A 70245-nucleotide genomic window follows, 5' to 3' on the forward strand; every position below is an offset into this window, starting at 1 on the left:
ATTTAATGGTGTGATTTTGTGATCAAATGTTGACGCTCGGCACAAAAAGGTTTTTCTTATGTTTCTTCATTTTGGGCATAACATCCTTTAAAGCAATGAGAATTACATCTGTCAGTCCCTTTAACAGCAAACAGCGCAACTTCAAACAGCACATCTGTATGTTGATAGTCAGCAGTGCATTTGAAGGAATCTGCTTGCACGCAAGACCGTATGGAACAGGTTCCACTAAACCATGCTTTACAGTAATTTCCCGCATATAAGCCGCATTATGTATAAGTCGCAGGACAGTGTTTTATGCAAGTTAAAAGAAACAAAACCATATTAACACCTTATGAACTGCCCCCCTGTATTAACCTCATAGCTGAAGACATTTTGCAAAATCAATGTATAACCCACGGCTAATAGTCGGGAAATTACGGTCCTAAAACCTGTTTGTAACTAGTAGCAGAGTATAGCCTACACACATCTGCACATGGTCTATCATTTGAACTCAGAGGCAAATTCAAACTAACTTCACACGACAAAGCAGTTCTACACAGTTAATTACTTTCGCTATTGACTGACAAGGGGTTAAAATAAAACATATTGTAGCGGACTGAGCCTATAGCTGGTTCCGGACTTGAGCTCCCAGAGTGCTTTGCAGGATGGTTGGGGTGATGTCATGTGTTGTTGTGACGTGTTAACATGTTGTGAATGTGATGGTTACCACATCCTGTGCACATTTTGTCAGTGTACTGTAAATGTGTGTGTGGCCACTGCTCAAATGTGTCACGTGTGACTAACCCGTGTGGTGCAGTGTGGTGTTAGGGAAGAGAGATGGGGAACTGAGCTGGAATGTGCTTGAGAAATTATGGTTAATAAAGCCTTTGACACTACATTGTGTTACACTGGTGTTAGAAATGGGATGGTTACCCCTGTTGGCTGAAGAGAGGAAGTTGTACCTGAAGCATCGGCGATAATGAGCATCCTTCCAAGACGTCTTTTTGACGGCGTGCTCGCCCATGGTCTCCTGCTGGGCTCAGCAGACAGAGGCAGCCTGCAACGCAGCCGCACTGAAGAAGCTCGCCCCTGACCACAGGACGAGAGCAACCAGGTCGATGCCCCTGGACACAATGGTCGCCTTGCCCCTAGCGCAACGACAGCAGAAGGCTGCTCCAGCCTAAAGATGCCTCACTACTACGGCGAGAGGTCGCTGGCAACCTACTTGGTGCAGGTCCAGCTGGCAGTCGAGTTGAATGGCTGGTCGACGGAGAGGATGGGCGTGCAGGTGGCATTGGCTCTGGAGGGAGAGGCACTGCAAGTCCTAGAATACCTGCTGCCGACAGAACAAGCAAGCTGGGCTGCAATTGAAGCCACTCTGCAACGGCGATTCAGCTAGCGGACAGCGATGTCCGAGAACAACTCGCTTCCAGATGGCGACACAAGGACAACACAAAGTCTACACAAAGAGATGGCACTGAAAGCATTCATGTGAGGCATCCATCCAGAGCGGCTGTTTCTCCAAGACTTCACCAACCTGCTTCACTCGTAGTTGCGTAGGGCTGAGTGAAGCACAAAGCCGCCGAGTACGAGAACGGCTGGAACCACACACCGACATCTTCGCGACCAAAGATAAAGACTGCACCCAAATGAGCCTGGTTCAACACCATATCGACACCGTAAATGCCTGGCCCATCCGACTTCGCCCTCACCGCTTACCGTTCACCAAACGGCAGCGGAAAAACAGATCAAGGAGATGACTGCGGCAGGGGTGATAGATAGCCAAGCAGCAGTCCCTGGGTCACACCAGCTGTACTCGTCTGCAAGAAGGACAGCTTGTGACGGTTCTGCGTCGACCACAGGCGCCTCAACCAGGTGAGCCGGAAAGACTCATACCCCCTCCCTCGTATCGACAACGCACTGGACAGCATTGCCAGTTCCTGCTGGTTCAACTCGCTGGACCTGCGCAGCGGCTACTGGCGAACTAGCCCCGGAAGCTTGACCGAAGATGCAGTTCACCATCGGGCAAGGGCTGTGGCAGTTTCCGAATGCTTCCGTTCACCCTGTGCAATGGGCCAGTGAACGTCGAGCGACTGATGGAACGTGTCCTGGAGGGCATTCCATGAGCATGCTGCGTAGTATACCTGGACAACATACTGTGCTACGCCGTAGACTTCACCAGCGCCATGAAGAATCTAGAGAGGGTGTTCGACCCCGTCCTCTCCCAAGCGATTGAGCACGGCGAGCTGGTGATTGCGTACTTCAGCCATTCCCTCAGCCGAGTGGAGAAGAACTGCTGCGTGACGTGTTGAGAACGAGAACTGTTGGCTGTGGTGCTAGCAGTGCGCCATTTTCGAACTTACCTTTACGGCAAACGATTCAATGCTGAGAATGAAGTACGCATTGCTCACCTGGCTGCTGAACAGACAGCGTTCACCAGCAGCACGCCAGTGAGAGGGACAGCGTTCACCAGCAGCACGCCAGCGAGAGAGACAATGCTAGCCAGCAGCATGCCAGCGAGAGAGACAATGCTAGCCAGCAGCATGCCAGCGAGAGAGACAATGCTAGCCAGCAGCATGCCAGTGAGAGACAGCGTTCGCTAGCAGCACGCCAGCGAGAGACTCACCGCCCGCCAGAGCTGAGCCAGAGCGAGAAACAACGCTCGCCAGCAGCGTGCTGAGGTCGTCTCGCCGCCCTCCATTACTGGCTACAGCAAGGCGATTTATTCGTAGTGGCCGGGAAACGTAGCACGCCAAGGATTACTGTATAGACACTGGCGAGCACCCAATAGACAATCTGACATTTTCCAGCTGTTGGTTCCTGCTGGATTACGAGCGTACTGGAACATGTGCATTGGGCAGTGGGGGCAGGCCATTTCGCCATTGCTGTGACACCTGCACCGCAAGAAAGAGCCTCACACAACGCTCGCATGCTCCGCTACAAATATACGCAGTCAGGGCTCCCACGGAGCAGGCATTCGCCTGATCAGAGCGCCCCGACGACGGCGGACAGGCTGGTCACCGAGGTGTTCTGCCCGTTCGGGGCACCGAGGGAGCGTCCAGTGGCGAAACTTCAAGGCGGAGGTGTTCGCTGAGGTCTGCAGGCATCCGAAAAACGAGAACGACACCGCTACATCCACAAAGCGATGGGCTCGCGGACCGCTTCAATCAGACACTGGCGATTCAGCTGGCCATATTGGTTGACCGTCGGCAACAAGACTGGGACTTTCACTTTCACTTGGCGTGTCGTGCAGCGGTGCAAGGATCAACTAAATGTACACTGGCAGCTGCGCTGTTCAGGCGAGAACTGTGGACGCCTGTGGACTTGGTGTTCGGTTCGCCTCATGGAATACTACAAGTAGCTTCGCAAGAGACTGAAGGAAGTTCACAAGCTGGCTCGGCAGGCTATGAGCGAACCTTGAATACGACAAAAGCGGGATTACAATACGCATTGTAGCGGCCAGAAGTTCCAGACCGGCGACAAAGTTTGGGTCCACTGCCCGGAGAGAAAGAAAGGCGTCTCCCTGAACCTCGGGTGAGAATGATCAAGCGCCAGAGAGTTGTGGCTCTCCACCGTGACCGACTGGTCACGTACCTAGTCAGTGTTCTCAAAACTATGCTTCATTTAGACTTGTCAGTAGGCTACTACACTATCAGTTCTCATTGTCATGCGTGATTTACGCAATCATGTTTTCAATAGCCTATGCAGGGTAGGCACAAGGAACAATGGAAAGACCACTGTGTCACCAAGGCTGCCTACTTTTGCAATTGACAAATGTATCTCACTAAGCAACATAACCTTAACCTCATGCCACACTTGCTAGAACAGAATATGGGTCAGTCTTTAGTATGTCTGTCTGTCTCAAACTACATTTAGATGGTGTGTGTATAGCAACCAGAATTTGAAAAATCTTCTCATCTCCGATCTGATGATTTTAAGGGTCTAGGCCGTGGTGTCCTCATGTGCACTATGGTAGGTTACCATGCACCCACCATCCATCAACACACCTCTAACAGAATCGGGTTCCAACCGACAGATTGTTGCCTCATTATTGAATGACAAAGAAAGAATGAGTTGCATTATAGACGTTTTCACAACTACCACGTATATGCAAGGCATAGATCTGTTGGTTTTCCTTGTGGTAAGATCTTTTGCAGCTGCATACAACTGCAGTCACAAAGCTAAGGTTAGTTGAGTTGGCTGCCAGACTGCCTAGACAGTATTATATGGATCAAGATGAATGACTGTGTGAATGACAGATTTACATGAATGAAGGCACACAGCAAAATTAATAAGTAATGATCATTTTTGTAAAAATCCTGAATGACTATTTTGAATGTGATAATGTCATTGGCACTGTAGTGTAAGACTGTATTATCATAGGCCTGTTTGGAAGAAAGTCCAGGGCCTTTTTTGTAAGTCCCAGTCTGTCCCCACTGGAAGGTGTAATGTGGTGAGGAAAGGAGCGAAATCTGACTTATCTAGTTAAAAAGTAGCTAAAAGGTTGTAGTATCACAGCTTCTAGCAGTTGATTTGGTTTTACATTATCATATGGAGCCATGGTTATACCGCCACACAAAGGCATACTCAGAAAGCAGACCAGTCATGTAAATGTTGCAATGTTGTACACCAATGCACACACATTTATGTTCATATGATTAAAGTTATGTTGTGATATATTTAACCCTCAATGGCATTAGATATAAGGACATGCAAACATGTACTATTAGACATTATTCTTAAAAAGGAAATATAAATAAGAATATTACCCCATGTGTTCATAAATGTGTAAATATAATAGCAGGAACTGTTTTCACCTGCCGTGCAGTGACACCTATGTATGTTTTTCTACAGCCCTGCAATGCTCCTTTTCAGGGATGGGCAGTATTTCTAATACATGTATTTGAAATACGTATTTCAAATACAAAATACTATTTTGTAATTTGTATTTTATTGAGATGATGAAAATGCCTTTGTATTTTGTATCAAAATACTTCAGCGTTGTGTATTTTTGTATTTTCAAAATACTGTAAAATACTTTGTGAGACGCTGTGATGACATCTATCTAACCATCTATATACACTACACTATATTGCCAAAAGTATTGGGTCACTTGCCTTGACTCACATATGAACGTAGGTGACCTCCCATTCTTAATCCATTGGGTTTAAAATGATGTCGGTCCACTCTTTGCAGCTATAACAGCTTCAACTCTTCTGGGAAGGTTTAGGAGAGTTTATGGAATTTTTTGACCATGGTCAACAACAGCATTTGTGAGGTCACACACAGATGTTGGACTGGCTCTCAGTCTCTGCTCTAATCTCTGCCCAAAGGTGTTCTATTGGGTTAAGGTACTGCACTCTGCGGAGGCCAGTCAAGTTCATCCACATCAAACTCTGTCTTTACGGACCTTGCGTTGTGCACTGCTGCACAATCATGTTGGACTCTCGGTTGATGCTGAAGCATTCAGAGTTCCTTTCACTGGAACTAAGGGGCCAAGCCCAGCTATTTCAACATGACTGTGCAGCAAGTGTGGCATAACAGATGCCAGCTTGCTTAGCTGTACGTGGTAAACCTCACTCCCCGACGCCTCAAGAGCGCTGCTGGCATGAAAGCTAGTACCCTGGGCTTTAAGCTTGATTGTTAGCGCGCTCGACTCCCGATCCGTGGTGCTGCTGTTTCGCGGGTTCGAGTCTGGGCGTGTGCAGGGCTGAACCGCAGTGGTTCAACACAATGCAGGTTACAGTAGCACAAGATCTCTGTCTCTGTCTGTGGCACCTTTGCATAGTCAAGTCCCTGCGATGCCACTCTCGGCATATTGCACTCACAACACAAAACATGCGGTGTAGTTTTTAGAGGACCAAAGAAAGGACTTGCCATCCTTGGACCAGTAACCCTAATCAAAAACATTTTTAGTTAGGTTCAATACCATCATCGGGCCCCATAGGTGTCGTCTGAATGCGACACTGTTTGAGAAGTTGTGCTTAAAGGCATCAGCTGAGGAGACAGACACCACTAGCTTACACAAGGACAGCACAAAGACTTGAGTTCACAAGCTTATATCGCAAAACTTAAGTTTGCAATTTTCCTTTCTTTTTTCTGTTTTACAGTATTAATGTGACAACCTGTTTTTTTATTAACTTTTTTTTACATTGATAGAGGTTGTACACTGTGATGAACTGCGAAAAACAGCTGTTTTTTCAGATAGTGTACAAGTGAAGGGATAGACAAAAAAGGCTTTTAGAAAGAAGTATTTTGTAGTATTTTGAAAATACAAAAATACAGTATTTTATTTTGATACTTTTTTTGGCTGCTGCATTTTGTAGCTTATTTTGATATTTTTTTTAGGTGGGTATTTGGTCTTTTATTTGGAAATACATTTTGATGTATTTGTGCCCATCCCTGCTCCTTTTATTGGCCGGGTTTCCCAGATTCGTTAAGAAGCTCTTAAGTGCTAAGAACTTCTTAGAAGCGCTCTAAGAATGTTCTAAGAACGCTCCTAAGTAGTTCTTAGCACTTAACACTTTTGTTGTGGAGGTGAAGGATTAACAACAGGCAAAAACTATCTCCAAAGAGCCATATCTACACTGGCAAGGCAATGTTTTACAATGATTGCGAGAGTTGTCGGGCCACTCTTCTTGAAGTTGCATGGCTGGCTTTCTTAATCGCGACTCACTACATCTATGCTGTATAGCTAATGCTAGGTGAAGAATTTGCCTATTACAAGTTTGTTCACCATGAAAATGCCTTCGTAAAAGTTATATCTACATGTAGGTGAAAATCTTACATAGTGTACCTTTAAAGAAATCACCAACAGATTATTTGTTATAGCCTGCCACTCTTTACTCAACTTCCATTGCATAGTGAGACATTTGCATCAAAAGTTTTGTGAATTCACATTCATTAACTCTGTGACATTTACTGTATGTCTGGTGCCTATTTTCTTTTGTTGACATGTGCTTGTATTGATATTTTATTTTGTTCTGTTGTATACATCCAGTGGATTAATTACATTAAGCATATATATCACACTTTGCACTCAATTCAAAATAAACTCCCTTTTGGTCATTCTCTTTTTGTCAAAGCCTTTTCCAGTTACTGGAAAATCATAGCATCATAGGTTCTGAAGCTAAATGATTGTGAACTTTGCCACAGCTGTATAAAACATATTTGTGTCATTTCAAAACAACTGGAGAAAGTAAAAGCACATCTATATTACAGTAATGAACGAAAAACAAAAAACAAGAACAATCATTCAGACAAAGACATACAATATACAATTTGTTGGATTCAGATATTAAAGGAGAAAAAAGTTATATTATTGCGTTACAAGGTTTTTGGCAACAACTGTTTATAAGAAGCACAACTCAGAATTTCAGCCTGTATCGGAAGGGAATGTCATGGGTGGGCTGCATTGATCCAAAGCCCCAGCGCCTTACATCAATATCAGGCATCTTCTCATCAGGGTCCTTCAGCTCAAAGTCAAAATATGAGAGCAGGAGGAAGATAAACTGCTTCAGCTCATTGGTGGCAAAAAAGCGCCCTGGACACATGGTGACACCAGCTCCCCAGGGCATGGTGTAGTATTTCACCTTTCTGCCATATTTGTAGAAATCTGTCTTTCTCACACCATCTGAAGTAAGGAAACGGTCATATTTGAAAATAGCTGGATCAGGATGAACCTCTGGATCCATGTGCACCGCTGTATAGGGGAAAAGAGCCACTCTGTCTCCCTCCCGGACATTATATTCACGACCATCAGACATCTTCAAGGCCATGTCTTGTATTACAGCGCGGGTGAGGACTGGTGCAGCTGTTAAACGCAAGGTCTCCTCCACAGTGCTGTCTAGGACCGGCGTCTTCAGGAGCATGTCCCTGGTCAGGTCAATGAGGGGTCCTCCACGCTTCACTTCCTGTCCTGTCTCCTGCAGTACCTGCTCCACCTCAGTTCGCACCGCCTTCATGGCTTCAGGATGCTTCATGAGAAAGAGGAGCAGCCAGAAGGCAGAAGGGCCAGTGTTTCCCTGTGACGCCCAAAGGAGCAGGAACATAAATCGGTCTTGCATGCTTTCTTCCATTCCACGTTCAGCTCTTACTTGCTGCTGGTCCAGGACCCAACCACTGATGTTGTCTCTGGTACTCACTTTCTGCACTGACAGTATATTCCAGAATAGTCTCTTCAGACGCTCTGCCTCCATCTTCTCACTGGGGCCCAGGACGCCATATGCCAGATTAGGGAACAGCTGGTCGTACTTACGGAACTCATGAAACAGTTCATCTGACTCCAGACGATCTGCTTCTTTGGCTTTCTCTAGCCCCTCTGCCTGTGTGGGTGTCTTATTGCCAAACAATGCCAGATATCCAGCTCGAAAAACAATGTTGTAGCTGTATTTGAAAAGCCCATCTTCCTGCCAGCCATTTTGATGGTCTCCTGAACCAACACTGTGCAGCATGAGATTCTGAAGGTTGCTCATCATGGCCTGGGTCATCACAACTAGCCCATCACCCATAAGATGCTTATTGCTGTACATTTGAAGGAACTTGTGATCACCTTCAAGGGAATAATATCCAAAAACTCTTTGGACAAGATGTTTGGCAAACTTATTGAAATCCAGTTTGGCTCTGGCCTCCTTTACCACTGATCCAAATGATAAAGGGTCCATGATGAATGTGAAATAAAAACCACCCAACAGCACTGTAAAGATGTCTCCATGTTTTTTTTTCATGCGCTCTAAAAACTTTGTGGTATCTCTCCTGAATTCAAGAACATGTCCAAGCCATGGCAGAGGGCCCTTATCGAGGGGAGGCTCGTCTGGACGATGTCGACGGAAAGCCCCCAGTAGGTATAATCCACCTAGAACAGAGAGTAGCAAGGCAAGCAAAACCGGCAGAATCAAGCCCATGTCTGTTCTCTTACGGAATCTCTGAACTACACTGGGCATTTGTTTAAAATTCCTTTGCGCTAACAGCAGAGCATGTGCTCCTCCCCTTTCAGGAGAGAAACATCGATAGCCACGTCAAAAGCGGAGTTTCCAGACCGAATTAACCCTGTCAAGATGCTGACATTTCTCAAGTACACCTTTATACGTTGTATGACACAAATTACTGTGAAAATATGCTTCTCTATGATTAATCACAGAACTTACACGTTACCTTTCCCAAACTGTAATTCTAAAAACGTCAGGTATAGCACAAACAATGTGCAGCTCTAAAGTTGCCCGGCCAACTTCCCGTTTGACTGAGAAAACAAAAATCCTAGGCTATATATTTTCAGGGATTAGGCTACATTTATCCGTCGCTACGACATATATCCGTCAATTTATTTCTGTAGAGGCCATGGTATCATTGTAGATCCCCAAGGGGGAAATGCGTCTTAAGTTGGACAACATATTTGTTTTTACTATCGCTTATTTTTAATCTTCTCTTTGCCGGTCTCCTGTCTGTCATTTACTTCATTCTCCTCTGAAGCAAGAGTATGCCTGAACGCAGATAGTGGGTCCGAAATGTCAGTAAGACTAGTGACAAGTCGACGAGCAGCAGAGATGTCGGTATGTGACAGGTGAGTGAGCAGGCTAGATGGAAATTTGAAAATTCATAATCAACATTCTGTTTTAAAAACATGACTATGTTCTTTCCCAATGTTAAGCAAACTGTGTGAGCGATATTAGACAGCTACTTACGTTGCATTTTTGCTTATGAAAAAATAGTGTAGCCTAGGCTATAACGAGTCTATTTGACGGAGAATACGTGAAGTTGAAATTATTAATATGGGCAAAATGTGAAGCAAATAGGCATAGAAACTGCCTGAAGGCTATATAACTTTTGACTCATGTGATGGACACGATGTTGCTGCTGTCTTTTTTTGTTAACTTTCTAAATAATCGTATCTGGAGTAGTTTGAACACTCTTCCCAACATTAGGCGTAGACTGTAAGACTTCACCAAGCCCCTCCTTCCCACCAATCATTCAATACACTGTGCCAAGAAAACATAACAATAAATATTTTTTTTTATTAATTAATCAATCTATTTTCCCCTCTAATTTATCAATATACACACCACACACACAATGGGCAGCACTACAAGTGGCAGAAGTCTGTGTTTTGTGCGCGTGTGACACATCGGAGAATGAGAGGTATTCATTGTTAGGCTCTGAGTACTTAGCAGAGAAAAACACTGTAAATATGCAGTCCATTTACCATTTTTACACAAACACAGGGTGCTGCTGGGATGAGATGATGCCTGCTGCAGAGAGAGGAGGTGCAGACGAGGAGAAGATAGGAAAGGGGAGAGAGAGAGAGATGCAGAGGAGGAGAAGATAGGGAAGGGGGGAGAGAGAGAGAGAGAGAGAGATGCAGAGACTTGTGGGAGGGGTAAATCGAGGGAGTTGGAGACTATTTCCACACTATTTTGTTTTAAGACATTGTCTAGTTTTAAATATGTTGTCGGTCCACACACACACATTTGTGATTTCCGAATAAACTAAGTGGTACGGACGCTGATAGCCATGCACCAGAGTGCCCCTATGTGAGATTATTTTAATTTAGTTTAATTAATTGGTGTAGCCAATTATGACCAACAACTGCTGGTGAAACGTGAAAGTAGCCTACTCCTCTAATCTGTTCTTTGGCAAACTGTAGATGTAAATGTAGGCCTATGCTAAAGTAACCTAGTCTAAATCAACGAGACAGGTGCCATGTCTTACGGTTTCTCGTGGTCTGTGGCAACTTTTTAATTTCAAGATTACTTAGCGAACTGTTTTTTTTTTTTTGCACGATATAAAAATAAAAACCATGATGCACTTTTTTCCAGTATGCAGCTAAATACTCTATATTCTACTTCCACCATATTGTGAACCTCTTCTTAGTGCTCTATTACAAATCCACCTACAGTATGCTCTGTCTTGTTGTCTGCTGTCTGACACACTTTATGTAAATGTGTAATGTATACACTAAATGTAGCCAAATTGCACAAAATGTAGCCTTGTCTGTCTCAAAATGTCTTTCTGTAGATTTTAAATGTAGCACCACTGGATCCATGGTGAAACATTGTTGCTGACGTGGCTGAAATGACAATAAAACCCTCTTGACTTGACTTGACTTGATTTTCAACAACGTGGCATGATTTTACTGTCTTTTTTAAATGCTCCATGAGTTTGTCATGCACAAAGTCACACCTCTGCAAAAGACCTTCTAATAATAAATGCAGGAGGTAGTTACCCAGGGAATAGATGTGTCTTATGGGCCTATCCTATTGACACACTGCTTATTGCATATAATTTCAATTGCACAGCTGAGTATATCGTCAATCTAATTTTACATCCATATAGTCATATAATAGTTTTATGATTTTATATTTGTTTATACAGTAAAGTGTTCTTACCCTACTTTACATTGTATTTGTGTGTTTGTTGTGATCTATGTAAATTGCTGCTGGCTGTCACAATACAATTTTCTTTTGGGGATGAATAAAACATAACTACTTTCCAGGGTTCCTAAATATATTGTTTCTTTACTGTTAGTTACTTGGAAATTCTTGTTGAATGAAAAACAGCTTAAATGTAAACATATGTCAATACAGGAACCTTGTGCATCAGATGTGAATCAGACAAGATCAAAGGAATTCTGACTCATCGTCGCCTGTTTCCTGATGTAATGAACTATATAGTCTTCAAGTGCCAGAGAAATGTAAATCACTACCATTATAATAGAGGACAAGGCATTTTAAAGTATTGTGCAAACTATTGTTGTACCTTGAAACAGTTTCTCACTGACTAGATAGACTCTTTTAATCATAGCATGTAAAAAAAATATATATAAATGATAAAATGACACATGACCAAATAAGGATTTTTCTTTATTTATTTTCTGGTTGTAACATTGCAACATTGGGCCTTTTCTGAAGTGTGCTGGTTTTAGCACCATCTGCTGGCTGTGTTGTGCTCCTCCAGTTTATCAATACAACTTTAATTACTTGGGAAACTGCTAATCTCCTGGCTCCAATCCAAATTGTTGCAATGTCAGCTTCTGTGTCCATCTGAGGCGAAAATGTGATAAATGACCACAAAAATCTAACTGAAAATATTACATGTGGCAGGGTCAATAAAATGATAGAAAACACTTGATTGTGATAGAGATAGAAAATATTTTGAAAAATATATATAAACATTTGTTAATGACCTACAATAATCCTAAAACTACAAGCCAACAATTTAAATCTGAGTTTTGAAGTGACACACATAAGAGGTTTACCAAAGAATATGTCTTAGTTATTTTCAAGCAATATATATATATATATATATATATATATATATATATATATATATATGTGTGTGTGTGTGTGTGTGTGTGATTTTAATGACATTACATGAATGTATGCATCCTATGAACATGCTGTAATTCTTGAATATTCATGCATTAAGTAAAGTCAAGTAAAATGTGTCAAGTAAAATTACGGTATATCAGAATTTCAGCCTGTATCTGAAGGGAATATCTCGGGTGGGATGCAGTGACCCAAAGCCAAAACGCCTCGTGTCAATATCAGGCATCTTCTCATCAGGGTCCTTCAGCTCAAAGTCAAAATATGAGAGCATGAGGAAGATAAACTGCTTCAGCTCATTGGTGGCAAAAAAGCGCCCTGGACACATGGTGACACCTGCTCCCCAGGGCATGGTGTAGTACTTAACCTTTCTGCCATGTTTGTAGAAATCTGTCTTTCTCACACCATCTGAAGTAAGGAAACGGTCATATTTGAAAGTAGTTGGATCAGGATGAACCTCTGGATCCATGTGCACAGCTGTATAGGGGAAAAGAGCCACTCTGTCTCCCGCCCGGATGCTATACTCACGATCATCAGCCATCTTCAAGGCCATGTCTTCTAGAACAGCACGGGTGAGGACTGGTGCAGCTGTTAAACGCAAAGTCTCCTCCACAGCGCTGTCTAGGACCGGCGTCTTCAGGAGCATGTCCCTGGTCAGGTCAATGAGGGGTCCTCCACGCTTCACTTCCTGTCCTGTCTCCTGCAGTACCTGCTCCACCTCAGCTCGCACCGCCTTCATGGCTTCAGGATGCTTCATGAGAAAGAGGAGCAGCCAGAAGGCAGAAGGGCCAGTGTTTCCCTGTGACGCCCAAAGGAGGAGGAACATAAATCGGTCTTGCATGCTTTCTTCCATTCCACGTTCAGCTTTTACTTGCTGCTGGTCCAGGACCCAACCACTGATGTTGTCTCTGGTACTCACTCTCTGTACTGACAGCATATTCCAGAATAGTCTCTTCAGACGCTCTGCCTCCATCTTCTCACTGGGGCCAAGGACGCCATATGCCAGATTAGGGAACAGCTGGTCGTACTTACGGAACTCATAGAACAGTTCATCTGACTCTAGACGATCTGCCTCCTTGGCTTTCTCTAGCCCCTCAGGCTGTATGGGTGTCTTATTGCCAAACAATGCCAGATATCCAGCTCGAAAAACAATGTTGTAGCTGTATTTGAAAAGTCCATCTTCCTGCCAGCAATTTTGACGGTCTCCTGAACCAACACTGTGCAGCATGAGATTCTGAAGGTTGTTCATCATGGCCTGGGTCATCACAACTAGTCCGTCACCCATAAGATGTTTGTTGCTGTACATTTGGAAGTCCTTGTGCTCAATTTCAGGGGTATAATAGCCAAAAACTCTTCGGACAAGATGTTTGGCAAACTTGTTGAAATCGAGTTTGGATCTGGCCTCCTTCACCACTGCTCCAAATGATAAAGAGTCCATGATGAATGTGAAATAAAATCCACCCAGCAGCACTGTAAAGATGTCTCCATGTTTTCCTTTCATGCGCTCTAAAAACTTTGCGGTATCTCTCCTGAATTCAAGTACATGTCCGAGCCATGGCAGTGGGCCTTTATCGAGGGGAGGCTCACCTGGACGATGTCGACGGAAAGTTCCCAGGAGATACAACCCACCTAGAACAGAGAGTAGCAGAGCAAATAAAACTGGCAGAATCAAGCCCATATTTGTTCTCTTGCTTAATCACTGAGCTCTATGAGCTCTTGTTAAACTCCGCTGAATATACAGAAGAGCATGTGCTCCTCCCCTTTAGGACAGAAACACTAATGTTACAATCAAATCATGAGATGACTTGCATGCAGAAATATTTCCAGGCTGAATTAACTCTTTGAATTCACATTCTCATGTGACCTATGACGCACATCAAAGTGGAGGGGGAAGCCTTTGGGTTTGAGTCAGCACGTTACCTACGTCTTTTTCCAGTAATTGTGGCTACGAAGCCTAACCTCAATGGCCCTAAGCTGTTAACATTTGAGATTTTATCTTGGTCATATCGTAATGGTCAGTTATATAAATGCAAGCTTTTTACATAGATAGATACATAGATACATACATACATACATACATACATACATATTCATCCCGATGGAAATTGTAGGCATCCAGTAGTTTATACAACTATAAAACAACAAACACACATACACACATATTCCTCACTACACTGTGCTTGAAGTGGAGAAAAAAGGTGCCAGTATCATTCACGTTTCGTACGGTGTATCAATATCAGCAAATGTATCAGCTGGTATCGAGACATCAAATACTGTAGGTCAGGGGTTTTCAAAGTGGGTGCCGCGGCACCCTGGGGTAACGTGACGCATGCTTAGGGGTGCCGCGTAATGGTCCCAGGCTTGATCATTTAATGACATTTTTAAAAGCCGTATCAATTTCATTTTATTGCAATTATATCATTTGAAGCTTTATTTGCAGCACAAACAGCTATAGGCTACAGTTTACTGTTGATCCAGGGTGTAAAGAGGATTAAAGCGGTGTGGTAATGTCATTACTTTGGTGTAATGTCAACAACAGTTAATTTGTTCGTTATTTTGTATTGACAAAAAGACAGAGTGCAGGTAGGCTACACGCAATGGGATCGGATTGGGTCAAATGCTTCTTCATCATCTTCCATCCTTCACCATCCGACATAGTGTATGCATTCTCACCAGCTAAGACCTGACACCTGTCACTCAACTCGTCATCGTGGGGGAGGTTTTTGCCATAGTTGCCGCTGTTATAATTATAAGCCAATCAAGGTGGTCACTTTCATCAAGCTCGTGCATGAGTAATGACATCCACCATAGCAACAGAGTTGTCCTTTCTCCTTACTAAAAGTAGGTCTGAGAGGTTTTATGAATCATTTTTAAGAGAAAACTCTTGTGAATACGAGCCCAGACCAACAATCCGGCGGTGCCTTGCGATAAGCCAGTTTGTGATTGATTCCAGCAAACGTGGACTGGAAGCAGGAAAGATACATGTGCAGGTTTCCACATGGAGGTATTCATGGAGGTATTATATAACTGGAGAGTGTGACTAAAATGAATGGCAGAGGCTAAGCTAGTAAATCCGGCCAATTCATAATCAACACCATTGTCAACATTGGAGTTCCGATCCAGCGCCAGTCGGCCTTGACCATGCGCAAGGCCTTGACCAATTTCCAAAGCTGGAAATGACGCATGGACCTATTGATTTTTATTGGACATTCTGTAAAAAGAGAGTCATCCTCCAGTTCAGAGGGTGGCAATAATGCACATACCTTGCTTGCTGTGTAACAACAAGGAGAAAAAGTTGCTCGGGAATGCACACCTGAGTCCAGTGGAGTGTCGCACTGAGTAATGATTGGCTGTATAGGTACCCGTCCACCAACATGTGCGCGCATGAGAGCTCGTGCCCAACATGGATTTTTGCGCAAGGAGCTGGTTCTAAATGCTCCATGAGGCGCCATAGCCTACTTGAAATAAAAATGGTGCATGCTAACATGCCGAAGCTAATCTACACGGCATTGACCCCCTAGGTTTCCAGCCTGAGCTGCAAGGCAAAATCCAATCAGTTTACCCAGTCTAGAGCACTTCTCCTTTGCCATTATAATCCATCCACCTCACAGGTGTGGCATATCAAGATGCTGATTACATGGCATGATTTAGTCTGGCCACAATAAAAGGCCACTTTAAAATGTGCATTTCCATCACAGAGCACAATGCCATAGTTGCAAGTAGCAGTTGGCATGCTGACTGCAAGGATGTCCACCAGGACTGTTGCTTTTGAATTGAATGTTCATCTCTCTACCATAAGCCATCTTCAAAGGCGTTTCAAAGAATTTGGCAGTACATCACAAACTCAGACCACATGTAACCACACCAGCCCAGGACATCCATATACTGCATCTTCACCTCCAAAATCGCCTGAGACCTGCCACCGGGACAGCTGCTACAACAATGGGTTTGCATAACCAACCTGAGTGGGCAAATGCTCACATTTGATGGTGTCTGGTACTTTGGAGAGGTGTTCTTGACGGATGAATATCAGTTTTCATGGCAGGCAGCATGTATGGCATCATGTGGGTGAAGGGTTTGTCAATGTTGTGGATCGAGTGGACTATGGTGGCGATGGGGTTATGGTATGAGCAAGTGTTTTATGGACAACGAACATGTGCATTTTATTGATGCCATTTTGAATGCACAGATACCATGACGAGATCCTCGAGATCCTGAGGCCCATTGTTGTGCCTTTCATCCATAACCATCACCTCATGTTGCAGCATGACAATGCACGACCCCATTTTGCTAGGATCTATACACCTCGAAGCTGAAAACATCCCAGTTCTTGCATGACCAGCAAACTCCCTGGACAGGTCACCCATTGAGCATGTTTAGGATGCTCTGGATCTGGATCAGATTCTGACTGGTTTTCTGACTCATTTTAAAAACAATTTATGTATGGTTGGTCCAAGAAAGATAATCTTAACATGGGCTTTAAAAGGCTCCTGGGCCAGTGTTGCCAGATTGGGCGGGTGCCCATCCAATTGGGCTTCTTTTTACATCGTTCGGTGGGGGAAAATAAGCTGTAGGCGGGTTAATAACATTTTGAGTTCAATTATTCTCTATGAGAAAAACGTCATCGGGCGTTTTTTTGCTGAAGACGGCGGGGTGGTTGGGCGGAAATCAGTCAACCCAATCTGGCAACACTGTCCTGGGCTGGGCTGGTGCTAAAGGTGTCCTTATTTCTAGTAGTGCATTGTACATAATGAAAACCTCTGAGTAGGCTATTATAATAAATTAGAATCTATTGCTACATTTATTGTCAGCTTTTGAGAGCTATCAACACATACAAAATGAGTAATGTAACAAGGCTCAGACATTGGCCGGACTGTTTAAGTTCTGGAAATGGGTGATATACAGTAGGCCAGCCATGAACAATGTCCTAACCAAAATGTCTAAAAGAAATAAAAATTAAATAGATTGCAAACAACCAAAGGATCTGACTGTAGTGATATGTGATGTAGAGTATTTTCTGCAGTTGATATACCGGTATATTTCATCCATATCCCTAGACTGGATAAACCCAGCCCGATCTGTAGGCCATTGATTTCGCCCTGCAACTCAGGCTGGAAACCTGAGGCGTGTTCAAATTTGGCAAACAGTGGCGAACGTTCGCGGTGAACATGTTTTCTTTGAACAGTTGCGTTCGACAAACTCCCATCCAGTTCCACTGTATGTTCGCAGAGCACTACCTCCTCAGACTGTTTGCAATTGTTAGCAAACGTTCACCAAAAACTGTTAAACTGTAACTGTAAAACGGAAAACTGTTTGCAAGCGTTCGCAAACATTCGTCTACTTTGTTAGTTGCTTGGAAATTCTTGTTAAATTAATACGAGTTTAACATGTAAACACCTCACTACAGAAAACTTGTCTGATGTGAGTATTATACAAACTATTGCTGTACCTTGAAACTACTGTATCACTGACTGGATGTACCCATTTAATCATCTGTGTTTAAAACACTCCAGTACCCTCTGAGATGTAACGCTTGCAGGACGTGTCCCCACATGAGCAGCAGGATCAAGGGTTGATGACACACCAGCCATGCTCAGTTGATGCAAAATGTATCTAGAAGGATTTGTCTTGCCATCTCCAACCCATTGAAGAACCCATTCGATGGGGTAGATCTGAGGACAGGGAATTCTTGTATGCCCAAATAACATAATATAATAGCATAATAATAATAATAATAATTACTATATTTATATAATAAATAATATATATATATATATATAACAATTTTCCAATTCTCTGGTTGTACTATTGCTACATTGGGCCTTTTCTGACATCTGCTGGCCGGGTTGTGCTCTGGTTTATAAGTGCAATTTAAAATGTCTAACTTCTATCGACTCCAGACATGCCAGCTTCCGTGTCCTTCAACGTTTGTGTGGCCAAATGACCACTGAAAAGCAAAAGGCTCAATAAAACCATAGAAAAGCTTGTGATAGAGATATAGGATGCTGTGAAAAAATACATTTAATTAATTTACTTTTTGTTAATGACCAGCAATATTCCCAAGACTCACACGTTTGACGTCAGAGCAGATTTGTTGTTGTTTTGGCGCATATTATGACGTTCGAAACCGCAGATCTCCGGTTACCTCTGGCTACACGTCAATTTATAAACGGAGAATTCGCAGATCTTCACTTTGCCCGGAGTTTTTTTAAACATTCGTTTATATGCGTTGTCATGTGGATGACGGGTCCAAACGTAGACAAATACCTTCGTTTAAGCAGATACCCGGCTACATGTGTACGGGGCCCAAGATGACCCAAGATGTCACAGAAGGCTGCACTGAGGCGCTGTGAATTCATACACTATTCATAAATAAATTACAGAACTCGTAAATAAAGAACCAAACTGACTGACATGTCTCATTTCCTATATTTCCAATAGGCCTATTGGCCTGTCCATTGTAAGGTACTTAACTTGGACGGATGGAATCACGCTTTAGTGAGCCCAACACGCACACGGCTCTTAAAAGGCTTGATTCGGAGGATGAGTGTTGCTCATGCTTAAACTTTCCGCCACGTTTGGTGCACTGAGTCACTTCATGATAAAATTTGTTATCCACCTTAAAGAACATTGCACATAGCATTGCAACGTTATAGTTGTAAGAGTCAGGATGAGCAATTTCCTTTTAAGCAGGATCTTACAAGACATTTTGAAATTACGAAATGAATGGAAGGACACAGCGTGTGTCTTGCATTGATTACTTGCATTATATTATACCTATATACAGTGTATATATGAACAGTGTATATATATATATATATATATATATATATATATATATATATATATATATATATTCATAATACAGTATATTTTGAAATGAATGTAAATATTCGAAATTGGGCCAAAACATATATTTTTGACACTTTAGATAAGCCTATATTCAAATGACCATATGGGATATACAATAAAAATATATCTCAAATATCTTTTCACTATATCTTTTTGAGGTGTGTGTGCATGGTTGAATGGAATGTCTGTGTGAGAGAGAAAGGCTCCCATGGATTGAGGGGAGCGGTTGGTTTATGACCCATGAGGTGAGACACATGGGCCAGGTGTCCCCAATCCCGTTGATGAGCTATGGCCATGCATGCCCACTGCATCATAGAACAGACAAGACAGACATAAGGTGCTTCTGAACATGCCTTTCCGATCCTGGAGGGGCGTTCCCACTGATATATAACTAACATTGGATAGACTCCCATTGTTTTCGCCCCATCATTCTTTATGTAGATCAGTGACGATCGAGGCCCGAGGAGCGAGGGAGGACGTATAAAAGCCCAAATGAGAGGCACCCACAGAAGCAGGCCAGGCCAGCAGACCATCACAGTTATCCAAAAGGCCCAATTTAAGGAAGTTCTTTATCACATGGCAATTTGCAAAATAACAAAAGTGAAGTGAGGTGAGGTACCCCTCTACCAGTGATCATAGCTCTCCCACCCTTTGCTCTCTGGCGCTGAGCCTGGGTATCAAACACATGACAGAGGTTTATCAAAGCCTATTCAATTGTTATTTTCAAGCAAAAATAAAAAGACTGGAATAACTTCTTTGTATTTTATTGACATTTTCAAAAGTAACACTGGCAATGATAGATAAATATGTGTATGTGTGTGATTTCAATGACATTATATGAATGCATGCATCATATGAATACAGGCTACTGCATTTCTTGAAGATTTATACATTGTTGTCAAGCAAAGTATGTGGATAGCAAAGTCTCTGTCAGAATTTCAGCCTGTATCTGAAGGGAATGTCTCGGGTGGGATGCAGTGACACAAAGCCAAAACGCCTTACATCAATTTCAGGCATCTTCTCATCAGGGTCCTTCAGCTCAAAGTCAAAATATGAGAGCATGAGGAAGATAAACTGCTTCAGCTCATTGGTGGCAAAAAAGCGCCCTGGACACATGCTGACACCGGTTCCCCAGGGCATGGTGTAGTATTTCACCTTTCTGCCATTTTTGTAGAAATCTGTCTTTCTCACACCATCTGAAGTGAGGAAACGGTCATATTTGAAAGTAGTTGGATCAGGGTGGACCTCTGGATCCATTTGCACAGCTGTATAGGGAAAAAGAGCCACTCTGTCTCCCCTGCGGATGCTATATTCACGACCATCAGCCATCTTCAATGCCATGTCTTGCACTACAGCGCGGTTGAGAAGAGGTGCAGCTGTTAAACGCAAGGTCTCCTCCACAGTGCTGTCTAGGACCGGCGTCTTCAGGAGCATGTCCCTGGTCAGGTCAATGAGGGGTCCTCCACGCTTCACTTCCTGTCCTGTCTCCTGCAGTACCTGCTCCACCTCAGCTCGCACCGCCTTCATGGCTTCAGGATGCTTCATGAGAAAGAGGAGCAGCCAGAAGGCAGAAGGGCCAGTGTTTCCCTGTGACGCCCAAAGGAGGAGGAACATAAATCGGTCTCGCATGCTTTCTTCCATTCCACGTTCAGCTTTTATTTGCTGCTGGTCCAGGACCCAACCACTGATGTTGTCTCTGGTACTCACTTTCTGCACTGACAGCATATTCCAGAATAGTCTCTTCAGACGCTCTGCCTCCATCTTCTCACTGGGGCCCAGGACGCCATATGCCAGATTAGGGAACAGCTGGTCGTACTTACGGAACTCATGAAACAGTTCATCTGACTCCAGACGATCTGCTTCCTTGGCTTTCTCTAGCCCCTCTGCCTGTGTGGGTGTCTTGTTGCCAAACAATGCCAGATATCCAGCTCGAAAAACAATGTTGTAGCTGTATTTGAAAAGCCCATCTTCCTGCCAGCCATTTTGATGGTCTCCTGAACCAACACTGTGCAGCATGAGATTCTGAAGGTTGCTCATCATGGCCTGGGTCATCACAACTAGTCCGTCACCCATAAGATGCTTGTTGCTGTACATTTGGAAATCCTTGTGCCCACTTTCAGGGGGATAATAACCAAAAACTCTTCGGACAAGATGTTTGGCAAACTTATTGAAATCCAGTTTGGATCTGGCCTCCTTCACCACTGCTCCAAATGATAAAGGGTCCATGATGAATGTGAAATAAAATCCACCCAGCAGCACTGTAAAGATGTCTCCATGTTTTTCTTTCATGCGTTCTAAAAACTTTGCGGTATCTCTCCTGAATTCAAGAACATGTCCCAGCCATGGCAGAGGGCCCTTATCGAGGGGAGGCTCACCGGGGCGGTGTTGACGGAAAGCCCCCAGGAGGTATAATCCACCTAGAACAGAGAGTAGCAAGGCAAGCAAAACTGGCAGAATCAAGCCCATAGTTGTTTTCTTGCTTAATCACTGAGTTATATGACCTCTTTTTAAAAACTCCTCCGAACACACAGAGCATGTGCTCCTCCCCTTTAGGATTGAAAAACTATTTGCAATCAATCACATCATCAGGTGACTTGCATGCAGACATATTTACAGGCTGACTGAACCCTTTCAGTTGATGCTCTCATTTGAAGTATGACGCAAATCAAAGTGGAAGTGATGCCTTTGGGGTTGAGTCAGCACGTTACCTGCGTCCTCCTCCAATAACTGTGGTTACGTAGCCTAACCTCATTGGCCCTAGGCTATTTTCAGTTTAGTGTCTACTAACGTCACATTTAAGATGTTATCAGAACAGTCTGGGCCACTTCCTGTGACAGTTTTGCAGTTCTTAAGTGATAAATGCATAAATTAGTTTTTCTAAATCTCATTTTGACATCAGCCCTCTAAGTTTGCCAATATGATTGAGGTGTTAAAAAGCTCATTTGGCCATCACTTCATGTGGATGTTGAAATTTAGATCACTGTTGATTAATACACCAAGACTTTTAACAGTCTCCTTTGCTTTCAATCCTTGTGTTGTAAGGGGAGTGGCAACCCTAAGTATTTCCTCCTTTTTACCAAATTAGTTCAGTTTTTTCTTTGTTCTTTCTTTGTCAAATCCAGGTGTTGATTTGTTCTATACACTGACACATAGATTCAAGGGGATCATAGTCACCTGGCTACAGAGCCAAGTAAATTTGCGTGTAAAGTTGCGAGCCAGTTGATAACTATGCCTGTAAATCCGCTCTAGTCTGTGAACTAAAATATTGTGTCAATTGTATCAAATGCTGCACTAAGGTCCAGTAGTACTAGGATTGATGAGAGAGAGAGAGAGAGAGAGAGAGAGAGAGATATTGGACATCATGGTCTGGGGTCATGTTTGAATACTGTGGGAAAACTCATTTTGCATGATTCAAACACAAATTCCATGATATTGTACACATGCAATGAAAGTGCACAAACCTTTGAAACAACGGCAATGTATCAGATGAACCTGGTTTATACTGTATGATAATTATAGCATCAGTGCTAGAGTAAATACGGCAATGGTATTGGTCACTCTGGCGTTCATTATGTCTATACTGGAACTGAACTACGAAGTAAACAACATTTGCCTTGGCTGTGTGTCTCCGTGTGGTATTACTCCTCCATAAATGCTACAGAAACAAGGCCTGCGGGGCTTGCCACAGCATGAGTTGAGCAATAATTAAATCTTGGCAAAACAAGCATGTCTGCATGCTGAGATGTGGGAAAAAAACAAGCAAAACACACAAAAGCTCACTCCCTGCATTAAGTAACTGTGAATGATATACACTGTATTTTTTGTCTAATTGTATTCTGCCCTTAATGTCAAATTGTAGAGAATAGGAAAGAGAGGGAGAAGTAGAGTTGATCCCTCCCTTGGTTTCTGTTCTATGCAAGCGCCAGCGTAGTTCTGCTGGGAAGACTCAATAGCCATGTAACGCCCATTCATTACCTATAGCCAATAGGCTACTACACCTGTCTTTATAATAAACTTGGTCACTGTCTTGCTGCTTTCAGATACCGACTTTTGACGACCCTCCTCCCTCCCCAACCACCACAGTTTGGTCCCTGTCCAGCTGTCCAGGGGTAGGCTCCGCCCCTGCCGTCTCATTTCGGCAGGATCTGCAGGGTCCGATCGTTTCAAGACCTGGACCGAGGACGGGCCTACGCCAAAGACTTTCCGTATTGCCAACTGTAATGTTTGTTAATCCTATACGAATTAAATCACTGTCTTATTCTTAAACTGCCTTCCCGAGTCTTCCTGGCTGAACTATTAATGTCTTCTACATGAAATGCTATGGAAAAATCCCAGTAATCCCACAACAAGCCCAAATGACAAAAACCCTATCCCTTCAACAAAACTCCATAGAAAATGAATGTCGGTAATTTGTGACCCATGTTGTGCATTAGAGGGTGTATAGGGGTAGTGACAGAAAAGGTATTTTTATTTAAAAAGTTTAAGAGAGAAAAAATAAAATTAAGTTAATATATGAACAAGTTAATTGAGGAATTCATGGAGTGCTGGGTCATGCAAATAAGATAAAGCAGAGTTTTTAAAATAATCAAACTCGTTTGGGTCACTAACGCAAAATTATTGCGAGGGAACGCAAAAGTATTGTGAGGTAATGCAAAAAGTATTGCGAGGGAACGCAAAAGTATTGCGAGGGAACGCAAAAAGTATTGCGAGGGAACGCAAAAGTGCACTCAAAAATATTCACACACCTGACCCTTCACGGGCTCCGTACAAACCTGTCTCCCTTCTTCCTTTCTTGCAGGTTTTGGAGAAAATCTGTGACTTCCTATGTCACAACCTGCTCGACCCTATGCAATCTGTGGTCATTCTACTGAAACTGCTCTTCTGTCAGTGACTGAAGCATTAACGCAACACTAAAGCACTTTTCCTCTGTTGCACGAATGCTATGTATTTATCCTGCAAATAATGATGTCCACAGACAAGGAAGAGTAGGTTGTATGATTTTATGAAAGTATGATATTGTGACATTGAAGCAAGTCAAATTTCTAGTTTATTCTGTCTCAATTCATCGTACTGTACAACAAAACCGCTACCCGATCTAGTAAACTTACAGTAGGCCTACACTGTGCGGTTCGATAGAGGGTTGCGCAGCGAATGCAGCAGTGCCGTTAACCCTGTTACGAGTTAATGAACCACTGAAATGATTTTGGAATAATTATTTTAAGGTACAAAATACTCTTTTAGTGTTTCTTTAACAGTAGCTAGGTCCTCTGCTCATTCATGTAGTAAAGGTGAAATCCAGTGTTAAATGGGTTTTAGTTGTTTTATGACCCTAAGCTAGTCTTGGACGAGGGGTGACCCTATCCAAAGCATTGGCCAGTTTTTACCGATTCTCCCATATGCACAATTACTGTTAAGCTACAGTAGGAACTGGGCATGTCTCATATAAATGTAGCCTACTGTTAATCCATTTACAAGGCTATCACGAACTCCACACTTTTCTGACAGTGTACTGTAATCAGATTATTTACATTTAAAACAAGCCATTGCCAACATTGTACGTGTGCTGACAGTTTACAGACACTACCTAGCCTGGCTAACACCACCACATCCATAGACATAGAACGTTCTATGTCTATGACCACATCTCAATGAAATCGCGCACAAGGCAGCATGCCTATGCCCAGGCTAGACACGACCTGAAGTAACCTTCCCGCTTGGTTTCTAGGTGAAGCAATTTTCATAGGGTACAGAACAAACCAGACATCAATGACACAAGTAGACACTGATTAGTCAGATGAGGAGGAGATGGGATCAGGGTGAACCTCTGGATCCTTTTGCACAGCTGTATAGAATATAGTTAGTGTATTTACTGTTATCATTGCAACATCATTTGTCATCACCTCATTTGTTTGTAATGCTACAACCGTTATAATTACAGTACATGAGTGGGCAGGCCTAGCTTACAATGAAAATGAAAAATTAACTCCTGTTAGGCAATCCATGTCCTTTTGCCAAAAGGGGTGGAATAAAAGCTGTGAAGCTATTTGAGAGAACCTTCACTGATAATTCATTATAATTCATAAGGTGGGCAAGAAAGCAGCTATGGGCTTGATTCTGCCAGTTTTGCTTGCTCTGCTACTCTCTGTTCTAGGTGGATTATACCTCCTGGGAGCTTTCCGTCGACACCGTCCAGGTGAACCTCCCCTTGATAAAGGCCCTCTGCCATGGCTGGGGCATGTTCTTGAATTCAGGAAAGATACCGCAAAGTTTTTAGAGCGCATGGAAGGAAAACATGGAGATATATTTACAGTGCTGCTGGGTGCTTTTTATTTCACATTCATCATGGACCCTTTATCATTTGGATCAGTGGTGAAGGAGGCCAGATCCAGACTGGATTTCAACGAGTTTGCTAAAAAACTGGTTGAGAAAGTCTTTGGATATTACCCCATTGAGAATGACCACAAGTTTATTCAAATGTCCAGCAACAAGCATCTTATGGGTGATGGGCTAGTTGTGATGACCCAGGCCATGATGAGCAACCTTCAGAATCTCATGCTGCACAGTGTTGGTTCAGGAGACCATCAAAATGGCTGGCAGGAAGATGGGCTTTTCAAATACAGCTACAACATTGTTTTTCGAGCTGGATATCTGGCATTGTTTGGCAATAAGACACCCACACAGCCAGAGGGGCTAGAGAAAGCCAAGGAAGCCGATCGTCTAGAGTCAGATGAACTGTTCTCTGAGTTCCGTAAGTATGACCAGCTGTTCCCTAATCTGATATATGGCGTCCTTGGCCCCAGTGAGAAGATGGAGGCAGAGCGTCTGAAGAGACTATTCTGGAATATGCTGTCAGTACAGAGAGTGAGTACCAGAGACAATCAGTGGTTGGGTCCTGGACCAGCAGCAGGTCAGAGCTGAACGTGGAATGGAGGAAAGCATGCAAGACCGATTTATGCTTCTCCTCCTTTGGGTGTCACAGGGAAACACTGGCCCTTCTGCCTTCTGGCTGCTCCTCTTTCTCATGAAGCATCCTGAAGCCATGAAGGCGGTGCGAGCTGAGGTGGAGCAGGTACTGCAGGAGACAGGACAGGAAGTGAAGCGTGGAGGACCCCTCATTGACCTGACCAGGGACATGCTCCTGAAGACGCCGGTCCTAGACAGCACTGTGGAGGAGACCTTGCGTTTAACAGCTGCACCTGTTCTTACCCGTGCTGTACTAGAGGACATGGCCTTAAAGATGGCTGACGGTCGTGAGTATAGCCTCCGGGAGGGAGACAGAGTAGCTCTTTTCCCCTACACAGCTGTGCACATGGATCCAGAGGTTCATCCTGATCCAACTATTTTCAAATATGACCGTTTCCTTACTTCAGATGGTGTGAGAAAGACAGATTTCTACAAACATGGCAGAAAGGTAAAATACTACACCATGCCCTGGGGAGCTGGTGTCACCATGTGTCCAGGGCGCTTTTTTGCCACCAATGAGCTGAAGCAGTTTATCTTCCTCATGCTCTCATATTTTGACTTTGAGCTGAAGGACCCTGATGAGAAGATGCCTGATATTGATGTAAGGCGTTTTGCCGTTGGGTCACTACATCCCACCCAAGACATTCCCTTCAGATACAGGCTGAAATTTTGGCATGCAGAGTCATAAGTTGGTTGACCACAATGTATGTATAAATTATTCAAGAATAAACATGTGATGCACACTTTCCTTAGGCTCATGAAATCACATACCCATATTTTATCATTAATTGCTGGTGTTACATTCAAAAGATTAAAATGAATAAAGTTGCAATTTATTTGGAAGTTATTGCAGTGTTTTGTCTATCATACCATGGGATGGGGGGTAAAAAAAATAAATAAATTATGTAGCATAATTATATTATGTAGAATATAGCATTTAGGGGGCAATACTGGCATTGGTAGCCTATTTGATTGATAATATTTTATATTAAATAATTGGTATACAATATTTCTATCCTGCTTCCGTTCCATGTTTGATGGAACCAATCACAAATTGGCTTATCCACCAGCGCACCCGGATCGTTGGTCTGTTTGGTTGAAGGACTATTCAGGTGTGAGTCTTTTGAACTACATGTATGCCCATTGATCACGCCTCATGTGCTGGTGATAGCCAGACTGTATAAAAACCATAAGGCCCTGTGTCCACCAATCACGTTTTTTGCGCCGATGGCGACACTTTTCAGTAGCCCAGCGTTCACAGCGCTGAGTGCCCTCGGCGGAAAAAAGCTCTCGCACTGACGTTTTTTACCGCAGCGCTCAGAGCGCTCAATGTTGAAATCTGTTCAACTTTTAGAACAGCGCCGGGCTCGTCAATGTCACTTCTTATTATAAACCGTCTCCGGTTTTATAACTTAGCAACAATAAACACTTCTCGAAGCGCCGAGGAAAGCGTTTTTTTTTTTTTTACGCTCTCAGCGTAAAAAAACGCGATTGGTGGACACAGCACCTAATAGAGCTCACATAAGCAGTGACATTTAGTGCTCCACTCCTTATTCATACTGATGTAATCCTCACAAACTGATGAAAGACATAGACTTTTAAAGTTCATTCATTAATGTTCATCAAAAAACCTTGAAGCAGCACTAAAGCACTTGTCCTCTGTCGCACGCATGCTATTTGTTTATCCAGCAAATAACATGTCCACAGATAAGGTAGAGCATGTTGCATTTATGAGAGTACTGTATGATGTATTGCAACATCGAAGCAAGTCAAATTTGCAGTTTCTTCTTATTCCATCGAACTACAGATATGCTACCCGATCTGGTAAACTTTTGTTGTGGCCGATAGCCGATAGAGGGCCACGAAGCGAATACAAAAGTGCGTGCACCCTTACGAGTTGATGAACCACTGAAATGATTTTGGAAACATCATTTTAAGGTACAGAAAACTCTTTAGTGTTGCTTTAACCTCCTGACTACCAGAGGTTCGTTTGTCCTCTCTAGAGGACATCTGTAAACTTGAATATCTCCCAGACCATGCATGCTACTGAGCTAACTCCTATCGTTCTCTACAGAGGACATTCAGGACTTTTAATTGATACCAAATGTATGGGGAGGGGGTTTTGGGAACTTCCTCTTTTTTTTCTTGTAATGTCCTGGGTCAAATTGACCCAATTTTCAAGGAAGTTTCCAAAACCCCACCCCCATAAATTTGGTATCATGTAAAAGCCCTGGATGTCCCCTTTAGAGAACAAAAGGAGTTAGCTCAGTAGTATGTATGGTGTGGGAGAAATTCCAGTTTAGAAAGGTCCTCTAGAGAGGACAAAAATTAACTGCTGGTGGGCAGGAGGTGGCCTCTTGCTCTTAAAAATGCTATACTGTGAGTGAGTGTCTAAAGGGGTATGGCTACATTAACTTTGTGTCTAGGCTGAAGCGGTACGATTATGACAGTGAGAAAATGCACAAAATAACAGATCTACTTGACACTGAAATACATTGAACTCCCATCTTTGAGGGACTGGTTCTTTCTCAACATTTGACACCTCTGCTGATTCTGGCTCAAACGACCTATATGGTGGCTCCATGGATTTATTACCCAAGGCAATTGATAATTCATGTGGATGCCAGAACACTATGAGGGGGCGCTATATCTGCTAAAATAGGCCGTTATCTTCCCCAGCCTACAGACCTCTGAAGTTCACCTGGAACCAAAGCTGCATGTTTGCCTATATTAGGAGATACTGTAGGTGTTTATTGCCTATGGCAAGTTAAAAGGTTGTAACATCTGATTTTTTTTTTAACAGATCAAAGTAGCATGCCTTCAATGTTAACATCAGAGAGCAAGACAAAATACTCAATTCATCCAATCTATGAGCTCATTAGTGTTTTAGACTGAACTGAAATGAATGAACTAAGATAATTGGGACAATATTATTATGAGTCTGTAAATGGGTCTGATTTTTTAACAATGAATCAGTAATCAGAGATTACTCTTTCCTAGGCTACTATTAGAGCACAACTTGAACTCAAATTAACTTTATTCAACCTTGACATAGCTGATAAGAGATCAACTGTAATTCCTCATCATTGACAGTGATGGACAAATGTCAAGGACAAACAAGTTAAGGACAAATGTCTGAAAGGTCATTCAGTTGGCATTTGGATGATTTCATTCGGGGTCCCCTAAAGCTGAGAAGCGCAATAATGAACAAACTAAATATGCCTTTAATATTTTACAAAATATTTATAATGGACATTATGTCTGAGGAAGGGCAGTGTGTCCCGAAACGTTACATGTGGTGAATAAAAGAAAAAAGAACATTGGAGCTTTAGTGTGCATGACTTTTTATTGTTCTGGATTGTGTCTAGTCTCTGTAGACAGCCCGGGCTCCAAAAACGGCATCAAAAATATCCTGGTGCAGCCTGGACCATGAAACAAAACAAACTATTCCGGCCATTCACTGATGAGATGTACTGTACGTTCAGGACAGTTTCAGGTGCACGGGAGGGAGGGGGAGGGAGGGGCGAGCTCTCTGTTTTGATTGAACTTCAACAGAAGTGACATTACCCAATATCGCTTAGAGTACCATTAATCATTGACTAACATCATGTATCACCTCACTGATCTGTGTCTGTAACGTCACAGACGTTATCTTTACTGTACCTGATTGAGAAAGTCTAAATAGCAAAATCAGACTCCTGTTAGGCAATCCTGTCCTTTGCCAAAAGGGGAGGAATAAAAGCTGTGATGCTATTTGAGAGAACCTTCACTGATGATTCATTGTGATTCAGAGGGTGGAGAAGAGAACAACCATGGGCTTGATTCTGCCAGTTTTGCTTGCTCTGCTACTCTCTGTTCTAGGTGGATTATACCTACTGGGGGCTTTCCGTCGACATCGTCCAGGTGAGCCTCCCCTCGATAAAGGCCCTCTGCCATGGCTGGGACATGTTCTTGAATTCAGGAGAGACACCGCAAAGTTTTTAGAGCGCATGCAAGGAAAACATGGAGATATCTTTACAGTGCAGCTGGGTGGATTTTATTTCACATTCATCATGGACCCTTTATCCTTTGGATCAGTGGTGAAGGAGGCCAGAGCCAAACTGGATTTCAATGAATTTGCTAAAAAACTGGTTGAAAAAGTCTTTGGATACTATCCCATTGAGAATGACCACAAGTTTCTTCAAATGTCCAGCAACAAACATCTTATGGGTGATGGGCTAGCTGTAATGACCCAGGCCATGATGAGCAACCTTCAGAATCTCATGCTGCACAGTGTTGGTTCAGGAGACCATCAAAATGGCTGGCAGGAAGATGGGCTTTTCAAATACAGCTACAACATTGTTTTTCGAGCTGGATATCTGGCATTGTTTGGCAACAAGACACCCACACAGCCTGAGGGGCTAGATAAAGCCAAGGAAGCAGATCGTCTAGAGTCAGATGAACTGTTTTATGAGTTCCGTAAGTATGACCAGCTGTTCCCTAATCTGGCATATGGCGTCCTTGGCCCCAGTGAGAAGATGGAGGCAGAGCGTCTGAAGAGACTATTCTGGAATATGCTGTCAGTACAGAAAGCGAGTACCAGAGACAACATCAGTGGTTGGGTCCTGGACCAGCAGCAGGTCAGAGCTGAACATGGAATGGAGGAAGGCATGCAAGATCGATTTATGTTCCTTCTCCTTTGGGCGTCACAGGGAAACACTGGCCCTGCTGCCTTCTGGCTGCTCCTCTTTCTCATGAAGCATCCTGAAGCCATGAAGGCGGTGCGAACTGAGGTGGAGCAGGTACTGCAGGAGACAGGACAGGAAGTGAAGCGTGGAGGACCCCTCATTGACCTGACCAGGGACATGCTCCTGAAGACGCCGGTCCTAGACAGCACTGTGGAGGAGACCTTGCGTTTAACAGCTGCACCTGTTCTTACCCGTGCTGTACTAGAGGACATGGCCTTAAAGATGGCTGACGGTCGTGAGTATAGCCTCCGGGAGGGAGACAGAGTGGCTCTTTTCCCCTACACAGCTGTGCACATGGATCCAGAGGTTCATCCTGATCCAACTGCTTTCAAATATGACCGTTTCCTTACTTCAGATGGTGTGAGAAAGACAGATTTCTACAAAAATGGCAGAAAGGTGAAATACTACACCATGCCCTGGGGAGCTGGTGTCACCATGTGTCCAGGGCGCTTTTTTGCCACCAATGAGCTGAAGCAGTTTATCTTCCTCATCCTCTCATATTTTGACTTTGAGCTGAATGACCCTGATGAGAAGATACCTGGAATTGATGTAAGGCGCTGGGGCTTTGGATCGATGCAGCCCACCCGAGACATTCCTTTCAGATACAGGCTGAAATTCTGACATCATAAAACATTTTCTTATGGTGTATGAAAACAATCTACAGTATGCAATTTCCAAGAACTAAGCTACAGAAAATGTATGTGTATATATTCATAGGGTTGAAGGCTCATAAAACCACCAGTGTCAATGATACTGATTGTCATACATTTGCTATCGTTATGAATCATCATAATCATTGGTTTGAAAAAACAACACAACAACAACAAAACAAAGCTAACTAAGTAACTCTGCTTTTCTGTTTTGTTTGGAAAGAAAAATAAATAAATGAAATTTTATTTTGAAACCTTTACCGTTTCATTTGTAAAACTTTTTTTTAACAAAGTAATGATATGACTTAAAAAAGAAAAGTGTATCTCTAATCAGCAATGCAAGTGCCAAACAGAGCAGCAGAGGACAGTATGACTATGATGTCATCAGGACGTCATCATTTCAAGGCCCTTCACCTTGTCCTTGAATTTGGAGTTAATGTGTTCTGCTCTGTCATAACTTGGATATTGCAAGTGTACTAAACGTTTTAATTGCTATAACTTATTCTAGACCTCTCCACCACATTTTAAGATAAGATAAACTTTATTGTCCCAGGAGAGAAATTAGTCTTGAGTGCCAAATACTCACAGCTGCTTGAAATATGACACAAACCAGTGCAACACAACAAGACACATAGAAACAGACAACATAGATAGACAAGTAAGATACTGTATAGCGAGAAAAGAAATACAAAACATACACTAACAAATGTACAAAATCTGAATAAAGACATGCTTAAACAGTTATATTTCACAATCCCTCATACACAATACAATATTGAACATGTCCTAAATTAGCAAAGAATACAAACATCCATTCAGTAGGCTATAGTTTTGTTAAAAAAAAAACATGGCAACATTGAAAGAGCTGCAGATGCGTGACATAAGTTATCAACTTGTTTTGTAACAAAGTTATAACATCAGGATTGAAATAACAATATAAATAGCCTACAAGTCCATAATAAATATTTTATAAAATATTAAAGGCATATTTAGTTTGTTCATTATTGCATGCGCTTATCAACCGGGGGACCTGGAGAACAAATCTTCTTAGTGCTGCTTAAAATGAAATCATCCAAATGCCAGCTGAATGACCTTTCAGACATTTGTCCTTCACTTTGTCCATCACTGTCAATGATGAGGAATTACAGTTGACTCTCTTCTCAGCTAGCTCAAGGTTGAATAAAGTTAATTTGAGGTCAAGTTGTGCTCTAATAGCCTACCAGGAAAGAGTAATCTCTGACTACTGATTCATTGTTAAAATGAGTTACAAAATGAGGATGACCAGTAAAAATCAGACGCATACAGACTCATATTATTGGCATACAGACTCATATTATTGTCCCCAGGGCCGGCCCAAGCGATAAGCGAACTATGCGGTCGCTTAGGGCCCCCACGCCACCAGAGGGCCCCCAAGAGCACCAAAAGATCACGATAATATATATCTTTTTAAAAGTAAAAATAAAAAATATCATTGAATAATAGATACGAGATGGTATTACACATATAAATGTGATTTGCATTTTATTTTCACAATTCGCAAAATACTATAGGCCTATTCTCAAAATGGATTCCTGCTGTTGGTTGCTGCCACCGTTGGGCATGCAGATATCATACACCGCTGGCATGGTTGTCGGTCATCATGAGAAACGTGAAGTGGAAGTTCGTTGCCACTTAACTATGTCTCAAAAAAGGAGCTATCCCTCTGGAGCCGAGAAAAGAAAAAAGAAGAAGCTGGAAGACGAGACACACCACACCACACCACCACCATATTGCACATTTTGCACAACTTTGAACGTCTGTTCTGAATTTGAAAAACTAAAGAAATTAAACTGGTTAACTTGTTACTGTAAATACAGTGTCTTGTCTGCTGATTTCAAATAGTATAATTAATTTTGCACACATTTACACCCCACTCTATTTAAAAATGCAAAACAACAATTTTGTGAGTTTGCTACTCTGGTAATGTTAAAAACAGCCAGAATGACACCGGTATGATGTAAGTAAATTACAAATGATGGTAATGATAGTGGGTATGTTACACACACAGTGTAGCCTATGGGATGATGAAGCATCTGGTGCTGAGGTAGTGGTATGGGGGGCCCCAAATGAAATTTTGCTTAGGGCCCCATAAAGGCTTGGGCCGGCCCTGATTGTCCCAATCTTAGTTCATTCATTTCAGTTCTGTCTAAAACACTAATGAGCTCATAGATTGGATGAATTCGTATTTTATCTCGCTCTCTGGTGTTAAAATTGAAGGCATACTTTGATTTGCTAAAAAAAAATCAGATGTTACAATCTTGTAATGGACTATAAGTAAGGCTATTTCAGTGAGCATATTAAATACTTGCCATAGTTAGTTAGCTTCAATAAACACCTACATAGATCTCCTAATGTAGGCAAACATGGCAGCTTTGGTTCCTCGTGAACTTCGGAGGTCTTAGGTTGGTGAAGATAACGGCCTATTTTAGCAGATATCTAGCGCCCCCTCATGGTGTTCTGGCATCCATGAATTATCATTTGCCTTTACTTGTGCAGGCAATGACTCCTCACAACAGGCACCAGCTTCTCTTTGAATCTCTAACTCTAAGCAGTAACAAGTTATGCTCCAGAGTCCATTTTAGTATTAGAACCATGGCCTAGTCGTTTGAGCCAGAATCAGCAGAGGAGTCAAATATTGAGAAAGAACCAGTCCCTCAAAGATGGGAATTCAATGTTTTTGAGTGCATTTTCTCACTGACATAATCGTAGCACTTCAGCCTAGACACAGTTAGTGTAACCATACCCCTTCAGACACTCACTCACTACTCTTTTAAACTTAAGGGTTTTTCTTATATCTTGAATGAACATTAAATGTCTACATGTATATCTTTCATCAGTTTGTGAGGATTACTGCAGTCACTGTGAGTTGTGTCATGATTTTGAGATTTTTTTGCCTGGGCTGAGGTTGTGAGATTACCAAAGTTATATTTGCCCACATTAAATACAATCCCAATAACACACAGTTGGATAATCAAAACTCTGTATAATCCAAATCAAAACATATTTTTGTTCCACATTTAAATAGGCCTATATTACCTCAAACTCTGAACTTGAACAGGCTAGGCATTGGTAATTCATCCCCAGACCCCGATAGTTGACTAAAACAATGTTGTGTGTGTATGCGGGAAGGAGTTTGGGTAGGGGGCCTTCAAGGGAAAAAGATTGGGAAACACTGCCCTATGCCTAACTTCTGACAGATGAATAGCCAGTGCTTTTATTATTATTAGTAGTAGTAGTAGCATTGTTATTATTATTATTATCATTATTATGTATTTATTTATTTATTTTATTCAAATTATTTGAAAACTGAGATGAGATGTAGCAGTAACATTTCCAAGATGTATCCCTGTATGAGATTAGATCAGCAGGATCAAGGGTTTGATGACACAGCCATGCTCAGCCTGGTCCGTGCACGGGGAATTTGGTCTCTGTTTTTATCCCATCCATGAATTAGTGAACACACACAGAGCACACAGTGAAGCTGTCAGCTGTCTTGCTACAGTGGTGCTCGGGGAACCGTGGGGGGTTTGGTGCCTTGCTCACTTCAGCCGTGGATGTGGGCATGGGAGAGCAGTGCTCAACCACTTCCCCCACCCACATTTTTCCTACTGGTCGGGGATCGAACCGGCAACCCTTCAGGTCTGAGGACTGGCTCGGGCATTCTCAGATGCCCAGATATGACGAATGACATAATATGATATAACAGCATGCAATAGAAAAAAATCTATACTTTTTCTTTTTTTGCATTTTATAGTTGTATCATTGACCACAAACCACAATGACCACAAACACCTAACTGAAAATATTATGTGGCAGGGTTCAATAAAACAATAGAAAGCACTAGATTGTGATGTAGAGATAGTAAATGTTTTTTTAAAAATTACATTTTTATTACATTTGTTAATGACCTACAATATTCCCAAGACTACAAACCAACAATTTAGATATAAGTTAATGACACATATAACAGGTTTACCGAAGCCAATTTCTTTGTTATTTTCAAGCAAAAAAGACGGCAATAACTTTATTGTAGTATGGTTTACTTTATTGAATTTTTCATTTGAATGTAATACTGGTAATGAATGACTAAGATATATGGGAATGTAATTTCAATGACATTGGTTTTATGAGCCTACAAGGAAAGCGTGCATCATATGAATGTGCTGTAATTCATGAAGATACTGTACAGTACATTGTGGTCAAGCTACTTATGACTATGTATGTCAGAATTTCAGCCTGTATCTGAAGGGAATGTCATGGGTGGGCTGCATTGATCCAAAGCCCCAACGCCTTACATCAATATCAGGTATCTTCTCATCAGGGTCCTTCAACTCAAAGTCAAAATATGAGAGCAAGAAGAAGATAAACTGCTTCACTTCATTGGTGGCAAAAAAGCGCCCTGGACACATGCTGACACCAGCTCCCCAGGGCATGGTGTAGTACTTAACCTTTCTGCCATGTTTGTAGAAATCTGTCTTTCTCACACCATCTGAAGTAAGGAAACGGTCATATTTGAAAGTATATGGATCAGGATGGACCTGTGAATCTATTTGCACAGCTGTATAGGGGAAGAGAGCCACCCTGTCTCCCTCCCGGACGCTATACTCACGACCATCAGCCATCTTCAAGGCCATGTCTTGCATTACAGCTCGGGTGAGGACAGGTGCAGCTGTTAAACGCAAGGTCTCCTCCACAGCGCTGTCTAGGACCGGCGTCTTCAGGAGCATGTCCCTGGTCAGGTCAATGAGGGGTCCTCCACGCTTCACTTCCTGTCCTGTCTCCTGCAGTACCTGCTCCACCTCAGCTCGCACCGCCTTCATGGCTTCAGGATGCTTCATGAGAAAGAGGAGCAGCCAGAAGGCAGAAGGACCAGTGTTTCCCTGTGACGCCCAAAGGAGGAGGAACATAAATCGGTCTTGCATGCTTTCTTTCATTCCACGTTCAGCTATTAGTTGCTGCTGGTCCAGGACCCAACCACTGATGTTGTCTCTGGTACTCACTCTCTGTACTGACAGTATATTCCAGAATAGTCTCTTCAGACGCTCTGCCTCCATCCTCTCACGGGGGCCCAGGACGCCATATGCCAGATTAGGGAACAGCAGATCACTCTTACGGAACTCATGAAACAGTTCATCTGACTCTAGACGATCTGCTTCCTTGGCTTTCTCTAGCCCCTCTGCCTGTGTGGGTGTCTTGTTGCCAAACAATGCCAGATATCCAGCTTGAAAAACAATGTTGTAGCTGTATTTGAAAAGCCCATCTTCCTGCCAGCCATTTTGATGGTCTCCTGAACCAACACTGTGCAGCATGAGATTCTGAAGGTTGTTCATCATGGCCTGGGTCATCACAACTAGCCCATCACCCATAAGATGCTTGTTGCTGTACATCTGGAAGTGCTGACTTTCAGTGGAATAATATCCAAAAACTCTTCGAACAAGAGGTTTGGCAAACTTATTGGAATCGAGTTTGGCTCTGGCCTCCTTCACCACTGATCCAAATGATAAAGGGTCCATGACGAATGTAAAATAAAAACCACCCAGCAGCACTGTAAAGATGTCTCCATGTTTTCCTTGCATGCGCTCTAAAAACGTTTTGGTATCTCTCCTGAATTCAAGAACATGTCCCAGCCATGGCAGAGGGCCTTTATCGAGGGGAGGCTCACCTGGACGATGTCGACGGAAAGCCCCCAGTAGGTATAATCCACCTAGAACAGAGAGTAGCAGAGCAAGTAAAACTGGCAGAATCAAGCCCATGGTTGTTCTCTTCTCCACCCTCTGAATCACAATAAATTAACACTGAAAGGTCTCTCAAATAGCATCACAGATTTTATTCCACCCCTTTTGGCAAAGGACAAGATAGCCTGGGAGGAGTTTGTTTTTCATTATAAGTTCTCACTCTTGTAAGTTGTGACATTATAGACACAGATCAGTGAGGTGAACCTCTTTTTTGGCATGTGTGCTTCTGTAAAATCTTAAACCTTTTTTTAATGATCTGTTCTTTTGTTAGAGCTTAACCTATAGGCTAGTTCATAGTGTTCTTTTTATGTGACACTTCTGTTCCTGTAACTTGAGTGCACATGAACAATCATGTGCTGTGTGATGACAGAAATGTTCTTAACCTAGTTTTAAATGTTTTAGTTCCTAAACCTAATGTTCTACCTCATTGGACTGAAGGTGTGTGTGTATGTGTGTATGTGTGTGTGTGTGTGTGTGTGTGTGTGTGTGTGTGTGTGTGTGTGCGCGCACCTATTCCAACACCTAGTTAAACCTAGTTAAAAAAAAAAAAAAAAAAAAAAAAGGTGTTGTAATCACAGTTTGCTGTGAATATCTCGAGAACTGCAGGGCCTTGGATGAGTAAATATTTCTATATATGTTGGCGTCCAGGGGCGATGTCAACCCATCCCATAACCACATTTAGCAAGCCATTGTCAAAAAATGACAAAAATTAAAAAGCAAAACTGGGACATTGTAATTGCAGGTATCTTTGGTTGTCAGATTCAAAACTGCACAAAATTTGAAGTGGGATCACTATGACATCCTCTGAATGTTTAGTGTAAACACACCCACAGACACACGCATACATACACACACACACACACACACACACACACACACACACACACACACGCACACACACATACATACAGTAAAAACACACACACACACACACACACACACACACACACAGACCATTGAAACTGAACTTGAAGGAAATGCTCAGGACCTCTATAGGTGAGCTGGGACAAGAGATGCAGTTTAATTTAGCCTATAGGCCTACTGTACAGAGAGGGCTGAGGCAGTAATAACACCTACAGTATATTGGGGTGTCTTTAAATGACCATATTAGCCCAACACAGTTGTAGTTAAAAGATAAAGAAATAAAAAGATCATTAACACATTAATTTTTAACTGGTCAATTTGTGAATATAATATGAATATGCAAATCCCTCAGTTAATGATCATCTGTTCTTACAGTGCTGATCGGGCATGATCGTGTTGAATCCAATGTCCGAGCCAGGTCTGTTATAGAACACAGCTGATCCCCGTTACATCAGAACAGTCTCCGGAGCTCTCCGGTTACATCAACCTTTTTTGGACCTGGCTCTAGCGTGGCATTTTGGGAAATTGAGTTAGCTCAAAATAGTGACATCCCATATTCACAGAAAATAAAGGAAAACAAATTCTGCTTATCTGAAAAAAGATTCAACGTAATAAGAATTCAGGTCCAGTGCAGCGATAATGATGTCTCGGAACTTTGCCATGCCCAGGATTTAGTAGGCTAAATTCCAAAAACTCGTAGGAAATGTAATGTCTCTACGTCAGTACAACGTCATCAGTCACGAAGCACACGCCCTCTACTTTCGTAACTTTCCCTGTCTGCTGCGGCTTCAGACCTCTGCTGCGCTCGCACGTGAATCAAGTCACCTTCGGTGAGTATGGACCAATATGGCTCGTTCTGTTCAAGTTGTCTGCTCGAATAAGTTTATGTACGATTGAATGTTGTAACACGTTTGTGATTTGGGTTGCTTAAAAAAATCAGGCGTCCGAAGAATAGGCTATGTGGGGGAGGAGAAGATTCTTACCGGCACAGATTACGCGCAGCCTAAATAAATGCCGTCTCTGACACAATGAAAGTTGTTTCTGAACGCTAATGTTAGTTAAGTGTAGGTTTCTAGCGCATCAAACCAAGCCAAAGGTTGTATGAAGATTCGCTTCGTATGGCTAGGCTTTTTAGAGAGCTAATTTTGTGAAGATGTCACACATTTGTTTGACCTTAGGCAGCTAAATTGATGCTTGTGTTTTCTTGAATGAAACTGAAGTTAACTGAAGAGTTATGATCTACAATTTGTTCAAACCAAATGCGAGTCTAGTGTATGGATGTTTCATCAAGTAGGCTAGCCCAACACGGTAAGTGTAGTCGGGCTCTTCATCGTTATGCAATTGAGGGACATTACATAGTCTGATAAGGCTAGGCTGCTGTTAGGCTGTGGTCTACTTGCATGGTAGGCTAAAGCATTTTGAACTGCTTAGGCTTGCTTGTACAATTGTCTCACCTTTTTATCTAACTGATTTCTGATACTGTGGTTATTTCCCCATAGTTCAAGATCTCTAAATAGGCCCACTAAACCTACCCTTCAGTCAAGATGTCTGCAGTGGATTATGATGAGTATGAGTCCAAGTTTATGCGTAAAGCAAGAGAAAATCCATTTGTTCCTGCAGGTAATACACTTTTCTTATTTAATCTACTGTTATTAGACCAACACCATTACTGTTTGACTGATAGACTTCATGCTATGCCATCGATAGAGCCTATATCTCATAATCATGACACTTTTAAAATAAATAAGCAACAATAATTATTTTTGACTTTCACAATAGGAATGGCTGGATTTTTCGTTATTGTGGGTTATGGACTGTTCCGACTGAAAAGCCGTGGCAACACCAAGATGTCAGTGCATCTTATTCATATGCGTGTTGCTGCCCAGGGCTTTGTTGTTGGAGCAATGACGATAGGTATGGCACAAATGCATATATTTGTGTGTCTGTCTGCCTCTTCTCATTCAACTTGTGCTTAAACTTGTGCTTTTTTTTCTCTTTAGGTGTCATCTATTCAATGTACAGAGACTACGTGTTGAAGCCCATGGCAGAACAGAAAGCCCTGAACAGCAAATGAACTGTTATTTATTTGATTCATTTCACCTCATAGGTGTGTTAGGCCCTGTGTCCACCAATCACATTTTTTTTGCGCTGACAGCACCCTCAACCTCACTCTCAGAGTGCTTTGTCAACATTACAAAGTTTTGATTGGTCGTCAAGAGAGAAGTGACATTGACGGGGCCAAGGGTGCTGAGCACTTAATTTCATAGGATTTGTATAGAAAATGGCCACCGTCAGAGAAAAAGTGGGTTTGGTGGACATAGGCCCTTAGTGTTTGAAATGATGGACTTATGTAGTAAGTTTGAAGTGATGGGAATCTAATCCCATTTTAAAAATAGCTGTGCCTCAGATTTCTGAGGTCATCTCTTTACCATACTTTTGTGCCTCATCAGACCTAAACAACAATATATCTATATTTTTAAGATCATGTTTTGTAAAACAGCAGACTCTGATCAGATAAAGAAAGAAAGTGAAAAGCTGTGAACATACAGTACCTGGTATCGACAAATGGTATTTCTCTCCATTGGTTCTGTTGTTATAGGGAAAGGACACAAGCCAGGAATCACTCACCCCTGGTAATTTACTACTTAACACAAGACCAAATATTTTATTTCTAAGAGCCTTGTGGTATTTTCTTCCACAATCTTATTTATTTCGTCAAGCTAATGGACCTTATTGACTACTTCTATTTTTAACAGTTAGGAAAGATATGTCATAAGTGATGTTTTATTTATCAAATTATTTGCTGTGTTTTCTAACAGCCATCACTGAAATTGTTGCTCTGGTTAAACAATGTCGTCTGTTCTGCTTCCGGCTTCTGTATGAGTTTATGAAGGCCCAGCAACTTCTAAAGCAGAACTCTGAAGAGCAGCAATTGAGCTATCTTATACAGATTTAAACAAACAGCTTAACTTGTCAGCCTTTGACAATAAAAATAAGTCACAACTGAACTAGCGCCTAACTTTTGTATTATACCTTGTTGCATTCTAGCCTACCTCTCTTTTTAACAACACTTCTTCAGAATTATGAAAGTTTTAATGAATCTGACAGTCAAGGCTATGGAGAAAAGGTGCTATAAGCGATGTTGGGTAATGTCACTTCTGTTGGTGTTCAGTTAGCTATTCCCTTCCCCTCCCTCCTGTGCAATGGAAACTTTCCTAAATACGCATCTCGTCGGTGATTGGCTGGATGTTTTTATGGTCCAGGTTGGACCAAGGTGTTTTTGGAGCCTGGGCTGTCCAGAGGCTGCATTTTACAGTGTATTCAGGGCACAGGCAGAGATGGTGAGGCGATGTTTGCTGTATGTGACCACATAACATGGCTTAGGGCCACCTTTTGAGGTCTGTTGTACTGTATCTTTTTGTGAATACATAGATTTGATAGTCTACTGTATTTGTACACTGACTCAATGCAATAAAGGGTGTTTTAAGTGGTTTATTGTTGAATATTGATATACTTTGGATGATTGGATAATGATTACAAAATGAAATGGTAGGCTTAAAGGCTTGGGTTAGCAGAATGCATAAAACAAATATTAATGAAAAACATACAATTGCATTAACACCAACATTGAAAGGTAACAACAGTCTGTTTATTGTTAAATAACAATCAGAGTAGCTGCATTAGTTAATCCGTCTATTTGGAAGATTGGGGTGATTGGATGGATGAGAGGAACACAAACCAAATAAAGTGTAGGGCCTAATCACATTGCAAGCAAGGCCTGCATTTCAGCTGCATTACCTGTCTGTTTTCATTTTGGCGACCATGTTAACACCATGTGCCTCTCATTCGTATCTGTCCTCCCTTCCTTCCTCGGTCCTCGTTCCCACTGATCTAGATAAAGAATGATGGGGCGGCAACAATCCAGTTTTCTTTATAGATCCGTGGGCCTAAAGGATCGAGGAGGGATGTTGAGAGGCACCCCATGTGTACACTGCCTGCCTGACACACACGTCTCAAAATGTGTGCAAGCTAGGAACAGGACGAGTGTATTGAAAGCGTCTACATTCAAAAGAGACAGTAAAGAAATGTTTTAATGGCCATAGTAACAGCACATCAGAGGTGTTTGTGGTGCACATGTAAAGCACGACGCAGCAGCCGTGGAACACAAACTGAATACACACCACACTCGAAGTCTGATTAGGCCCTTAAAAAGGATGTTTATTTTAGTTGATGCAGCAAGTGAAACTCTGGATTCAGTGGTGATGGCCTCACAACCATACTGTTTAAATAAGTGCCTCCTACATTAATGTAATGAAATTGCTTCCAATGCAGGTCTGGCAACCTTTGATCTGCCTACTGTATGGTATTAGTATTAGTTATGCTAATATCTACCCCTTGCTTGGGATTTTACTTAAGTCATTTAAATGTAATATAAAAGTGAGTGTAGAATCCCAGACTACTCCCAGGTATTTAAATGTATCAACCTTTTTTAGCCATCATATGTTTTGGGGGGGGGAAACACATGTTTTTGTTTATTCCAAAAGAACATGGTGACTGTTTTCTCTGTATTCAAAGTGAGACATGAGTTGCTTAACCACTTTGTAACTTTTATATATAACAAATATATTTTGCTTCACAGTTTGATACTGATGATTTTATTAGACATGAGTTGCTTAACCACTTTGTAACTTTTATATATAACAAATATATTTTGCTTCACAGTTTGATACTGATGATTTTATTTGGCTTATTAGTTGAAAGTCCAACAGAAATCTCCAGCCTGCCTGGCTGCAAAGCTCCAGCAGGGGGAGACACACTATCAGTGAGAGTTTGCTGTCATGGATACGGCGTCTCTTGTGGTGACAAGTCAAAAACAAAGCCATCCAAAAGTGGTGTGTTGGTAATAGCATGATGGCTGGTAGTGGTACGGTTTGGCGTCTATTCTTTCTGCAGTAAGGTCGACACACTTACGTATAGCTTGTACATATCAAACTCGGTATAGGAATACGCAATAACGTTTATTGGTTTGTATCTTCACTTTAGCTTGCCAGTAGCTAACGTTAATTAAGTTGTGTGCTAACGTTACAGACACGTCGAAGGAAATGTAACATTGGCAACTTCTATCGTTTGTCACTGGTGTGTGTCACTTACCTGCTCAAAACGTCAATATTATATTACATTTCTTGAATCACATCATTGAGCTGGATCACGGCGATGGAGGGTGACCACGATGAAATTAAGGAGCACCTGAGGCTGCAGTTCCAAGCACTACAGGAGCAGCAAGAGAGACGACTCCAGCGAAGGCTTGATAGGAAGAGGAAGGATGCGGACAGTATAACAGCAGAGACTTTGCAAAATCAGGAGGAACTAAGTCTGACAGGACTGGGCACGGTTCAAAATAATGACATTGACATAAGGTTGTTGAAATTGTACATTTAGAATTTTCGAACCTCTCTCTCTCTCAAAAAAAAGGCTTGTTTTGCTGGGTTCATTTGTTAGGCCTGTGGCCCATCATCCCTAAAGCTACTCACTCATAATGTCCTTCAAACTCAGCTGTGGACATAGGCTAAGTCAAATATTTCTGTACTAAATATTGAATTAATTAGTGTAAAAACATAGGCCTTCTAGATGTTAAAAGTTAATTAATAGCTTCATGTAGCCTAATTTATTCCTTAGGAAAAACTGAACATTTTGGAAAACTCTTTCACAGACTAGGCCTACTGCAGAATGAAAATGAGCTGATGCAGAACCAGCTCAGAGAGCTCAAAGATGAAAATGGAAGACTACACAAATTATTGAATGAGAAAGACTTTGAAATACAGCACCTAAGAAAAAAGAGGGAGGAAGAGAGGCTTGCACTGGCAGGTAGGTTTGGCATGTTGTAGTGTACTGTAGGTTACAAAGTTTTCACAAACAGTGCTTTTTATTATCATTGATCTCAGATTTAGACGTTTAGTGTTGCCAAATACCCCATGAAGTTGTGTGGTTTGACTGTAATGTCTATCATCTGCAGGAACGTCTGGTTTAGCTGGTGATGCTGCGGCTACCAAGATCGTGGAGCTGTCAAAAAAGAACAGAGCACTTACAGTTGAAATCGAGCGAGAAAAAGCAAAGACCAAGCAAATCAACAACCGAGTCAAGGAGCTGGAGAAGGAGGTGACTGTAGTTATCAATCTTAACGGAGAGCTCTGGCAATTGTTCAAATAGCCCAGATCTCTGTTTCTCTATGTCACAGAATACTGTCGATATATAGATATAGCTTTTGGCTGCAGCAGCTTGAGCTAGGTACTGTAGAACCGATTTTATATCCTATCGACAGTACTCTGTGATCTCGAGAAATGGAGATCTATGTGAAAAATCCCGAATATCCTGCCATGTTATATAGTCCATTATTTGTTACAAGGAATGCCTAGTAAGAACTGTACCAAGAACATTATTTTCACTACCATGGATAACCCCCACCCCATACAGTTGCAGGCTACATCTCTAAATGTACCTCAGATCAAGACAAATAAAAGTAGCATGTCAAGAACTACAGAGGATGTCCAAGAGGTAATGCATTTGACACTAAATTATGCTGAATAAATGTGTAGCCAGAAAAAAATCAGTCTAAATAAATGTTGTTCATATACTGTAGACTTTATATGTAGATTTCTGTCCAAACAGGCCAGCCCAGTAGTGAGGTCTTTACAAGACAAGCTGTCAGCTGCCCAGTTGAAAATGACTGAATATCGAAATCAGATACAAGCTGCCAAGCAAGATCTGAAAGTAGCCCAAAAGGTCTGTGTTTTTAACTTAAATGATGTGATGAATTTTAACACAATTGAGTTGTGCTAATTGTACTAGACCACCCTGTCCATTAACATTTTAGCCAAATGGGTGTATACTGTAGATTGGAGTCACTCCTGGACACACTGTATTTATTTCAGTCTATATGTCAGAATGCATTCATCGCATGTGCAGCACATGAAGGTGTTGTCAATGCATTCATGAAAATAATTTTTGGCCAGTAATTTGAAGTATGCTTTTGTATACTCTGCAGTAGTGGTATCTGCATTTAAAAGGTATCGCAAGTGTATGTGATGCACATTAAACTGTGAAGGTCAGCAATTATTGTCATTCTCTCTTGGAAGTGCAGGTTTTATGCAGTGAGGTGGGTGAAGATGTGAACATTCAGCAGTTGCTTAGCAGCCATAGTAGCTGGAGAGGACGTGCTCAACAGATACTGGCCTTGCAAAACAAAGTAAGTCTGTACTAGTGTGTACTGTACGTGACCGATTCATTGTCAAATATATGTTTTTTTTTCAAGGCGATGTTAAAGTGAACCGATTGAATTCCCCCAGACACACACTCACACAATAAATGACGCAGACGTGTGATTGGAGTACTGTAAATGAGATGTGTATCTTCTCTAACTGACCTGGCAGGTGCGGGATCTGGAGTTGCAATTGGGCCTGAGGAAGCAGTTGGGCACCCTGACCCTGGAGGAGGAGATGCTGGGCCTCAGGGGCCACCAGGGGGCGCTAGAGAAAAACTTCAGCCACATCCGCTCCATGGAGAAAGAGAGAAAGGAAACGTTAGAGGTACAGCTGTCAGAACGACTTCCACAGGCTCCTGACTCCTAAATGTGTGATTTGTATTCTTGCAAAATGTAAGAGAGGGGAAATTGTGATAGAAGAGTGTAGGTTTGGACAGTGTTGGTTAACTTGAAGCCATATAAATTATTGTCTCATGCTTGAAACCAAAAAAAAATATGTAAAAGAGTAAATTTGAGGAGCAGCAATCCAGTGGTTGATAGATTTGTTGGCTCTGCTCGAAATAAATGTTGAAATACTGTAAGTACAAAAAAAAAAAGAAGCTGTACCATCAAATGGGTCAATGTGTTCCAGCTGTTTGTTACATGTGGTCTTGGCAGAGAATCACTGAGGACTACGCAGCGCTTCTCCGGGACCAAGACGACGTGAAGAAAAAGCTGGAGGCTTCGAAAGCCAGAAACCGTGTGCTCAGCGTGGAGGTGAAGACACTCAAAAACCAGATCTCCACCCTGGTGGAAAAAGGGAAACACGATGATGAACTAGTGGATGCCTTATTGGTAAGAAACTATGGCGGGAATTGGTCTGCCGTAGTGATTTTGTTGAATGTGTGCTGCCATGTCCGTGCTGTGTAGGTTTATTTTACAGACAGGCAATGCTTTTGAAAGCCTAGGCCTCTTCAAAGGGTATATTTTCTCACTTTACCCATCAAAGACCTTCATGGCACATTTTGCACGAAATGAACACGGACCATTCAAATGATTGGACTGTCCTGCAATCAAGGCAGAATGTTTGAGAGAGAGAGAAACACTTTAAACGTTTTAAATTAGGCCCCGTGATTGAAGATATGTCTTGATTAAGATCCAACAACCCCTCCCTCTCTCTTTCTCTCTCTCCCTGTCTCTCTCTCTCTTTCTCTCTCTCTCTCTGTCTTTCTCTCCTCTCTCTCTCTCTCCCTCTCTCCCTCTCTTTCTCTCTGTCTCTGCCCCCTGACAGAAGCAGCAGGCACATCTGCAGGCGGTGCTGGGCCGCCTGAGCCAGCAGGACGAGCAGCACACGGAGGCCCAGCAGAGCCTGGGGAAGCAGCTGCGCACTGAGGCCCAGAGACACGGCTCCCTGGTGCAGCAGCTGCAGCACATGGTCGCCGAGAGGGAGACCAAAGTCAAGGAGCTGGAGCAGGAGATCCGAGAACTGGCCCTCAAGGTGAGAGCATGTCATGTTCAAGCTGTATCTTCATACATACACCCCCGCCCAGCACTAACCATAACATGTAAACCATATCATGCTCATGTCATCACAAGTTTATTATGACCCACGCTAGCGTAGCGTTTTTTTTTTTTTCCCCTCTCGTCATCTACTTCCTTACAACCAGTTAACCATACACACACACACACACACACACACAGATACGCATGCACACAAACACACACAGATACAGACAATTTGACAAGCGTCATTTATTTTTGTGGAGAGATATGCAAAACTGACCGGCGGTCACATTTTGTACTGGTATGCGGTACATCTAGTTATTATTATTATTTTCATTATTATTATTTATTTATTTAGTATTTCCTGGACATGAAATAACAGTTACTAGGAGTAGGAGTCACAGTGTAATTATCCACAATTTTACAAGGCATTCCAAAAGATTCACCTATGATTACAACATCCGTGCAAATGAGGAAGAAGAGGAAGCTGGAATTTTGTATGAGTTGAGACAGAATGCATAGAATTGTACACATTGACAGTGTAACTGCATAGAGGAGTACCCTAAATTTAGAATAGGAATTGTAGAATATAATTGGTAGTAAAAAATATCTATATTTATCAGCAACACATCGCAGAAATACTGTAAGTTAATCAATATATTACAAAATCAATATGTTGTCCCACCCCAAGTAAAGACAGACAACAGCTTAGAGCCTTTTTTCCCTCAATGTGCAGCAGAAAGGAGATGTGAGTTCAGAGCTGAAGGCTGCTGTTTCATCAAGAGGAGAGGGTGTTCACAGATCAACGTCAGCACGGTATGTGAGTGGATTCACTTGAGAAGTGCATCACAATCGTAATCTGTTCACCTATACACATAATAGCTGTTGTTACACAGACCTTGACAACAGGTTCGAAAGTGTTTCAAGCTATCTTACCTCCTCAGTTGTACAAACAGATTGTAAAAAGTGTGAATGTATACTGTAGGTGTGATTGAGATTAGGTTGTTCAATCTCTACAGCACTTACAGCATCAGGTGCACAAATCAATATCAGCTGAGATTGTGTTCGCAAGCCTGGAAAAGAGAGTTTCAATGACATGGTGTTTCAGATTCTGTGCCTAAAGCAGCCTTTATCCCTAATGTTTGTGCTTATCTCTGCAGCTCGGTCTCAACACTCGGCCATAAACTAGTTGAATCGGCTGCTAGTCTACCAGAAGGTGGCAGTGCTGACATGAGGTTAGTGACTTTGTATGCCATGCAAGTGGAGTGCCACTCAACAAGCAAATGCTACAATGGTAATGGTTAATAGTAAAAGCTTATGACAGACTGTGTATTTTGTTCATTCACGCTCATAGGCACAGACGTTCTTCACATTAATTTCTTTTCAATGATATCCGTAGGCTCCACTCTAACTGTAATTGTCCAGCAAGCACTATGTTTCAAATAAATGCTGTTCAGACTTTGATAATTCTTTATTTTAACACTGCAACAACAGAGAAGTTGATATACCATGCTATTTTGAGAACTCTGAGAGCAGAACAAAGTTTCAGACAACTACAAAACTAAAAGCACTACTGCATCGTCGACAATGCTCGAGAAGGAATAGCGACATCATGCAGTCCCTAAGGTTTCAAACGCAGAGCCATGTTTTGCAGTAGTGCTCTGCACTACAAGTCGTGCTGTCAAATAAATCACCAATGTCCAGTAAAGGACAGACTTAAGATCAAGTCGCGATGGCCATGACACTGAGCAGAGCTGACAGGAAGGAGACTCGAGTGTCCTGCAGGGTTTCTCTTTGGAGGGGCCAGTCACAACAGTCGCATACCGTAGGGCCAAGGAACAAAACTCAGAGGGGCAATTAAACAGAAGCTCAGTCAGGATCAGTGGGTGACATCTTAACTCGTGTTGGCTTTAAATGACTCCAGTTCCACACTCCAGTGTCATTCTTTGTTCGTTGTCTTCCTCCCAAGCTCCTCCCAAACGCCCAACCACTGTCCCAACTGCTCTGCCAGGATGGGCTCCTTACAGGCCCAGTGTACAGAGTACAAGGCACTCAGCCAGGCGGCCGGCGTGGAAAGAGACAGGCTTTTGGAGCTCGCCAAGGTGCAGCAGAACAGGTAGGAAAGCCATGGGTGGCACGGATGAGGAGATTGAGGAACTACTGTGGGGGGGGGGGGGCATGGCAGCGATGTGCGGGCAGGGGCTCAGTGCTCTCTCTCTCTCTCTCTCTCTCTCTCTCTCTCTCTCTCTCTCTCTCTCTCTCTCTCTCTGTCTCTCTCTCTCTCTCCGGGGGCAGAGAGGAGGAGGTGACGCAGAGGTGTGCGGAGGCGGAGCAGAGGCTCCGTGAGGAGCGCCGGCGGGCCGTGCTCCTGGAGCAGCAGCTGGAGAAGAGCAGGCTCCATGATCTGGGGAGAAGCGCCGGCGCCGGCAGCGGCGGCCAGCAGAAGACCCCCAGCAAGGGCCGCACCAGTGAGTGTGATGGTGACTGAGTGTGTGTGTGTGTGTGTGTGTGTGTGTGTGTGTGTGTGTGTGTGTGTGTGTGTGTGTGTGTGTGTGTGTGTGTGTGTGTGTGTGTGTGTGTGTGTGTGTGTGTGTGTGTGTGTGTGTGTGTGTGTATGTGTTTTGTGTGTGGGGTGGGTTCATTTTCGGCCTTGTTAGAGTTATACCCCGGAATCCACTGTGATGTAGTTTGAGTTTTATGTTCTTATGTCATAAATTGAGATTCTGGTCTTTTGTAAGGCCACTGATATCCTGTTCACTCATCTTAAATAATAATTTCTATATCCTCCCTTTTATGTTTCTAGTAATCGGGCAGTCTCCCACATAGATTTGAATGCCAGTTAATAAAGCTTGTATTACTATTCAATTACTTTATTTCAACTCGTACAAGAGTTTTATAATGAAAATGTGTCTGATGTCCTTGTCTTGACCCAGGTCTCTCCTCAAGCAGTATAGGCCTACCAGACAGACAAGACAACCACTCCCCCAGAAGTGCCGCTAACTTGAGCCAGGAGGCCCAAGTCAATGAGCTAACCATACAGTACGTCACCCTTGCTGTCTTTAATTACACATGTCTGTTGGAACCGCAGGCTGACAAAAAAAAAACAATGACTGGATGTCAGCCTGGCTGAATGTCAGAAAGAAAGAAATACATTGAGTGCATTTGTGATTTACTTGGGAGAATGAGCTTTTAATCTTGGTCAATTTAGTGTCTCTACTGTGTTTTGCATTTATTTACAGATTTACAGACTTTGAGTGAACTGGAAGTGGGGTGGCCTTCTTATCCCTGCTTAAAATTACTGTGAGAAAGTTACTTTAACATTCAGAGATTCTTCAGTAAGGGCTTATTTAGTTCATGGAGATGGAAGGTGGCCATAACGACAGGCAAAGTCAATTTGTTTTCAGATCTGATACACATATGTATGATCAGACAGTGTGGTGCAATCAAAAGTAATTAACTCGGGGTTAGCTCAGGGGTAGCATTTCCTGTATGGCTTTGTTATTGGAGTCTTATTGGAGTATTTATGACTTTTTTGCAGTAAATATGCATCTAGAATATGCATTTTTTTACACTGAGCATTTTGGAGCAGGATTAGTTGGTATCTTGGGTAGTTCCAATTGGATCTAGATTTCATTATAACCGCTCACTTCTAGAAATGACTATGCTGTTGCTGTCTGCAGGCAGTCACTCACTAGTTACGTGCTAAAATGGGATGTGGTTGCACCTTTGCCATGCAATTAACGGTTGTCTTTGATGCCTAATTGGTTTCTGTCTATTCTGGAATGGCATTCTGCTGCTATTTGAATTATAGCTGGATCAATCTATCACAAAAACTTTGGCTTAGGATGAAATAGCTCTTTAATTTGGTGAGCACACATGAGTCTGCAGATGCTCTCGTTAGATGTGGCTATGGCGGGGAATGATTCCCCATTCCAGCATTGATTTTGTGGACCTTCAACATTTAAATTTACTCTTATCATTTAGCAGACACTTTTATCCAAGGCAGCTCACAACAGTGAGGAATAACTTTCAAGCTACAAAGCAGAGGAGACCATGGGTAATGCTTAATGTGGGAATGGTGTGACAGAGGGAGATTTCGCTCTAGATTGCCCAGCACAAGTGTCCAAAGAGGGGGAATGCTCCTGTTCTAAGCCCTATAACCACCATGTTTCCCCCATGTCGTAAATCCTGTGGATAACACCCAATTAAAGTGATTGTGGTGTAAGTACGCGGAAGATTACCAGGGCAACCAAATGATCAGAAGTGCCTTCTGAAGTCTGTGTAGCCTATGCATCTGTTAGAACATACTGTTACAACCGATACTTCAAAGTATCAGAACATACTGATAGACTAATAGACAACATACACAACAACATACTGATAGACAACAGAGGAACATGCAGATAGAACTGATATTCCAAAATACCCATTACAGAGAATACATATTTTGGATATGTTTGGAGATTAATCACAGGAAGGGTTGGGGAAGTCCAAAACCATTTTCATTACATAAAGGAAACAACAAACTGTGTTGTCCCTATCTGGACATACTGTAGAGATGTGTTAAAAACAATGCACATTATGTTGTTTTCAGCACATTTGTTTTAAGCGTGTAGTCAATATTGGGTATATTGGGCACACTGAGACCATATATTCCATGCAGAACTGTTGGACAATTGAATTAATTCAACCTGATGTCGTGTTAATCACGTTTGTATACAGAATTTCATCAGTTGGAACATTTTTCAGAAATGCATGTGAAATGCCCCATTTTTTATTTTCATTATTATAATTTATTTTAGGCCAAAGTCCTTTGTGATAGGTACATGCACATCAAACCAGTTAAAACCATAGGGTAAAATAAAGATGATCAAATGAATGAAAATGCTATATTCCAACACTTGAGCCCAGTTAGTTGTCTCCACCCAGACGGACATGTTTGAGCTACGACTTTGCTGTGAGTGAGTGAGAGAGAGAGAGAGAGAGAGAGAGAGAGAGAGAGAGTGAGTGAGAGTGACATGCGTTTGTGTGGGCCACCCTGTGTGCAGGCTGGCCACTCAGCTGGAGGAGACGGAGTCCCTGAGAGCCGCGCTCAAGAGCACTCTGCAGGCCAAAGAGGACGACCTGCAACTCTACAACAACATGATGGGCCAAGTCAAGCAGGTGTTTCTGCAGGCCCTGCGACAGCACAAGCAAGGCACAGGCCACGAGGGCTAGCAAAATGCTGCGGCGTTCTCCCTCCCAGCGCGCCCAACGGTAGGCAGTCTCCGAAAGGGACAGAGCAGAGTCTCACCACAGGACAGTGTCAGTAGTGATGTGTGGTATCTCTTTCCATGCCTGATTACATGCACTTAAGGAACACAATGAGCATCCTCTCTGTCACTATGCAGAGATTGAGATTGAAAGACAATGGGTCTGCTACACGGGCAAGATTAGACTGCAAATGTCAGGGAGTGAAATGTCACTGAGATAGTGTGCAGGGGCCAGGCTGTCATGTCAGAGACTTCCATGGCTGTCAGGTCAGGAGAGAATGTCATTTTGCTTGTTCAGATGGGCTTTTGAAAAACAAAAACATAAAAAAAGGAAATACTGTTCAAACCTGGAAGTCTGGTAAATAAGCTTGTCAATGAACTGCAAGTTGAAAGCATGCATTGTACACATTCTCTCCCTCTCCCTCTCTCTCTCTCTCTCTCTCTCTCTCTCTCTCTCTCTCTCTCTCTCTCTCTCGCTCTCTCTCATACACACACACACACACACACACACACACACACTGACACTTGTATGTATAGTATATATGTACACACATGTCCTTGTTCCTCAAAATATGTAATTATGCATGGTGATTGTATGTTAGTGTGAATGACTATACTTAACAGCACCTACACAATTGGGACAAAAATGCTAATTGTTGACACCATTTGTTGTCAGTCATTTGCAAGTTTCATTTGAAAACCACACCTCTTCAAAACATCATATTGACAACATTTTACTGAGGACAGAACTGGACCACACACTTATTCAGTTATATATTGCAATCGCGATGCAGAAAAAAGCAAAGAATAATCACAATTTCAAATTGAAACATATGCGAGAAAGTCTACTAGCAAAAGTTCCGGGTACAATTTAAACATCCTAATGACTGATATAGTTGTATAACTTGTATAATCACTAAAGTTTTCCATCAACCTGTTTTTGTCCACTCCAACACATAAATATTGCATAAAAAATCTATAACAATGTTGCGTTTATATAACAGTGCAAAGAACATGTTGTTAACATATCCTTATACTTTATTTATATTTAACCTTATACAGATGGCAAAAAACTCCAACATGCATACAGTATATAGCCAACCATTGGAAGTAAACATATCTAAGAATTGTCAATGACCAGCTTCCATGAAACCTTTTATTTATTTTTTTTATTATTATTATGTAGATTAAACAAAAAACTAAAAAAAGGGAACATTTCAAGAACGTTTTATTTAGAAACAAAGCGCACACCCTGATTGTGAAACTACCCAAGTGGTAAATAAATGAATGTTTTTGATGTAAACACCAGCTCTAAAATGGACATAATCGACCAGTTAGACCTATTTCATCCAGTCCAAAGGTAAATATTGGCACAGTCTGCCATGTAAAAACACGAGAGCAAGTCCCACACCACCACCTTTCAAAAACTGTCACATGCAGCTAAATACACATCAAATCTCTAGCGATGAGATGAAATCATCGCTGACTTGTGAACCAGCTGTAGAGGAGGCTATCTGTGGACCTAAAATGCAGTGAAACTAAAGAATTCTGTACTCGGCCCCCGCATACCGCCCCCCTGAGCCTTGGCAAATGTACCCGCTACATGAGCAGAGCCACCCCAGCTGCCTGGAGCCGGGTTCCCCTGTGCGCGCGCGCTGCCTAGCTGGATCGGTCGCTTCTTTCATACTCGCGTACACAAGAAATGTTCTTCCGACTTGGCAGTGGGGGCTTTCAGCAGTCGCCACTCCACCCTTTCCCGCGCTGCTCCACTGCGCTTAATTTGAGCCTGTGGCTGAGGCACTGTGCAGAGCCTGAAATACGGCAGTATTTCTCCTTCCCAGAACCCCTGGGGGGACACTGGCAAGCCCCTAGGCTCCGGTGAGCGAAAAACTACCACAAGACAAAAATGTCACAAAGATGTCTTGGATATGATGGGAAAATAGGCCTTTATGCACCGGGGCGCTCCAAAAGCATCGTGTGTTTAACATGTCAAGGGCTGGTGCCCATGTGGAATGGCTCGGTGCAGAGCGCACAGTGACGAGGGGGAGATGGCGTAGAGAGGGGGCAGTGGCATGGCATTTCTACCAGCGGCCATTTGGCACACGCACGGTAAATCCATTCAAGAGGAGTCCAGTTTCCTCTTGCGGTTGATTGAGCAAACAGTTGTCACGCTGAATAAATGTTTTTGAATCCATCTTTGCTTCCCAGTGTCATTTGGATGTCTAAATTAGACCAACACCGTGTTTGTAGTACACAAGTCCCACAATGATGTGTAAACAAATCCTGTGTGTATTCTTTTGCTAATTTGTTTATTCTAGAATTGTGTGTATTAACAGCCATATATATTTGTACAGTGTATTACTATGATATAGCAATTGGTTGTTACCTCATGTTTAACCTCATCTACCTAATCAGGGGCCAACATTTCTAAAATATGAAACATTTTTTAAATAAGTCATCAGTGTTTAAGTGGATAGTTCTATTATGTTTTTTAAGATGCCCATCTTATGTAGACAATGTTCAATATTTTGTATTCTCTTGCTACTGGTGGATTGGTTGAGTTGAATCCTTTCTGCAGTCGCTTAAGTGAAATATCACAAAAGTAAAAGAGCAACTGCACTAACATCCACCAGGCAACATTTTATAATTACATTGCTGAGCCATATAATCTCTCAGTGAGCCTTCTGGGATACAAAATATACTTGTTTACAAAAGCATATTTGATATTTCAACGTTGCTGCCTAAAGAAGTACAGTATGTGTATTTAAGTGAATTAATATATATTTTGATGCTGCCCTTTCACTGTCCACTGGGCTTAAGCAGTCTTCCTTCCTTATGCATGAGTGTGCATGTATTCCCAGAGTAAGGGATATCATGAGCTGTTTTACATGTGCTGCTTGTAACTTGGCTCGCATGGTGGATTCCTGAACACAAATATTGATGTCTCTCACTGACCTTCTGATTGACAGAGCAATTAGGGACTTTGTCAGATCCATATAAATTAAGTTTTACCATACAGATTAGTATTGTCTTCTGCTGCCTTGCTGCTCAGAAAGGTGAAGATTTATTCCAAAAATGCCTTGCAATAACCAAGCAGGCCAAACAGAAACTTGTGTAAACATAGCGTACGTAAACAGCCTCACCTATTTGTCATTCCAGGTTTGAATGAGTCCTTTCTCCATCCTTCTCCTCAGAGGTATTCCCTCGTTCTGGACCAATGCTTCCTCCAGACCATTGACTGTATCCAGGGACTTAAGTAAACAGGTCCCGCTGTGAAGGCAGAGGTTAAAGTTTGCCATGTGAGTTTGACGGAGTTGTGAAAATGTGTCGACCCGAAGTGCCGAGGGGTCTCAATGAGCTCATTCATCCCTCGGCTAAAAACCCCTCTCATTTGCATGCAATGGAAAAAGCACAAACACGGTCGTTTATCTGCAAACGTGAGCCTCAGCTTGTTTATGATGGGCAGTAAAATATTTTATTTCAAACATGTGTGTCATAAAGCTGTGTCCTGTGCTCACTCACTAACTAAACTTGAACTCTGGAAATGTTGTGCAATCACTCTTGAATTCACTGATAGCCGCTCTGATCTCGGGCCCATGAATCCCTGTTAAAGGAGCCCATATGGCCTAACGGTCAGTGCCTAGTTAATCTCTTACTGATGTTTTCCCCCACTTTTGTATCATGGTTTTAGTATAAAAATGAGAGTAGCATCAATGGTGTAATATATCAATATCATTTTAGATAGAACTGAGCATAAATCAGTCTTGAACTCACATGCTGAATTCATGATTTTTGGTGTTATGCAATCAGTGGGCTGAGATACCAGCCAGATCTGACCATTGTACAGCAGTCTGGACACTTAGGGTTTTAATGGAACAAACATGTGCATATCACTAGATGGCAGTATGTGGTAAATTCTATTTTCAAGGCACAAAGTAACAATGACATCCGTTTCACAAATTAAAAGTAATAAAAAGAGATTTGTAGTTGTACGAGCAGCGCTGCAAGATTTGGCCATTTTGGGATATTTTTCCCTCATACAGTATGTATTTTGATGAAATTTGGTGAAGAAAAGATGAATATACCAGTGGATTTCTATTATCTCTCCAAGATGCACGCTGTGTAGTTCTGTAATCTGGGTTTAAACAGCCTGCTAAACACTTGTGAGAAAAGCTTTCACAGCAGCATGACATGCCAACAGTATCTCCAAAAGAAGTCATTTAGCATATCGGCAAGCTGTTATCAGTGTCAGCCGGGCAAGGCTTAAGGTTTCTAGTTTCAGATCAAATATCCAAAATGCTTCTTTAAGGTATGCAGAAGAATACACATGGCAACATTACATATGTATTCTGTGACCATCTCTGACAAGAAATATTTGCGTTTGTTCTTTTTTTTGTTGCGATGCAGTTGTCATGTGCAGCAGGGTATCCTTTTAACTTGGCAAGTCGATCTTGTCACTAATGCAGACTTGCGACATATACGGTCTGTTGTTTTGTCAATATTGTTTCAGGACACACTTGTGATCTCATTGGATTTCTTCAGTGTTAGTAATCCAAAATCAGTAAGATGTCAGACCAAAGTGTCAGCTGTAAGATTCTGTTATGACGGTGTGGCGACTACTGGCCCTGACAGTAGCAGTTTTTTAGATGATGTGATGCAACCCAGTTCTTCTTACAGTTAAACACATTACAGAATATTATGGTGTAGCATTACAGTACACTGTAATCAGTGTCATCTTCATCGGTGCCATTAGAAAATAAGATATCATTATTTAGTATCATTATCATTATTTGCCGTTTTTCCCATCATCATTCAAGCCACCCAGCCGGAGGGAACTGATGGGTGAAGACTAAACTATATTAGAACATACAGTACACACACACACACACACACACACACACACACACACACACACACACACTGCTTCTCCTCATGTATACTCAAGATGCAGGCCACAGAGCATTACATGTCATAATGGGAGAGTCTTTGGAAAGCTAGTGTGTTTAAAGGTCATAGCATGAGGCAAGAGTTAAAGGTCATGTGCTGGTTTAATTCAATGCTGGTTTCTGTAAATTTGGACCAAAGATTCTAAAGCTCTTCATGTTGAATGATTATGTGTATGAATGTGTTTTTGTTGTGTGTCTGCATGTACAGTTACCGCCATACTGTAAGTATTGGAACAAAGTTGACTATAAAGAGGAATATAAAATCATCTTTTGGAAATTGATCGTAATGCGATAAATTCAAAAATGAGGAAATATCCAACCCTTAAAAACATCAATTTTCTTTGTGAATGAATGATGTATCGTAAATAATAAATGTTTTCCTTAAAATACAGGGGTTGTAAGTATTGGAACTCGTATGTTAACCCTATGTGTTAAAATTCCCATAGAAGCAGGCAGATTTTTTAAAAAAATGTCAGTTGTTTCATGGATCCAGGACACTATGCACCCTGATAAAGACACCTTGGCCTTTGGAATTAAATAGCCCTACATCATCACATACTCACCATACCTAGATTGGCATGGTTTTATTTCAGTTAGCCTATTAGCTGGTTTGATTTGCATTGAGTTCAATGAGAATGAAACCAGCTAATAGGCTAACTGAAATAAAACCATGCCAATCTCTAGGTTTGGTGAAGGGTATGTGATAATGTGGGGTTATTAAAGGTTGGATATTTCCTCCTATTTATATTTTTTAAGTTAAGGCATTAAGATCAATTTCCAAAAGATTATTTTATATTCCTCTTTATAGTCAACTTTAGCATGTGTTCCAAAACGTATGGAGGTAACGGTATGTATTGTGTGTGCGTGCGTGCGTACGTGCGTGCGTGCGTGTGTGCGTGCGTGTGCGTGTGTGTGCGTGTGACTCCTGACTTATCATATAATGCAAGCGTGTGTACGCAGGTCTCAGGGAGAGCACTCCGTGGGCGAGAGATGGAATAGACGCCTGGAAGTTTGAATCAATGCGTATTTGACACGGCCGCTGATGCACACATCCCCTGTGTCCTCGCCATCGCATGAGCCTGCGCCCTGCGCTGAGGCAGCTGGGATCATCGGGACAGGATGATTGACATTCAGGTCACAGCTCGACACACCTGCTCTCACGCATCTATATTATTATTTTCAGGGAAACAATATGGAATGTTTATGTTTTCCCATATTTCTTTTTGACTGCTGGCATATCAGTGTAGCATGTCTGTGGCATGGTCAAAAAGAAATGAAGCGGTTCTTTGCCCAGTTTTGAAGATCATTGGTAGACAGAAGACCACAGAAACATCACCAGATTATGGTGCCCCATGTTCACTGTAGTTCATAGTTTGAGCATGAATCTTGGAAATGTTGGAGATATATTGAGATTAGGCTTTTCCTCCAATAATCCAGAGGTTAGCACTCATGTTAGTCAATATATTCAAGTGAAATGACAGAGTACTGTATGTTGATCACATCACAGAATGTAAGATCCCTTGAATATACATAGATTACAATGTAATGGAGTAATTTAGCATATTTATCTTATATCTAGTTGGCATAGATATAGTTTTTGAACCTGCTCGTTTTCTACTCACATGACATGTGCATCACTAAATATCAATAAATAACCTATTTCTTAACTTCATGGGAAATGCAGGTATTACCAAAGATCCTTCATTAAAGCTTCGCTTTAACCCTCTCTGGTATTACCTCAAACCTTAACAAAAGATAGCTGATGAATATTAATTTATCACCTTCACTTGTGATACATACCTCACTCAAAGGTCAGCCTGTAAAATGTTCATTGCCCATTTACATACATAAACCAGGTTAATTATCTGATGCAGTCAAATGGCTGCATGAACAAGGCAGTGGTGCCAACCACTGGATAATGCCTCAAAAGTAGCACACTGCTGTGTGAGTTGACCACTCTGGAGATTGGGTCCATTGCGAGCAGTCCATCTGCAGGCAGACCATGACAAAGTGGTACACTCACAGAACTGACACAGGCATGACCCTTGGGGTCCCTTACTTTGGGCAGCCCTTTGGTGAAACTGCTCCAGTTGTTAAGCCACTATTGGATGTGCTTACTGAATGCTAATAGCGTGGCAGCAGTTTTTTTAAGGTCGTTTAATCACTAAATTAATTGCAATCAGCCTTACTTCAAACAGCCACCAAGAAAAATGCAGAGGATGGGATTCCGTAGACAGAAAAACCTCGCTCCAAGCAGCTAATATTTAGAGTGAAGAAAAACAAAATCAGAGCTTTGCAATCCAACAGCAGCACTCCATCCAAATGGGGAAACAACGTCAGATTTGATACGATATGTCTGTCGCCACTGTGCCATTCAACTGCACTCTCTGACCTGATGAGATAACCTTAGGTTAAGATAACCAAGGTTGTGTTCCGCGAATATAGATGACACAGATGCTTCATGGTGAGATAATAAGATAACATGGGAGATATGTCAACATATAACATAAACATATAACATAAAGGCCTGAGAAGCAAGAGCACACCTTTCACTAATAAAACCAAATTGTGAAATATATTCATTGTGTGAGTGTGTATGCGCGTGCACACATACAGTATGTGTGAGTGTGTGTGTCCTGTGGCCTGCAGGGGTCTCTTTAGCTTGATGTTTCAGTTTTTAGCTAAAGCTCATGGATCGAATCACGATTGATATGGTCACAGTGTAGACCGTTTGACTGCTCACACTGTAAAACAATTCTGACATACCAGGAACCGTATCCGAAATATTGATTCGTATGTGCCTGAGCCTGCCTCAAAGTACACAACAAATCAGACAGACCAAATGCAGAACTTTGTTGGATTTGTCTGATTCTGGGCTAAAATCGGGTCACAATCGTACAGTGGTGTAAGTCAGCACCAATCAGAGATTGCATGAATCATTTTGCGCTTGAAATGGAAAGTATTTAGCAGTATTTTTATTTTATTTTTTAAAATATGGCCTAGCACACCTCACACTGTATCTGTTAGGTAGCCCAAGCTTTTCATAATCTTAGTCTAGGTTGTTTTAAACTGAACTGCTACTGTCTGGAAAAGGCAGTGCAGTGTCTGTGTTTCAGTAGAGGAAAAGATGCATTTGTGATAGAAAACACTGTAGACTGGAACAAATTCCAGACAAACCAGTGACCCAGAAATTTACCAATGTGACTCAAAGAAACTGTTACTCTTGATATATTGATTTGTCTGGGAACAGAGTGATAGAATGCCCCACCAAGATAGAAAATGTCATTTGTTCTTCAGTGGAATCCTGGAGGACTAAAGCAAAAAAAAAAAAAAAAGAGAGAGAGTGGAAAAGAAACATGTTCAATAGATTGCCAATTCTGTCAAGTAGCATTACTTCAGAAACTGTTTCCAGTGCAACGGCATAAAAAAAAGAAATTCACCTCATCAGATGTATGTTTTCACTCGTGACAAGACAAATTACGTGCTACCGTGTCACCGTGGCACAGGCCACACCTCCCTCTGGGTGAAAAGGCAGTTGCCCTGCATGATTGAAAAGGCCAGTGATGAAAACTGAGTTTTATAGAATTTTGGGAAGAACCATTTCCCATTGCTACTGATGCCTCTCCTTTGCACAAAGTTCCACTGTATAATATACTGCAGTGGGATGGATATTGCTGGTCCTTGTTGAAAGGGTGAACAATATGCCTTTGCAGGGCTGACATCATCTCTGTCGAAAAGAGTGAAATGGTCAAACATACAGTATCACACAACAACAACAACAACAACAACAAAGGAGAAGTATGGCATACAACTGTTCTGGGGTGTTCTTTCAACAATCTAGGCCTGTCCATGGCCTTTCCCCTTTGATTTCAAGCTAATTATTTCTGAGACTCCTAAATTAGAGAATTCCTTTCACCACCTCAAAGCACTCAAGCAGACAACATGTCAGTGTCTGAAGCAGTAGGGAGAGAGCTAACTGTTGTATAGACAGTTACTGAGACCTTGACACTATAAAAGGCTTTTTTTGAGGAGGTTTTAGACCACTGTGGGTGGTACGGGCTTGCGTTATGGAAGGTGTTGTGGGATTTTTACATCCTTTCACGTTTTCTTTTTAATATTTGGAAAGTGCAAGATCTGCTGGCTAAACTACACATCAATCAAAGCTAAAGGCCAAGTTAGGATTGTTTGTGTTATTGCAAAAAATAGAGCCAGAGTTGACATAGATGTTCATAGTGCGTTCTTCACGACTTATACAAGTAGCCTATGCAGAATCAAGTTTATTATATAAACAAACACAAGGAAACAGCCTGGAACATGTCAAGGTAACTCTCAGGCTAAATGTGGGATCGTCATATAGGCCTACCCTTCCCCTACACCTCTACTCTCAGGATTCACAAGGCCAGTCAGCAGTATTCCCATTCAGCGTGTAATCCCCGAAGGGAACCAATCGTTTCTGCTCTCTGTACCAGAGGAGTGTTTGTAGTGAGGTGTTCACCCTCCTCCTCCTCCTCCATGTTGTTGCTGGTAGTATTCCTGGCAGCCTGGGCTGTAAGCGACACCGGCCCCTTAATTAATTAATGGCCCCTAACCGATGGGCTGGCTTCTGCCTGTGCTCTGCAGAGAGGGAGTGCTGTGTGCTGGGGAGAGGAGATGAGGCAGGGACTGAGGCAGGCAGAGAGTATGAGGCCAGTAAAGCGCATGTGAGAGAGCTGTTCTGTTCCGGGGCCATCAATCACCTGGACCAATTGTTAGCCCTGCTGGTCGTAGCGCGCCAGAGTGGGGGGCAGGGTGGGGACAGGAGGATCTGAGGGAAGGACTGAGAAAGAGAGAGAGAGAGGGAGAGAGAGAGGGAGGGAGGGAGCGTGAGGAAGGGGAAGAATGGCGGCAGATCGGCCTACGTGCCCTCCCCCGGTGCTGCTGCTGTCGGCCGCCGTGGCTCTACTGCTCTCCCATTACATGCTCGATGTGGCTTCCCAAGTGCCCGACCCAGAGGTAGGAGAACGCCTGGTTTTACTCGCAATAGCGTGTGGATGTTTCCGGTGACAGTGGCTAGGATGACATCGACAGGCGAGATTGAGAGGGGGAGGGAATATTGAGGCGCTGTGCCGTGCTGATTGCTTATAAAGGACAGGTGGCTGAGCAGAATTGGTGCATCTGCTATGAACACAGAGTAGCATGGTTACACAGGCATCCATCCAATACCAGCATTTGGGATGGTTTGCTTTAAGGCTTCCTGATGTACTGAAACACGAGGCTCTTATCGGTATGTGTATGTAGCCTACAGTATGTGTCTGTGTCTGTGTCTGTGTCTGTGTGTGTGTGTGTGTGTGTGTGTGTGTGTGTGTGTGTGTGTGTGTGTGTGTGTGTGTGTGTGTGTGTGTGTTTGTTTGTGTGTGTACCATAGTATAAGCATGTTGTACAACATGGTACAGGCTGAGTGCTGATATGAGTATAGGAGAGTAAGTATAGACACTTAAAGGTAATCCTGTTGTTGATACAAAACAACATGATCATGAGCCATGTTTTAATAATGTGCATGACATTATTAAACTATACTTATGAAAAAAGCAGAACCGGAAAGAACAAATGAGCCAGTTCTTTATGCTTACATAATCACATAACTCATAAAATTGTAAAATTCCATAACCAACATTGCTGCCTGAGGCAACCCACTGATTCCAGTAACTTCCAATGTGTGCTGGAGAAATGCTCACTCCAAAGAGATGTAGGACTCAGAGCAAGTAGGTTTCACAACAGGTGTCTTTGAAGTGTCTTAGCAGGGACCTTGAGATGTAAATGGACTCATTTCACGCACACACCTGTGCTGACAGGATTATAGGGCACCGACCGCAGGTGTGGCCCATCAGCTCAGTGGGAACCTTGGCTTCTCAACAACATAAAAAGATTCTAAAGCAGCACCAGATGGGTGGCTCAGTTAGCATTTATCTAGCACCTTCCACAAACGTTGAACGGGGGGGAAAGTTACTCCCGCTGTATCGGAGTAAAATAATGCAAGAAATGGGTTAAATTATTCATCATGTAGTTTTAGTTTCTAATAAAGTTTTAAGCTTTTGGGACCATACCATGCATTCTGGAACTTGTACATTTATTCCACTCATTAGTTTTACCTCCTGGCTGATGGTTCATAATAGCAATTTAGCACACCCAGAATAGGAAGACAGAAACTGGTACTGGAGTGCAATGTTCAGTTTCTAAACAAACCAAAAGTTGCTACGGCAATGTTTGTTTTATGAATCTTTTTTTGTTAGGAATGTGCTTTTGAGTTGAATTGTGTTAACAATTATATAGCATTATCTAGTTGCCTATGATATGCTAACTGCTAACACAAAGCATCAACAGAGACAACAGCGTTCATCAGAGAAGAACAGAGAGGTTGCATATGTTGTAGCCAAGGTGGCAAGCGCACGGAAAGCATATACCTCCTCTGGAAGGCTCTGCGGCTAATAAAGTTTCACCTGAAGTTCGCATTCCTTTGAGCCCCATTCATTTTGGCGTCACTTTGACAGTCACATTGTGTGACTAGTGTCATAACCTTGCATCTCACTTTCATGGCTCATTAATAAACTTTTTTTTTCTAAACCAATGCTAAAATTATATCATAAGCATGTGACTTTCAGTCTCACATGAGAGAAGGAACTTAGCGCAGCTATTAGACAAGTTACTGTGTTTCAGTTTGTTGCTTAACGTCCCATGTCATATCTCAACTCACACTGAGGATGCGCAGTACAGTAAGGCTTCACCTGGAAAAGGGGTTCAAATTGGCTTCACTAGACATACAGTCCTTATTGAAGTCCTGTTGGCTGTGTCCATGTCTACTGTCTGTGGTTGTGGCCTATGGAGGCTGTCCAACATCTTTTTAGGAAAGCTCCATATTCATTAACCAACGTAGCGAGAAAAGATTTGGGAAAAGATACATGTCTATAGGAAGTATAGTAATATCAAAATAAGACTGTAGCCTACAGGAAAACCAGCAGATGGCTTTTCTTCTATACTAGTTTGATATCATCGAGGTAAAGCAGCCCACACTCTTGAAGGATTCTCTCAACCAAAGTGCCGGTTAGTGATGAGTTGGAAAGTCCTTCACTGTTTTTAACTCTCCTAGCATTAGAAACTGAAAACACAGCTCTGAACAGCTGTCCTATTTTGGAAAGAGACAGGTAGCTGCACTGAGAGGGTGGCAAAGATGCTTACGAGGTGTCTGACTGAAGATCTTGATGGTCTTACATAACATTAGTCTGGCATCCTTTTCCTGCAGTTTTCGCAGGTCAAGCCTTTATTGCCACAAGTCTGTCAAGTACTGAGATTAGTTTTCAAGTGGCCATACTTGGGTTCTCTTCTCCTTTTTGTATCAAGCGAAATGGATGGTTATGAATGACTATAAAAATCAAAGCATTTTGCATATCCTGTCATTCCTCACAGCACTAGTCACATCATTAAAAAAATGCTGGCCTTAGAACAATGGATTTCCTGTCTTTGTTCACCCATACAAGTGGCATACAAATGGCATGTCAAGACATAACACCATCATTATCTTGTCTTATGTAAATGAAATTTAAAAACTCAAGGAGTGTAGTTAGTTGAGGTGTAGTTGAATCCGAAAGGAAAAAAACAAAAGGATCATGGTCATAGATCAAGGTCAGACTTTGAAAAGGTTATCTGTCCTTTTAGAAATCTTTAGTTCTGTAGAGAGAGAACGAGAGTGAAATTATAGCAGAGCAAATAAAAGAAGCCCGCCTTAAGTTATTTCTAGACTTGATGGCAATTAGTACAAAGCGAAAAGACAGAAGACTTGTTTCCAAGACAGGTGGTCTATTCCCTTTGCAAGAAATGTTGTGTGCCGTGACAGTGAGTCAAATTAATAATATAAAAGAACTGACTTAAAGGCATATAAAACATTTTCCATGGGTTCCCTGCTCTTAGCCTACAGACAAACTGGCCTTCTAATATGCTGTAAAACCCATGATGTCAATTTTCTGTCATGTCAAGATATGAATGGAACACTTTCTAGAAGCCAGCGAAATGCTGTCTTTTTCAGGCACACTGATTTTGTGTCTGTTGGCATGTTGACAACTGTCACACATGTACAATTAAATTGTTAAGCTTTTAGCTATAGGGGTTGTCATTTATGCAGATGTATTCTGAATAAAAAAATTCAGTTGATTGAAATTTCCCCAGGTACTTGAGGACATCACTTTTGTAGATCCCTCATTGTTTCAAACTGCTGGCAGCAGTCACAAATTGTTGCACATGGGTACAAATTGCATGTTGTAACCATGTTGTTATCAAACCCTGTTCTAGTTATTGTTGCTTCACACACAATTGTCTTCCTCAGCTTTTACCCACAGATCCTCCTCCAAAACCAGATCCCATCACATCAGAGACCGTTGTGTTCTGGGGTCTACGGCTATGGCAGGTCGTGGGAATCTTTTCCATGTTCATCCTTGCCATTGGTAATATAATTCCTTGTTTCCCTACCAACCTCTAATTTAAGTATCAATATTCTGTCAGCATCTTACATTTTTAACAGGAAACAGTATATTCTTAGATGAGTTGTTCCTAATTAAAAAATATTAAGCATGTGTCATTTCTTCCTTTTTTAAAAAAACAGTGATCACACTCTGCTGCATCTTCAAATGTCGAATTCCCCGCACGAAAAAAGAGATTGAAGCGCGTCATGCTCAAAGACTAGCAGCGAAGTCCTATGCCAATACACTGGAGACAGTCCCGCCACTCAGCGAGCTCACAGAGATTCCAGGCAGTAAGTGCTATTTTCGCTTTGTTGAAGAGTCAGCATAATTCTTGTTGAGAGTCTTTTTAATATGTAGAGATGGGTTAAAATAAAAATGGGTTTTACTTTCCACTACGAGTTTGATCAGTGTGACTGATCCTCCCAGAAACTCCTCTCTTAATGCCAGTCTCTCTGACAAGACTGAGTGGGAAGTTTGGCATTTCAAAACGGTATTCAAAAGTGTTTTGAGAATTTTGTTTCAGAAAGTGGTAATTGAAAAGATGACGGAGACCCAAAAGCATATTCTCTAGTCAGACACGCTTTTATGAAAGCATCCCACATCATTTAGAGGAGATGAGCTCTAATTGTGTCAGTTTGCCCTCTGTTTTTTTTTCTTGTCTCATTTGGTGCAGTACTGTTTTCTTTGCTTTATTTGACGATCACATTGCATTGTAATGAGCTCATTTAGATGTGACATTTTACTGAATAGTCCACGATGACAACCAGCCTTTTAATATCATGGCCTGATTCTAGCATGCATTGATACCAATTTATCTGAAAGTGAAAACACATCTGAAATTTCAGCAGTACCATGTGTACCGTGGCAGGTTACTGTAGATTAAAATTCAGACTCCAACAACTGGGATGGGAACTACTGACTGGACCAGTGGGTGCACAAATTACAGTATGTGTCAGTTAGCTGTCAACAAACTAATATAGTGCATTTATTTTGTAGTGACGAAAGGCCGGTGGTGGTTCCTTTACATTTGAGCAGATTGAGAGCGATATAGATAGTTTACTCTTACACTGTTGCAATTCTATGACTTGTACCTTTTTCCCCACACAGGAAACATTATTTATGTGTGCAAATACAGTATTTTCCACAAATTTTAAAACTAAAGAAAACACTGTCATCTTCATGTAACACTTCTGGATGTCTCTGGTGACACCTTTACGGGTACAATTTTTATTGAGTATACACTCTCTGACATTTCTGTGAATGTTGTGTGGCTCTCATATTACTGTAAATCTATTCCAGTTATGTGAAACATCAGTGCCCTTGCAATCCATGTTCAAAATATATTTTATTCCCGGGGACATCAAAATACAGTGAGATGATTACATGTTATAATATATAAATTGCAGTTATTCCCCTGCAAAATATGAAATGTCGGTGCCTGTAGGAGCAAAATTGATACTTATGTTATTAGAACTACTGATGTCAATTGACAGGCAGTATTAGCGGAGTATGCGGAGATGGGTAATAATGTTAATTATATGTATACTGTACCAGTGATTAGGATCTTCTTTTAGTCACAGCACGGAAATACTCTTACTATCTTTCATGAGGGAGTTGTGGTCTGGTCTTTCCCACCTCTGTAATCTGTCCTCTCCTGTGTGTTCTGCAACTTTTTTCTGGCACCTGCCCTTGCTTTGCCCTGACCTCATACTCCTCCTCTTCCTCCTCCTCCTCCCCCTCTTCCTCTTCCTCTTCCTCTTCCTCTCTTTCTAGCTGCCTCTTCCGACGCAACGACGCTCGCCACTGTCTCTGAGCAGGTACAGGCTCGAAGTGCCAGCCAGCTACCTGTGGTCAGGGAGGAGGAAGAAATGACTAATCCCATCACCCAAGCGGAGATGGGATAGCACTCTCCCTGCTGTGACTGCCTCTTCCCTGCTCCTCCTCTGTCACAACACTGTCTGTGTAGTCTCTCCCCGATGGCGTGGGAGGCATCTCTCTCAAATGGCATCTGCTCGTGAATGCCCCTCTGCTTGGAACTTGCCTGTCCAGAATGTAGCGGAATCGTTCCTCCGCCTCATTTCACATCTGTGTGCCACAAATCCGCACATGTAAGGTCTCAGCCATAGCTGAGTGCGCGTTTAGGAGGCCTTTTATTCAGTAACGTAGCATTGCATTGCCATTAGGTGGCCTTGTGCTGTGCGTCTTGTAAGAGATTAAAGGATTGTCGTCTTTTGTAGTTTTAGTTTTAGATCAAGCCATACTCGGCATGATTGGCTTTTAGGAGATCTAAAATGCTTTCAAACATACCTCAGAGTACTGACATATAACATGCCTTTTTAATGCTTTTATCTGTAAAGTATGTTTGTATTGGGGTTCATGCATTTAAGAGCTATATTTGTAGATTTATACCTTCTATATACAGCACAGTTATAAAAATGTATTCACACCCCTTGGATATCTCCACTTTTACTGCTTTTGTGAATGGAATCTTGATCAATTTACTGTAATTTGACCCTTTTATTTTACAAAAATCCCCTCTTTACGCCAAAGTGAAAGCATATTTCTATAAAGTATTTTTAATTAATTAAATATCATGCAAAATAAGCAATTGCATATTCACCCCCCTCAAGTTAGCATTCAGTAGATGCACCTTTGGCTGCGATTAAAGCATGAAGTGTGGATAGGTCTCAGTTACGCTTGCATGCACTTGATACAACAATTTAACTCATTACATTTTTCATTTCCAAAACTGCTCAAGCTCTGTCAGGTCGGAAGGGGATTGGGTGTGAACAGCCCTTTTGAAGTCCAGCCACAGCTTTTCTATAGGCTTGAGGTCTGGGTTTTGACTCTCCAGAACATTCTACTTGGTGTCTTTAAACCATTTCTGTGTAGTTTTCACTGTATACTTCAGCTTATTGTCTTGCTGGAAAGTGAATCTTCCCCGAAGTTGTTGCAGACAAGATTGTCCTCTCGCATTTCCATAATATTTTGCTGAATTCATTTTACTTTTACCTTTACAAGCCTTCCAGGGCCTGTCGTTGAGAAGTATCACACAGCATGCACCATGCACCATGCTTCAAAATAGGGATTGTGCCTTTTGGGTGATGTTTTGTGTTTGGTGTATGCCAATGTAACGGGTGCTAGCTGGTTAGCTATGCTGTGGCACGTTAGTAAACCTCACTCCCCGACGCTTCAAGAGCGCTGCTGGCATGAAAGCTAGTAGCCTGGGCTTTTAGCTGGATTGTTAGCGCGCTCGACTCCCGATCCGAGGTGCTGCTGTCTCGCGGGTTCGAGTCCGGGCGTGTGCAGGGCTGGACCGCGGTGGTTCCACACAACGCAGGTTACACCAAAAATAGCATCTGGTCTTATGTTCTCCCCCACCATTGTTCTGCTTGAACTGTCACTCAGTTTGTGGTGACGGCCTGCTCTAGGCAGATTTGCACTGGCACATGTGCCACATACCTTACATTAATGATCGATTTCACCGAACTCCAGGACCCAGGAGTATTGACCAGTGACTGGACCTTCCAGGAGCAGGAGTCTTTATTACTATATTCACTGCACTCAGGCGATGTCCATTTCACTAATTGTGAGGCTATTAGCACCAATTGGCCGGACCACTGTTGATTTAGGTCAGTCACTTCAAGGCGGGGGGTGAATATTTACACAATCGCTTATTTTGTTACTTTGTAGAGATTTGCTTTCATTTCATCATTTATTCATTAATTATTGTAAAAACAAAAGGTCCAATTAAATTGACAAAGATTTGATTTATCAAACCAATAAAAGGGGAAATATTCAAGAGAGGTGAATACTTAGGCACTGTATACATTCATACTGTAGGTAGACCTGTGTAGCCTATTAGAACTACTTTTTTGCATGCAGTCTTCTATTCTGCACTCTTCTATACTGTTGTTTGCTTGATTATCACTTTTATCTGTGTTTTATCTGTATGTGTGTGTGTGTGTGTGTGTGTGTGTGTGTGTGTGTGTGTATACACACAGTATTCACATGGACATTTCTGTAACATAAGGACCTTGTGGTTGAGAATTAGCATTAAAGTCTTAAGGGCGAAGAACATTTTTAGATCTCTATCTGGGTTTGTGTTCCTGTAGTCCTATGCTAAAATAGCACAGTACACACACACACATACACACACACACACACACACACACACACACACATACATACACATCAGCTGTACTCCACTTCTATGCAAATGTGACAAGCGAACAGTGCACCCTCAGTGTGCATAGAGAGGACAGGGTGCATAGATTGGAATATGTGGGGGGTTGACGTGACCCTACTGAGCCTTCAATAATAGTATTTTGGTCAGTCAGTCGTGAGATCGGGTCAGCTTGTCTCCACCACATTTAAAAGACTTGAACCATATATATAGTCTCATTATATTTTGTAGGCTATATGCTTGAGGAAGCAGGCATGAAGAGAACAGCATTAAGAGCATAATGAGGGTGTGGGCAGGACGAGATCAGTCCAGTGGAAGAGCAACGCATACAAGTAGAAAACACAGTCCTGCTGTGCTGACATCACACGTTGCGTAAAAAGGGAGCACTGATTACGACATGGCAGCCAGGAGAGATAATATAACAAATGGATTATTTGACCTCATATTGTCTACTTCATGGATGTTCTCGCAGATGTTGCTGAGAGGAATGTTGTGTGTGGATCATT

The 70245-nt window shown here is 42.2% G+C and overlaps 8 protein-coding genes and 1 pseudogene across 13 annotated transcripts in view; 5 read left to right on the forward strand and 4 right to left on the reverse strand.

The window, feature by feature from the left end:
- Positions 1-7173: 7173 nt before the first annotated feature.
- Positions 7174-8927, reverse strand: LOC134072849 (5-beta-cholestane-3-alpha,7-alpha-diol 12-alpha-hydroxylase-like). Its single transcript, XM_062529718.1, has one exon. The coding sequence runs from the start codon at positions 8919-8921 to the stop codon at positions 7347-7349; it is 1575 nt and encodes a 524-aa protein (XP_062385702.1). The 5' UTR covers positions 8922-8927; the 3' UTR covers positions 7174-7346.
- A 2898-nt stretch (positions 8928-11825) lies between these two features.
- On the reverse strand, positions 11826-14056 carry LOC134072858 (5-beta-cholestane-3-alpha,7-alpha-diol 12-alpha-hydroxylase-like). Of its 2 annotated transcripts, none has more exons than XM_062529728.1 (2): positions 12825-14056; positions 11826-12704 (listed from the first exon to the last, which is right to left on the reverse strand). In XM_062529728.1, the coding sequence occupies exons 1-2, from the start codon at positions 13972-13974 to the stop codon at positions 12439-12441; spliced, it is 1416 nt and encodes a 471-aa protein (XP_062385712.1). In that variant the 5' UTR covers positions 13975-14056; the 3' UTR covers positions 11826-12438. The 2 variants fall into 2 exon arrangements, with proteins under 2 accessions (XP_062385712.1, XP_062385720.1); XM_062529736.1 differs by having other exon boundaries at positions 11826-12014; positions 12825-14053.
- A 5866-nt stretch (positions 14057-19922) lies between these two features.
- On the reverse strand, positions 19923-21645 carry LOC134102599 (5-beta-cholestane-3-alpha,7-alpha-diol 12-alpha-hydroxylase-like). Its single transcript, XM_062556754.1, has one exon. It carries the CDS (start codon positions 21612-21614, stop codon positions 20079-20081), a length of 1536 nt encoding a protein of 511 aa, XP_062412738.1. The 5' UTR covers positions 21615-21645; the 3' UTR covers positions 19923-20078.
- Positions 21646-25245: 3600 nt separating this feature from the next.
- On the forward strand, positions 25246-26869 carry LOC134102607 (5-beta-cholestane-3-alpha,7-alpha-diol 12-alpha-hydroxylase-like; annotated as a pseudogene).
- Positions 26870-29898: 3029 nt separating this feature from the next.
- On the forward strand, positions 29899-31746 carry LOC134072874 (5-beta-cholestane-3-alpha,7-alpha-diol 12-alpha-hydroxylase-like). Its single transcript, XM_062529748.1, has one exon. The coding sequence runs from the start codon at positions 29924-29926 to the stop codon at positions 31457-31459; it is 1536 nt and encodes a 511-aa protein (XP_062385732.1). The 5' UTR covers positions 29899-29923; the 3' UTR covers positions 31460-31746.
- Positions 31747-35734: 3988 nt separating this feature from the next.
- On the reverse strand, positions 35735-38618 carry LOC134072882 (5-beta-cholestane-3-alpha,7-alpha-diol 12-alpha-hydroxylase-like). The gene is made up of 2 exons (XM_062529760.1): positions 38500-38618; positions 35735-37231 (listed from the first exon to the last, which is right to left on the reverse strand). Exons 1-2 carry the CDS (start codon positions 38513-38515, stop codon positions 35751-35753), a joined length of 1497 nt encoding a protein of 498 aa, XP_062385744.1. The 5' UTR covers positions 38516-38618; the 3' UTR covers positions 35735-35750.
- A 225-nt stretch (positions 38619-38843) lies between these two features.
- higd1a (HIG1 hypoxia inducible domain family, member 1A) lies at positions 38844-41619 on the forward strand. The gene is made up of 4 exons (XM_062529772.1): positions 38844-38956; positions 39626-39746; positions 39906-40040; positions 40127-41619. Exons 2-4 carry the CDS (start codon positions 39671-39673, stop codon positions 40198-40200), a joined length of 285 nt encoding a protein of 94 aa, XP_062385756.1. The 5' UTR covers positions 38844-38956; positions 39626-39670; the 3' UTR covers positions 40201-41619.
- A 1409-nt stretch (positions 41620-43028) lies between these two features.
- Positions 43029-58101, forward strand: ccdc13 (coiled-coil domain containing 13). 5 transcript variants are annotated; one of them, XR_009941533.1, is made up of 17 exons: positions 43030-43543; positions 43837-43991; positions 44140-44282; positions 44598-44678; positions 44793-44906; positions 45265-45369; positions 45554-45709; positions 46042-46218; positions 46655-46861; positions 47603-47682; positions 48027-48101; positions 48836-48982; positions 49162-49334; positions 49800-49905; positions 51915-52122; positions 55278-55417; positions 58025-58101. XR_009941533.1 is itself a non-coding variant. In XM_062556806.1 (16 exons), exons 1-15 carry the CDS (start codon positions 43341-43343, stop codon positions 52081-52083), a joined length of 2085 nt encoding a protein of 694 aa, XP_062412790.1. In that variant the 5' UTR covers positions 43029-43340; the 3' UTR covers positions 52084-52122; positions 55278-55562. The 5 variants fall into 5 exon arrangements, 4 of the variants coding, with proteins under 4 accessions (XP_062412790.1, XP_062412762.1, XP_062412781.1 ...); XM_062556806.1 differs by lacking the exon at positions 58025-58101 and having other exon boundaries at positions 43029-43543; positions 44604-44678; positions 55278-55562; XM_062556778.1 differs by lacking the exon at positions 58025-58101 and having other exon boundaries at positions 55278-55562.
- Positions 58102-61942: 3841 nt separating this feature from the next.
- Positions 61943-70245, forward strand: part of tmie (transmembrane inner ear) — a 12025-nt gene continuing 3722 nt past the window's right edge. Inside the window, exons 1-3 of the mRNA XM_062552498.1 lie at positions 61943-62056; positions 65418-65535; positions 65694-65843. Of these exons, the coding sequence (XP_062408482.1) occupies positions 61943-62056; positions 65418-65535; positions 65694-65843 (382 nt within the window). The remainder of the gene's footprint in view (positions 62057-65417; positions 65536-65693; positions 65844-70245) is intronic.

The sequence above is a fragment of the Sardina pilchardus genome, chromosome 2, assembly GCF_963854185.1.
Source record: "Sardina pilchardus chromosome 2, fSarPil1.1, whole genome shotgun sequence".
Taxonomy (NCBI): Eukaryota; Metazoa; Chordata; class Actinopteri; order Clupeiformes; family Clupeidae; genus Sardina; species Sardina pilchardus.

Bases quoted from the DNA above. Each gene is read 5' to 3' on its own strand.
- LOC134072849 (XM_062529718.1), bottom strand. From the start codon at position 8,921: ATGCCCAGTGTAGTTCAGAGATTCCGTAAGAGAACAGACATGGGCTTG.
- LOC134072858 (XM_062529728.1), bottom strand. From the start codon at position 13,974: ATGGGCTTGATTCTGCCAGTTTTATTTGCTCTGCTACTCTCTGTTCTA. The intron at 12,705-12,824 runs GTGAGTATAGCA...TCCTTACTTCAG, and splicing joins CTTGAAGATGGCTGATGATC to ATGGTGTGAGAAAGACAGAT.
- LOC134102599 (XM_062556754.1), bottom strand. From the start codon at position 21,614: ATGGGCTTGATTCTGCCAGTTTTGCTTGCCTTGCTACTCTCTGTTCTA.
- LOC134072874 (XM_062529748.1), top strand. From the start codon at position 29,924: ATGGGCTTGATTCTGCCAGTTTTGCTTGCTCTGCTACTCTCTGTTCTA.
- higd1a (XM_062529772.1), top strand. From the start codon at position 39,671: ATGTCTGCAGTGGATTATGATGAGTATGAGTCCAAGTTTATGCGTAAA. The intron at 39,747-39,905 runs GTAATACACTTT...CTTTCACAATAG, and splicing joins AAATCCATTTGTTCCTGCAG to GAATGGCTGGATTTTTCGTT. The intron at 40,041-40,126 runs GTATGGCACAAA...TTTTCTCTTTAG, and splicing joins TGTTGGAGCAATGACGATAG to GTGTCATCTATTCAATGTAC.
- ccdc13 (XM_062556778.1), top strand. From the start codon at position 43,341: ATGGAGGGTGACCACGATGAAATTAAGGAGCACCTGAGGCTGCAGTTC. The intron at 44,907-45,264 runs GTCTGTGTTTTT...TTGGAAGTGCAG, and splicing joins ATCTGAAAGTAGCCCAAAAG to GTTTTATGCAGTGAGGTGGG. The intron at 49,335-49,799 runs GTGAGTGTGATG...GTCTTGACCCAG, and splicing joins CCCCAGCAAGGGCCGCACCA to GTCTCTCCTCAAGCAGTATA.